We start from the raw sequence: 72,089 nt of genomic DNA on the forward strand, positions 1-72,089 counted from the left end.
CTGCAATTCAAGGAGGTCGAGATTGTCGACTTAAGTCACCGTTCCTGACCAAAGAAGGATGACCCAGTCACCTATCAGCTCTTGTTCAGAACCAAGCCCCTAAAACCGACATACATTCAGCCTCAGATGGCAGATCAGACATTCCGAGAGGTTGAAGGTATAGTAACTGATGTCCCTATCAAAATAGATGATCATTCAGGTGATTGACATGGGAGAAGATGAGTACAATCCACCCATCATCCTTTGGAGACCGTTCCTCAGCACCCTTAAAGCAATCATCTACATTGGAACCGGAGAAGCCCACATGCACTTCCCCTCTGAGAAGGTACACCGCTATTTTACTGACCCTAACAATATAGTTGAAGACTCTAAGCAGGTCAGGACAAGAAGAAGACGACGCAACCGCAACCAGAGGAGGCAAATCATCAAGGACGGATGGGCAGACTACGAAGGACGAGTGGTAAGGTCTGAAGACATACAGCTTGAACAGAACTGTCCTGAGGAGACCGTAGCACCGAGTCAGGTGTGTAGAGAGAATATAGTTATACACGAAGAGGAGGTGCCGCCAGAACCACCGACTACGCCATCCAACGAATCCCAGGACGAGTGAGAAAACGGAGAGTCCCGTTTGGAGGACTTAAAAACACCGAACGCCTTGCCAAGAGGTAAACTTGGTAGTTATCTTTTTTTCCTTTCAATTATTTAAAATAGTTTGCTTACTTAATCAGGTTCATATCATCTTGAAAAGAAAATAAAACTGTTAAAAATAGTAAGCCCCATGTGAGTATGCTCATGGCATAAAACCCATAAGTACATTCACTGTGGTGGCATAAAAATAAAATAAATATTTTTATGTGCTATAAAAATGAAAATATAAAAATAAATTTATGATCCTACTAAAGAGAGTAATATTTATTGAGGAGGCTCAACATGATAAAGGCTAGATATTTATGCTAACACTTAACTAGTTCCACAAAGCTTTGTTGTCTATTTGAGCTCCATAGAATTCAAGGATCAAAGAAGACTAGCAGACGGAGGACATCCTAATCGCTGTCAGGGTGCTGCCAACATTCAAATACACCTCCGCCACCTGCTAGCTACACCAGAAGAAATTACGTCAAAATCCAGCTTGGGGGAGAGCACCCCCATTTATCCAGCTAAGTGTTTCTATTCGCGTTTATACTTTACTCAAATAATAAAAAGATGCATAATCATAAAAACCCAAATAAATATTTTGTGCTTATATATATCTTTGCTTAGTTTGCTAAATAAATAAATAAATAAAGTTTGCTATGAACCCTCGTGATAAGCTCTCATATGGAAATGATGAATAGTTGCTCTGCCATGACTAGTTCTCAAAATTGAAATCTCTCTCAAGTTTAGGCATGACTGTTATTAATTAAGATTTGCTCTAAACCTGAACTTGTGGGAAGAGTACCTGATCTAAAGTCTAAGTCGTTAACGGATATGATATGGGAAGGTTGAGCTGTTGTTTATCTGTTCCTAGAGATGCTAGAATTCTAGAGAATTTTATCTTTGAAAATCTTTAAAATGTTGCATGATGAGTTCATGTATGATGAGAGTTTAAATTCCTACCACAGCCATATATACATGCTTGCTAGACTATGAACCACACATTTATTTTACTACTTATGAGCATTGAGTGTGGTCAAGCTGTGTAGACCCTTAGGAGCTTGTCATGCGGTTAAATCAAGATTCACTTGCACGTTCACTCATACATGCAACTTCTACTTCGGAAGTACGCATCCACATATATCCACCCATTTCCATCTCCAGAACCACCCAAAAATATTCTACTCCTAATCCGGGAGAGAATAGCTAAAAAATATTTCTGTTTTCCCCTGTGAAATAAATGCTCAAGTTATCTTGTTACTACCACTTGCTATATTATTTCAGGAGATGAGTGCTCTAAGAAAAAAAAGAGAAAGAATACGAGGAAATAAAAAGGGGCAAGTGCTCGGACCCTCGAAAGAAAAGAAAAAGTGAGACGAGAGGTAAAAATGGACAAGTGTCCGACAGTAGAATTAGGGGTACAAGATACCCACCTGAGAGAAAAGAAAAAGAAAATATAGAGCATCTCATTCTCCTCAAAAAGTTTCAAAAGAGCAAGAAAGGTATGTATCCCCTCAAAAGAGCATAAGTAGAATTAGACTTTCACCATTGTTATCACCATCATTACCATGCACCATTCATTCGCCACACATGCACATCTTGATTTGACTTATTGACTTGTTCTTTTGGATCCATGGTTTGACTATGCAATAAATGTCTTGTAAGTATGTATTAGCTGTCTTCCACCTATGAGCTCCAGATATCAAAAGCCTTATTAGAGTAGGGTGAGAGAGAAGGCAATGTCACTATGCCTCATACCAAAAATACCACATACTTTGAGAGAAAGCATACACCTTTACTGCCTTGGTAAGGATCCAGAAATACCACAAAAGAGAGACTAGAGAGAGTCATACAAGGAATCTCTGAGTTTTATTTGAAAATCTGCAAAAACTCCAGAGCTATAGTTAATCGAAGAATAAGAGACATAGAGCTTGATTAGACCGTTCTATCTTTTAACTGCTCAAGACACAAGTGACGGTTACCAGCCCCATGGTGGAAGGTAAAATGAGTAAGTTTAAATCTTAACAGTTTACCTTAACCTAGAGATGAGATCTTGTTTGAACGCATGTGTATCTTTAAGGTATGAAACCACTGCAGAAACTTTTGAGTTTATCTTTGCTCAAGGACGAGCAAAGGTTAAGCTTGGGGGAGCTTGTTGACGGTCCTTAATGCTCACATTTAACCGCCAACTAATCATGGAAAAGGATCCAAATGCAACCAACACCCAGACTTAGGGTTTTATGTGACAGAATTCCACGAGTTTTGGTGTTTGTCTATTTCTGCAGGGTGTTATCAGGAAATATGGAAGAAAGGCCCACACGTCGGGTTTACATAGAGGTATTAACGTGCTGCGCAATTTTTTACCATCTAGAAGACTCCAGAAGCCATGGGAACGAAACGGAGGCCGAGAGGGCTCAGGCACAGGGCGCCCGCCCACTTCCAGAGACCAATTCGGACACGTTTCGCGGATTATGCTCCACCGACCTAAAGGATCAAGGAAAACCGTGCGATTAAAGTCGGTTTGATCCAACAGCCTAGATTCACTTGAAGGGACTATAAAACCAAACCCCCTGGCCCCTGGAGATCATACCTCTTCTATAGAATCAAAGTTAGGGTTTCAATTCTTCATCCAAGTAGAGAGGATCCCTCTAGTTCTTCTAGTTCTACCTCTAGTTCATCTAGATCTAGTTCTAGTTCATCTAGTTCTAATTCTAGTTCCTCTAGTTCTAGTTCTAGTTCTAGTTAGTTCTAGTTGTAATCTAGAAAATAGGGAGAGAGAAGAGGAGAGCGGAGAAGGAGGAGCCGGATCTGTCGGATCTTCCTCAACATTGTACTTTTGCAGCAACTGGTTCGTTCTTCATCGTTCTCCAGGTTCTTCAATTCATAATTCCTCAGTTCTCTAATTACTTTTATTTATATTCAAGTTATTTATTGGATTCCCGCTTGCATCAAGTGCTCTAGTCTTTATAACGCTAGAGTAGTAATTAATAGATTACACGTGGTGTTTAGTCTTGCAATTACCTGGAATTGCACCCAATCCTGCGGATTGTTGTGGTAGCCTTAGGGTAGTGACAGCCCTAACGGTCGACGTATTCCACCTCATTCGGATCGGTGTTTGTAGGACCGTAGTCAGACCTTCCTAGCCCCCTTCTCATCTCTTTTCTGTGGTTAGTGCTCTGATGTCCCGATATAGATAATCTTGAAGTAATTCTTGATTCTTATATCAACTAGAGAACTCTCAGGAAACTTCCTCTCTTCCCACCAAAAATAATTATATAGTTATCCTTGGGCGATCTTGGATCTTAATTAGTACACTCACGTTCTCTGTGGAAAATTGATACTCTGGAATACTCTCGGGTGAAAGCTACATCGGTATCCGTGCGCTTGCGGATTTTTCTGTTTGCGTTTAAAATACCCAACATTGCATATGTATAGGACTGCAATGTACTCCCAATTAATCTAAAATTCATCTTAATTTTGCCTAATTCATCTCAAATGGTGAGTAGTAGGAGAACAAAGTAGTAGAAGTAGTTGAGTAGGAGTAGTAGTAGCTAGCAGTAGTAGTAGCTGATAAGATGGTTTCAAAATAAGCTCAAAATCAATGGCAATGCATGATAGGCAACTAATTATGAAAATCATTGGCATGCGGCATATGCTCAGTGCAAATTGACAGTACAATTACATCACAGACAGCATAACATTCAAATTCAACCAAAACATACATCACAGACAACATAGGCGAGGAAGAGGGCAGCAGCTAGGGTTCACCAGAGTGGAGCGAGAGATGAAGATGCAGGGTCACTCCTCTGTGCCCGAGATAGGCAGGCCAACCACGAACACGGAGACGGCACTGGATCTCCTCAGAGCTCAAGAAAGAGGCGGAGACGGAGACGGAGCCACCGGAGACGGAGCCGGTGACGGAGACGGAGATGGAGCCGGGGACGGAGACAGAGCCGAACACGTAGACGGCACTGGATCTCCTCAGAGCTCGAGAAAGAGGCGGAGACGGAGATGGAGATGGAGCCGCCGGAGACGGAGCAGGTGACGGAGACGGAGACGGAGCCGGGGACAGAGACGGAGACGGAGCCGGGGACGGAGAGCGCGCACCCGAGACGGGGAAGCGCGCACCCGAAACTTTGGCGGCGCTAGGGTTAGGGCGGAGCGTGCGTGCAGGAAACTTTGGCAGCCCTTCGGGGTGGGAAAGCGTGCAACCGAATGGGGAAGAAGAGCAGGCTGACCGCAGCATTATATAGATGTATATTAACCGAGGCGGGCAGGTTAGGCCAACCGCCACGGTTAATGTTAACTGTGGCGGGCGGTTAAGGGCGCCCGCCACGGTTAATGTATTAACTGTGGCGGGCAGAGTAGAGTGCCCGCCACAGTTATGATTTTCCCTTTTTTGATGACACTATCAAATACTCCTTCCATCCCTTTCTTGAAGAACTTTTATTAATAAACCAATACACAACAAAAAAAGTGATATTTTGTACAAAACTTTGAATAAGACGAGTGGTCAAACTTGATATTAAAAAAGTCAAATGACTTACAATTTAGGATGGATTGAGTATTTTGGTAGTAGTAGTACTAATAGTAGTAGTACGATTACATTTGGTTCCATTACATAAAATTAGTAACATAAACAGTTATTGCTAATCGATAAGTTTGTACATTATTACAAATAAAGTAGTACGATTACATTTGGCATACATCTCATTTTGGGAGTGATCCTATGACACACTTCTTTTCACCGTCGGAGCGGAACCAAGGCTTCATGCCACTCTTGGTTAAACGGTTCTCGACTTGCTTGATCTTGCGCGGATGGTCGGTAAAGAGCGAGAACTCTGCGTAGTGGTTGTGTTCTTCGGGACTCTGGACTCCATCTGCTCCCACGATCCTCTGCTTTCTAGACACAACCACATGCCTCTTCGGGTCTTTGGGCTTTGCATAGTAGGCTACCTGTGCGACACGGTTTGCTAGTACCCACTGATCATCTTTATAGTCGACACTTTGGAGCTCCACGGTGGTTAGCTCATACTCGTCCACGACAATTGCCTTTGGCTTGACCCATTGGCACCGAAAGATTGGTATCTGTAGTTCACCACTGTAGTCAAGTTCCCATATCTCTTCAATCTGCCCATAGTATGTCTTGGTCTCCTCTGTGGCCTTGTCGATGCCCTCATATCGAACACCGCTATTCTGTGCTGCGCTCTTCCCGTCGTTCTGTTTTGTGCCCATTGATATCGTATCCATGCCATGAGGTTATCTGGGAGGATGGACCGGATGCAAGCCTCGCTTCATCAGTTTCACCATAGGGAGGTATGCCCTGCTGTTGGATCCATGTTGTGAAATTCATCTTGTGCTGTCTCTGTACCCATGCCTCTGTGCATCCGTTACAACCACGGCGAATCTCCTCTAGGTGCATCTCAACCCAAGTGTCCATGACCACTAACTGAATAAGGGTGCTGTGACGAGCCTCTTGCAACTGTTCTTCTTGTACATCCATGCATACTTTCCTCCCCATGCACCCCATACCCATGGTTCTGCCTTCATGCACAGGGACGGGCAGCCCAATTGCATTTCCATCCCGGATGTATTTCATGCAGCAGTTAATGCCCTCCTCTGTTGTGTATGCCTCAATCATAGAGCCCTCGGGGTAAGCACGGTTATGGACATATCTATTCAGGGTCGACATGAACCTCTCATACATCCACATCTCATGCAGGTAGAGTGAGTGTCCAGTGTCTCCACACTCCTCACAAGTCATGTGAGAGTCGTAGATGTGCATAACTTCTTTCTTGTCTCTAGCTCTATCGTCGAGCTTCTTCATGAGCAGGTCTAGCTTTGCAGACAGCATGTCTACCTCCTTCAGCTGATGCATACCTCCACCTCTCTTGCGTGTCTAGGTCCTCTCTTCATTCCAGCCTTGATTGGATGCCATTTTCTCCACAAGAGCTGTGGCTTGTGGTATAGTAAGTGATAAGAATGCTCCTCCAGCTGCAGCATCCATGGTCTCTCGGGCACTGTTGCTGAGCCCATGATAGAACGTCTGCATCAGTAGCCAACTCTCCATTCCATGATGGGGACATTCTAGGATGTAGTCTTGAAAGCGCTCCCATGCTTCTGGAACAGATTCATCATTTTGTTGCTGAAAACTTGTAATCTTCCCACGGAGAGCATTGGTCTTGCCCATGGGAAAGAACTTTGCCAGGAAGTTTGTTGAGCAGAGTGCCCACGTAGTATTCTTCTCCTTTGTAGCGTAGAACCACTACTTCGCTCTTCCTAACAGTGAGAATGGGAAGAGGCGAAGTAGTATAGCATCTTTGGAAACTCCTGCTATGGTGAATGTGTTGCAAATCTCCAGGAAGTGTTGTAAATGAGCACTAGCATCTTCGTGTGCCTTTCCACAGAACTGGTTGGATTGCACCATGTTGATAAGTCCAGGCTTGAGCTCAAAGTTGCCATCGATCTCTGCAGCAGGTCCAGTGCGGATGTTGTCCGTAGTGGGAGCTGAGAACTCGCGGATCGATTTGTTCGCCATGGCTTCGAACTCTGAAGAAAAGTTCCGGTGATCTTCTTGATTGGATGAAGCTTCTTGCTGAAGTGTTGATGATTTCTTCTTGGCTCTCGTCTTCTTGAATAATGCTTCGGGATTGTCAACAAAATTTCCTGGAAGATGTCTTCTATTCATTCATTCCCCTGCATAAGATGAAATAGAAAAATATCGGGGTAAAACTGTATGAGAGAATAGATAAGATCAATCATATTAGTGATGTGAATGATAACTCAAAATCTTTTATTCCATTCCTGATTGGTAATCAACCTTCCCCGACAACGACGCTAAAAATGCTTGTTGGGTATTCTTAACATCATTACCAAAAGTAGACTAAGTTCTCTAAATCTAGTAACGGTGCTAAAAATGCCAAACCTATCCCTCACACCACTTAAGCCAAGTTGTCATCCCCAGCATGATATAAGAGACGCGGTATTGAAATATGCAATTGCTCTTCTAAATAAATAATAAATGGGATCTGCAAGCGCACAGATTAATACCGATGTAGCATTTTAACCGGGAAGTATTCCACGTATCGTTATTTATATTTTTACCACTGGGAAGGGATTAGCAATCATCACTATTGATTACAGAATAGAATATAAGATTGAGCATCTATCATTGCATGTATAATTGAGAACATTATATCTAACTCTTCATACAGGGATAAGTGTCACATAAAAGATATATGAAATAATAATAGTGACAAGGATAACTAATCTGATCTAGCCACATAATAAATATGATAAGCACCTCAATTAGATACTCTAGAAAGTCATTAGCATGGTATTAGAACGAACTACAAGAATATTCCCTAAGTTATTCTTAACTATATAGTCTAGCATATCATAGTTAGTGCAAGCATACTTAGCAATCATTGCGAGACAAGACTACGCCCATGCATAGTGATATTAGCAAGGAATATGAGAAACATAGCAATCACTCCCCTGTAATAATGTTGCTCTGCCAGCCCAATACACGAGAGGGGGACTATATAAGAATCAATGAAGCTGTCACTATCACGAACCACCCCACGATCTGGCATATTGGGTACAATCGCAGATAAATACGGTATAAGCACCACGCCTACACAATATCTATCATTTACCCACGGATCCGATGGATAAACGCTATACGATCCTAAGCATGTATATAGATCCAATCTAACTAAGCCAAGTACATAACTATGATAAACTAAGAACAATATAATCTTGAATATAAGCAAGTAGAGCAAAGTCATAAGCAATATATTGAAGTAGAACAAAGTCATATTCATAATATTGAAGAACAAAGATAATTAGAAGAACAATTAGAAGCACAATTAGAGAATTACCAAGAATCCTCTTGATAGATCCGGAAACCAATCGAAGATTGACTCCTTCTAGTTCTAATCCTATGTAGCTATGCTAATCTAGATGTCTAATTGATGTGGTGGCTCTAATCTTGATCAGAGGCTTCTTCTCCCTTGATGGAACAATGAATTAGGGTTGAGAGGCTCTCTCCTCCAGGGGCCAGGGGGTCTGGTTTTATAGTCCCTTCAAGTGAATATGGGCCATTGGATCAAACCGACATAGATTGTATGGTTTAGATTCATCCTTTAGGTCGGTGGAGATCTCCCACGAAGCAGAGTCCAGATTGGACTCAAGGGCAGGGCGGGCGCCCTGACCAACTGGGCGGGCGCCCAGGGTCAGGCCCCGTTTCGCCTCCGCTTCGGTCTCGTGGCTTCTGGAGTCTTCTAGATGTAAGATAATTGCACGGCACGTTAATATCTTTACGTAGTCCCGACATGTGGGCCTTTCTTCCATATTTCCTGATAACCCCCTGCAGAAATAGACAAACACCAAAACTCGTGGAATTCTGTCAGATAAAACCCTAAGTCTAGATGTTGATTTCATTTAGATCCTTTTCTTTATTTATTTGATAATTAAATTTGATACTTAAGGACCGTCAACAGGCGTCAAACCGCTTCCACTGCTTGCCATCAGAGGGGTGTCGCAACTTGCCATCATCCTTCATTCGTTCTGCTGATGCATGCCACGACATCAGTTGGGCATCCTCTGGGTTCCCGAATAGCGCACGTAGGCGATCGATCACTGGTAGGTACCACACTGAGAGTGCATGGCTTTTTCTCTGCATGTAAACCCCTTCTTCCTCATCCTCGGGAGATGGGATCTCCTTCTTGGCCGTCTGGATCTTCGCTTTCTTGTTCCCTCTCTTTGTTGGTCCCTCAACATCCGTGTCTGCACGACAACCGGCATTCCTCTTATATCGGCTCGCGCCGTAGTGCGGATAGTTCTACAAGTTCTCATACTTACCCCGATATAGAATACAGTGGTTAGGGCATGCATGAAACTTTTTAAGCGTCATCGCCACTGGACGGATCATCTTGTTCGCTCGGTAGGTATTGGCAGGCACCTTGTTACCCTCTGGGTATGAGTCAGCAAGCCTATCTAACAGGTCATTAAAGCATGTGTCGGACCACCCATGGCGAGCCTTCAGCATGAGCATCTGGAGGTTAAAACGCAACACCGTCAAATGCTTTGGACAACCCTCATACAGGGGATCAATTGCTGCCTACTTCATCTCTTTGAAATTCTCCAACAACTTCGGATTTCCAAACAGAACGTCATCTTGATCCATACGGTTAGCAACATTTAAAAAATCTCCACATCTTCAGGCCCCAAGACAACATCACCCTGCTCATCATCATCACCGCCACCGTCTTCAAACAGATCATGGAGGCCCGCCGATGTAGATGGTTGTCGTCCCCCATCATTCACCGTTGACGAGTTACCTCCGCCAGATGCACCTGTCACACTTGGATCTGCTTCTTCACCGTGATACTTCCAGATGGTGTAGTCCTTGACAAAGCCATGCCGGATCAAGTGAGACTGCACCACGTTATCTTCCTGTACAAGGTTGTTCTTACAACTATTGCACAGACAAATGATGCGCTCTCGACCCAAAGACACACGGTGCTTTTTCGCAGCGGCAACAAACTTTCTCACATGTCCTAGAAAAGCTAAATCGTTACTGACCCTCGGTATCTTATACATCCACTCTTCCCTATCCATAGCTGCACCACCTAGCACACACAAAGGGAGAAAAGCAAATAAAGATATATGAAAACATGTGAGTAGCCCTAAATCTAGTTTTATTTCTCTCCTCCATTTGGATCTAGATCTAAAACATTTGGATCTAGATCTAGATCTAGCAAACCACCTAAATAATGCAAAGGGAGAAATGAGAGTTAGAGAGTAAGAAATCCACCTCTTGCAATGCCCCCTTCACCAAATAAAAGGGCAAAAAGTTTTCCCCTCTAAGATATTAAATATTAGGGTTTTGAGGTCAAAACCCTAATAAATGAAGAAGGAGCCACGGGGAAGAAGAAGGGGGTCGGGCTGTTGCTTTTATAGGCACAGACTTTACTGTGGCAGGCAATTTAAAGAAACCGCCACGGTTAATGAACAATTAACCGTGGCGGACGCTGTAAAAGAAGCCACCACGGTTGAAGCATTAACCGTGACGGTTCGCTTAAGCGGCCCACCATGGTTAAACGATTAACCGAGGCGGTTTCCCTAAACCAACCGCCATGGTTAATAAATTAACTGAGGCGGTTTAATTACGACAACCGTCGCGGTTAACGTAAGATTAACCGTGGCGGTTTGCTTACAGTGACCGCCACGGTTACACAATTATCCGTAACGGTCGCCCTGCTGGCAGCCCAGCCCAGGTTAACCGAGGCGTGCCGCCAGCCGGCCACCTCGGTGGCCCAAAACAAAATGTCTCCTAAAATTTTTTTTGTAGTAGTGATAGGGTTTTGTTTTTCTCTTTCTTCTTTTCCAAGTTGAGCACTTGATCATCTTGTGGTCATCACCATCATCACAATGATCATCTCTTGCTCCATCACTTGGCATGTACCAACCTCATTAAGTCTACACACACTTAGTATAGAGGTTAGTACTAGGGTTTCATCAATTATCCAAAAACAAACTAGGGCTTTCAAGGGGACACTAGGGAAGAAAACATATATCGGTACAGAGAGTGATTACTTCAATAAAGCACACTACATAGTTCTACAGAACTCCTCGCTGGTGGATCGTATATCGAGGTACATAAGGATTTCATTCAATCTGAGTGGCTTGGGAAGAATGAAGCTTGGATTTGGCATCATCACATGGAAACCTTCAGCGATTGGTTGTGAAAAGAATGTCAGGGTGATGAAAACATAGATGAGCAGCTTTATTTGTTGGCCAGGCAGCCATCAAGGTATATCAGCATATACAAAGGGTACGAGATCAATGGGAATACATTTTACACATTAGCCCAAGATAAAAGGAGCATCAACCGAAATAGTGGTCCATGAGTAGATTCCACAGATCCAAATGGGAACAAACAAACATATTATGGCCAAATACATGACATATGGGAACTAGACTACGTAGCAAATTTTAAAGTTCTTTTATTCCAGTGTAAATGGGTGAAGATGATCAGAGGTGGGGTAACCGTCGACAGAGTATGGAATGACAACCGTGGACCTTAACAATGTTTGGTACAAAGATGAACCATTCGTCCATGCTGCGGATGTGAGTCAAGTGTTCTATATGAAAGACATGTCTACAAAACCAAAGAGAGAGAAAAATGATGACAACTCAAAAGTCAATCATGAGCCAAAGCGCCACATAGTTCTTTCTAGGAAAAGAAACATTGTCGGAATTGAGGACAAGTCAGACATGTCAGGTGATTATGAAAGGGATGACCGAATTCCGTCATTCAAAGTGAACAAAGACCCAAGCATTTTGTTAAACAATGAGGACACTCCATGGTTAAGAGATGATCATAATCAAGGGTCATATATTAAGAAGAAGTTCACTGTTGTGCCCGCATAATAGTGAGTTATAAAGATATTATGTAATAATATTAATTGAGACTTTGTTTGACGATGGATTTAAATTAAAAAGTTCAGTATTGATCACAACTACACGCTCCTTTTCGAAACTCTAGACGGCCCTAACTCGAAAAGTCATGAATAAAAAGTTTGTTACACTCATCAAGATCTATATTTAATACATAGGACATTTTTGCATTTGATAAAGCGTTACGAAAGCGTAGTTCTAAATCCACAGGTCTCACATGGAGTTTCATAAAGTTTGTGTGAGATTCAAGACATTGTGACTAGAGTTTATTAACACTTTCTCAAATGCAAAAATATCCTATGTACAGAATGTGTATCATGATGAGCTCTAATACCCTTGTGTTCAAAAGTGTTTCATTTGAGACCATTTACTACCTCATTTGACCAAGTTTGACCAAGTCACGCCTTGGATTTTTAAAACATGTGACTAGAGTTTACTATAACTTTTCTAAATGCAAAATTGTACTATGTATCAAAGGTAGACATTGGTGAGGTCTAACTCTTTTGTATTCAAAAAGTTTTTATTTGAGGTCTTTTATTGCCTAGTTTGACCTAGTTTGACCAAGTCAAACATTTGACTTTTTAGAAAAAATACTTTGACCAGACCCTAGATGGTCTCAGCTACAAAAGTCATGATACAAAGTTTGTCCAGATCATCAAGACACATATTTTGTGTAATGGTCAACTTTTCATCTAAGAGAGTTTGGACCACTCAAATTTTGAAATTTCAAATTTTTAATCTTTGATGGGTGGCATTATGTCTTGTATTTCAACAATGAGAGATCCAAAATTAAAACATTAACATTGAAATAATGTGAAAACAATTTTTCAGTAGACATATAGGAATTTTTTCATTTTAATTAAACACCACATTTTTGCATTACAGAAATACTAATTAAAACACTACTTATTTTTAAAAACTTATAAAGCAAACTAAAAAAATTAGGTCACATAAGTTTCCTTTGTGCAATAAAGAAAAATCAAATTCATAGTTGTGTTTTAAATAATTTTATGCCTTGTATACAATTTTCTGTGAAATTAACAAGAATATACAATTTTTATAAAATGGAATATAAAAAATAAAGGCATCCAAAACACTGGCGGGAAGTGAAACCGTAGTAGGCCTTTAGTCCCTTAGTCTCGGCCCTGAATGCAGACCGTGACTAAAGGTCATTTTAATGGCCCGCCAAAAAGGATCTTTAGTCCCGGCTCTTGTTACAAACCGGGACTAAAGGTCATACCTTTAGTCGCGGCTGGTGGCTACGACCGGGACTAAAGGTCTTTAGTCCCGACTCGTTGCTGCGACCGGGACTAAACGTCCACCCCCTATATATGCTACAAGGTGACCTCTCTTCTTCCACCTCCGGCCAGAACACAGAAACCGCCGCCGCTCTCGATCCATCATTGTCGCCGCCGTGTAGGAGCTCTTCTTCGTCATGGCCGTCCATCGTCCTCCTTGGCCTGTGCGCTTGTCCTCCTTCGCCACGGCCGTCGTCCCTCATCGTCATTGCCCCGCTCGTCCTCATCGTCCCTCGTCTCCTCGTCTCCTCGGGCCCACACGCCCTCGTCGTTTGCTCGTCCTCCTCCTCGGCCAAGAACTCAATAGATGTATATATATATTTCTATATATATATATATATGAATAGATGTAACGTGATATGAATGTCATATGACTCATTGTATATATATATTTATATATTTATATTTATATTTATATTTATATTTATATTTATATTTATATTTATATTTATATTTATATTTATATTTATATTTATATTTATATTTATATTTATATTTATATTTATATTTATCAATACCTATTTACAATAGTAGGGTTACTATAACACATGGAGATATTTACGTTATAGTAAACCACTTAGTATGAAGTTACTATAATCTCATAAATTAACAAAGTAATTATCGTAACTCAAAGGGGCTACAGAATAAGTTATTTTGTAGCTAGCTATAGAGTAATAGTTTTATATGTATATATATAATCTCCATGTGTTATAGTAACCCAACTATTGTAAATAGGTATTGATATTATCGTAAATTAGTATATAAAATTATCGTAAATGGAGGTGGCTATAGAATAACTTATTTTGTAGCTGGCTACTGAATATACTCTCCCTATATATATATGAATGATGTCTGAATAGATGTAACTTGATATGAATGTCATATGACTCATTGCAATATATATATATATATATATATATATATATGTATATATATATATGTATGTATATATATATATATGTATATATATATATATATATATTACGAGACAAAGCCTTAATGGACGATCCGAGGGATCAACAAATCGATGATGAGGCCATCATGATGAATCTCATCGTCGGTGGTGATGAACAAATCAAGGATGACGATGATGGGAGTTAGTACTTGCGGGCAGATTACGAGGAGATCATGCAGGGATCCTCCCCACCGCCTAATGAGCAACAAATTGTCGAGCAAGCCAATACTGGCGAGCTATGTTATACATGTTTATTAGGGATTAGGGTTAGGGTTTAGGGTTTAGACTTTAGGGTATATTGCATCTTGTATTAATTTCATGTTCGTGTCTTTACATATGTAGTCCTCTGGATCGACATCTACGACCGGGAAGAGCAGACCGGTACGAGGGCCAATGAAGCCGTTGGAGGGTCGTCACATAATCTCTGAATTCAACGAGCGTACAAGCTAACCACTAGGACCGCATGCACAGAAATATGTCGGTCATTGTGGTTATCTAGTGAGAGACATGATACCGATTAGTGCTCGAGAATGGAAAAAGAAGCCAAGTGCTCCACACATCAGTTTTGTCTCCGATCATGATAAGGAGGTAGTATGGACTGACATCGGAGAGCATTTCATGTTTGACACGAATGATGAAGAGCTAAAGAGGAGAATCTGGGAGTGGAAAATGAAGAAGATGACAACACTTTTTAGGCTTGGAAGAAGAACTTGTACAACAAGTTTATCAAGAAGAATGAGATGCCAGATTTCAACACTAAGGCGTATGTCAAGCTGAGACCCTTTTGGAATGATTTCGAACACATTCTTTAACGCCGCCACGGGCCGCACCGTCCCCACCACTGCCACCGGCTCAAACTAGTAAGAAGAGGTCCGCCCCAGCACCAAAGGCTTCGGTCCACATCCTACAAAGAAGCAGGCTCGGGCTCCCTCTGGTAAAAAAGCAGCCAGTGAAAAGTTGTCTTATGAGAAGAGTGATGAGGAGCTAATTGCATCGGTTGCTTCAAATGTGAAAGCACACTTTGAAAAAACTAAAAAGGAAATTGAAGCGAAGTGGAACCCTGAAAAGCCATACCTCTTCTTACCAAAAGGGGAGCTGAGGAAGAGGGTGGAAGAGCACAACCAGAAAATGCACGAAGCTCGAAAGCCTCCGCCAAAGTCAGACTATGAACACCAACTACTAAAAGCTGTAAAGCTCAACCTGTCAAGAAGAAAGCAGGAAAGGGTGTTCCACAGCTTGGGGACACATCAAGACCTTTGTCCCCGTTAATTGTGGCAGATCAGTATGGTTTAAATGTGGGCATAATACAGAGGAAATTTGGAGAGCCCACTTTGCCTGAGATGGACTCACTTGAAAATTATTTCATTGAGAGCGGTCTCCCATACTCCATGATTGAAAATATTGCTGCTGGGCTAAAGTTTCCACGAGCGGAAGTAGTTGATGAATGGAGGAGAAATTTTACACTGGGCAAGAGTCAAATGAACCCCAAGCACCTACATGTACTCGGTACGCAGATGTTTGCAATCAACAGTTGGTGCATGGAGGCTTCTAAAGGTGGAGTTGATTGGATTTCTGTTCGAATTCGAAACCATCACTACTTCCGTGGCGATGACCTTATCTTAGTCTAGATGAGTGAATTACACCAGCTATGCCACATGGACGCTCTGGACAAATCGCTCATTAGCTGCTTTTGTTTGTAAGTATTTCTTTGTTTTTATTAAACTCTCCAGCATGTCTATATAGTAGTAATCCTTACAGACATACTTGTCGATGGACTCACTATATGAAGGCTCCAAATGACTGATCTCAGATCCAAAAACGATAATACTCTTGGATTTGTTGATCCTTACGTTGTTTTCAAGGAGCCAAACCTTTTGGTGACTTGGATCCATAACATGTGTATGAATCTTATGAGGTTCTTCGTGAACTAAAAAGACAAAAGAATAATACTCTTCCCCTATAACTTCAAGTGAGTATATATATATAGTTACATGCAAGTGTGCACCTTTAATTTTACTTAACCCTAATCTATGACTCATGCCTCTATGAACAGCTTTTACTGGATACTCATAGTCATCGATCTTGCTAAAAGTAAGTTGGTAATCTATGACTCAATGAAGAAACCGCAACAAGATTACCAAGATATTATAGACATCATCCAAAGGTAATTTTGATCCATTGCATGCATAAAGTAGACTAAGCTTGTATATATGTATACTTAACGATCCAACTCTCTTGTTTCATATATATCATTGGTTTAGGGTTTGGGAAAGATTTATTGTTCGAGAACATCTAACTCAATGTAGGGTGCCCCTAAAGATAATACAGCTACAAGTAAGTTTATCCTTCGTCAATGTACGTGGTGTATCTTATATCTTGTCTTTTTTACGAGATGAATCTTTATATCCTATAGTGGATCTTGAGACAAGAACTGGGGAACAACTTATGTGGATACTACGTTTGCGAGTATATTATGGCAGAAACAAATAGAATTCTTGAAGAATATCTCAGAGTATGTAACACATGTCTCTTTTCATATTCTCTCAAATTACTATAGATAATCTTGATATAACTAATACCTTGTTTTAATTCAAATTGAAGACTGAATGGTTGAAGCAAAAACTCATGCAACATGAACAACTCCAAGCAATACAAGAGGCAATAGCAAGATTTCTTCGGGAACAAGTCATAAATCCAAGCGGCGAGTTCCACTATAATCCTAACAAGACGATGATTCCAAACAATGATGATCATTTGTATGCCCTGTAGATCTTTGGATGATGGAGTACAACTTGTAATAGTTTTAGAGTATTAACTTTGGAGTACAACTTGTACAGTGATAGATTTGGAGAACAAGTTCTATATATTTATGTGCATATATTTATATATATATATGTAGTTATATAATTCAATTATATATGCATAATAAGCTTATTGTCATATGCTGCTAATATTATATATATATATTGGAAAACCTGTTGACACCGTTTTTGGACACGTACCCAGGATCGGTAGAGTGTAGATTGGCAAAAAGGGGCAATAGTAACTGGTCTGCAGGAGAGTTGCCGATGAGGGTGGTTGCCGATAAGGAGACAGCTGAATGTGGCTAAGACCATGGGTGGTGATGTCTTTATGCCGATGGTCAGTATCAACTGTTGCCGATGGGGAGTCTACCGATGATACGGCAGGAAGACTTGGAGGTTGCCGATTGGTCTGTGGTGGTGTCCCAGTTTGTCACGGAAGGATAGTTTTATGTTTTCCTTAGTTATTTAAGTCGTTTTGTACACGGATTCTGTTTAAATTTGGAATTTGAATTCTAGTCGTGTCTGGTTGTAGCTCTTTGAGCAGGGTATAAATGTAGACCCTAGGGCCTTGTAATCGAGATATCTATCAATCAATCAAACACAAGTTTTTACTCATATTCCAGTACCTACTTTCAACGACTTCGTCATACTTTTTCCCTTTTATTACGAGTTCTTAGGAATTCGTCGACTTAAGCTCGGCGTATTCTCAAGTTCCGCATGAATACCTCTTGGCCGTGGCATCCGGGCGCATCGCTCTTGTCGGGACCAAAGTATTCGAGTTATCACCTTTGCCGATAGTAAGGTCAAATCGGCTGGCACGCCTTAACGTTTAAATCGGGTATTAGCCCTTTGTGTTTGCAGATCAGCTTTTGCATCAACACATCTTTTGGCACGCCTAGTGGGACAAATTCGAGATCAAGATCAACATGTCGACTACTGAGTTTGACTTGGAGAACGTCATCCCCGTGACAGAAGCTAGCCTCATAGATGAGCAGAAGCAAGCTATTTCGAAGGCTATGGAGGATTACAAGCAACAATGTCTCAAGGCCTTCAGCATAAACAGGAGCGGCGAAGTGATCCAGAAGGAAGCATTGCCGATGCCTCGGCAGGTTACTTTTGAAGCCAATCCTGGTAAACTCCAAGACGTAGTCGATAGTGCTATCAACTGTGCCTTGATCAACCAAGCTGGTGTGCTGTCTAATATGGTTTTCAATGCCATGGCTAGAACTTTCAAGGAAGGACACTTGCCACCAAATTATGTGGGCCCTTCTCATCATCAGTCAGGATCACCGGTGGTCACAGCTCCATCGGCTGCCACAGCCGCTGCGGGCACAGAAACTGCTGTTCCTCCAAACACGATGGGAGTTACCAATGCATAATCTACGCCGATGACGACCAATCCACCGACCTCAGATGGGCAGATTAAGCTTACTACAGACCTATTGGCCTCGGCAATGTCAGGACCGGTTCCTCCTCCTAACTGGTGGGGTTTTGGTATGCCCCCAGAGTTCACGTTGAAGACACCTGGCACATCTCAGGCGACTGATATGAGAGGCAAGGCTCCTATGACATCGGCACCTCCAAACATGCCGATGAATCAGAGTCCCCAGTTTACTACAACTACTACTGCAAGACCTTACACTGGGAATTCTCAAGCTCCAACTTTCCAGATGCCTAATGCATCGGCAGATTCAATGCTGGTGCAACAGAGGTTTAGGACTCAACCAGGGTATGTCAATTCGATGATGATGCCCAATTACTAGTCATCGGCAGGTCCTATGCTGATGAATGCTAATAGTGGATGGCTTGGGCAGCAACTCTTTCCGCAAACGCCCCAACAGAATCATCAGGCTACCGGATTTCAGCAAGGCCAGATCTACCCCGGGTTCCAGAATCAGGGAATGCCCAACCAGCCAATGAATCTTGGGCAGCAGGTCGGCGGACAGCAGATTGGCGGGCAACAGTTTGGTGGTCAGCAGATGGGTGGCCAGATGATTAACCCAATGTTCCATGTAGATCGCGCACCGCACAGACACGTGGAAGCTTACCAGCAGATCCCAGATCCGCAACCGCCTCATCGGCAAGACACCGATGCTTATTGGGCCGATAAGATTGCCGAAGTAATGAGAGACCAGTTTGGGATAAAACCCAAAGTCAATACTTACTCTTATCGGACACCGTATCCTCCTGCATATGATTTGATCCCGCTTCCAAATCGGTACAAAGTGCCGGATTTTACTAAGTTTTCTGGATAGGATGATACATCAACCATGGAGCACGTCAATAGGTTCATCATCCAATGTGGAGAAGCTGCTAATCGGGACGAGTTAAGGGTTAGCTTATTCTTGTCATCATTGTCTGGATCGGCTTTCACTTAGTTTATATCATTACCTCCCAACTCAGTGATTACTTGGGCCGATCTAGAGAAGCAATTCCACAAATACTTATTTTCTGGGGTTCATGAGAAGAAGATCACCGATTTGGTCAAATTGAAGCAACGCAATGACGAATCGGTTGAAAGTTTTGTGCAGAGAATACGGGAGGTTAAGAACAAATGTTATAGCCTGGTTTTGGATGATCGGCAGCTAGCCGATTTGGCTTTCCAGGGTTTGTTGCCACACATCAAGGACAAGTATGCATCTCAAGAGTTCGAAAGCTTAAGTCATTTGGTGCAGAGAATTTCTGATCAAGATATCAAGCCTTTTGAACCCAAAAGGGCATGGAACAAAAAGGTGTCATTTGTTGATGAGGCAGCAAGCTCAGATTCTGATGAGGAACCAGTCATCGGCTTGGCAGAATGGGTGAAGAATAAGTAGCCGATGTCTTGCCCCTTTGGGCATAAAGAGCCAGAGAAGTTCGCATTTGACATCACTAAAGCCGATAGGATATTTGACTTTCTACTTTAGGAAGGTCAGATCAAGCTGTCACCTAATCATGTGATCCCATCGGCTGAGGAATTGAAAAGGATGAAATATTGCAAGTGGAACAATGCCACTTCTCACAACACCAATGAGTGTAAAATTTTTAGGCAGCAGCTGCAATCGGCTATAGAATCTGGGAGGATCAAATTTGACAGCTCCAAAACTCAGAAGCCGATGAAGATTGATCAACATCCTTTCCCAACAAACATGCTGGATGCTAAGGGAAAGGCCAAGGTTTTAACGTCGGAAGCAGCTGAAAGAAGTGCATCGGTGGATCCTCAACATCAGATCACTACTGCCGATGCGAAAGGAAAAGGCTTGATCTAGGAGGGGACTAACTCAGGAAGGCCTCCCCGATCTGGTATCGTCATAACTCACAGGAGGCCTCAGGAGACTTGGCTGCAACGTGAGGATCGGTATCGGCGCCAGCAAGAGGACTATCGTCGGGTAGAAGAAAGACGCCGGCAGGAGTGGAATCGGCATAGGGATCACTGGAATTGTTCGTTCTTTATGCATTGTTGGGAGGAGAATATCAAGCTTCCTATGGTCAGAGATTGTCCGGAGTGCAACGGTTATGACCGGTATGACAGATCCGATTGGCGCTATCACGATAATGATCGCCGATTCAGTGGGCCGATCAGGGGAAGAGCATTCGTCCATGATCGGCTAGGGGGCAGACTCAGTGTGCACGACAGGCTCGGCGATCGTGTTCAATATTTTCCAAGGAACCAGGAAGAACTTGAAGAGATGGCTAATGCGTGGGTTCCCGATGAGTTCATTTTCTGCAGGGACGCCAATACTTATCAGATGGAGTCAAGGGAAAATCATCGTCCATCGGTGAGGCAGCAGCAACTTCCTCCATGGTGTCCAGAGGGGCTGACCAGGACACAGAAGAGAAGACTGCAGCGTGAGAGGCGAGAAGAGTTAAACAAGGGCGAGAACTCTGGCCAGTCTGGGGATCAGCAGCAGTCAGATCCTAAGGGAAAAGGTCCATCGGCAGATGTCAACATGGTGTTTATGTTGCCGATGGAATTTCTTGCGCCATCCAGTGATGATGAGTTGGAGTTTTCCGACCAAATAGCTCAGTTGGCTCTGGATCCGATGACAGCCATCTTTGAAAAGCCTGCCGATGATGAAAGGTAACATCTTAAGGCTCTGTTTGTCAAAGGAAAGGTTGATGGTCAGCCGATGACCAAGATTTTAATTGATGGTGGAGCTGCTATCAATATCATGCCATATACAGTATATCGGAAGCTTGGAAAAGGGGATCAGGATTTGACCAAGACCGATATGATGCTCAAAGATTTTGAGGGCAACGTGTCTCCAGTTAAGGGAGCAATATGCGTTGAGTTGACCATCGGCAGCAAAACTTTACCGACAACCTTCTTCGTGATCAGTGGGAAAGGTGCTTATAACTTGCTGCTGGGAAGAGATTGGATTCATGCCAATTGTTGCATCCCGTCTACAATGCACCAGTGCTTGGTCCAGTGTGTAGGTGACAAGATTGAGATTGTCCCGGGAGATTCTTCCTATGTCATTGCATCGGCAGAGGCAGACACCTACGAAAGAACTAGGTGTATTTCAGGAGAAGTTTGGGAAAAGGATTTTCTCAAAGTTTCCGATTATGAGATTCCACCGATCCAAGCAGTCGGTTCTGATGAAGGTTTTTAATGGATAGGTTCGCCGATGATGGAAAGTTAGACCAGGGATTCACATCGGCCGATGATTTGGTAGAAGTAGATATAGGTAGTGGTGATAAGCCTAGACCTACTTTTATTAGTGCTAAGTTAGATTCTGAGTGTAAGCAGCAGTTAATCGATTTGTTAAAAGAATATAAAGATTGCTTTGCTTGGGATTATACTGAGATGCCTGGTTTAGACCGATCAATTGTTGAACATCGGCTGCCTATCAAGTCTGGATTTCGGCCACATCAACAGCCAGCTCGTCGATGTAATCCTAATATTCTTCCTGATATTAAGGCCGAAATAACCAAACTCATTGAAGCTAAATTTATTCGGCAATGTCGGTATGCCGATTGGATTTCCAATGTTGTTCCAGTCTACAAGAAAAATGGGAAGCTTCGAGTTTGCATTGATTTCAGGACTCTCAATAAAGCTACGCCGATGGATGGCTACCCAATGCCAGTTGCCGATTTACTAGTTGATGCTGCGGCTGGGCATCGGATCATCAGCTTTATGGATGGCAATGCGGGATATAATCAAATATTCATGGCTGAAGAAGATATTTCAAAGACTGCATTTAGATGTCTCGGTCATGTTGGGTTGTTTGAATGGATAGTCATGACCTTTGGCTTGAAAAATGCAGGTGCTACCTATCAGAGGGCTATGAATTTTATATTTCATGAGTTCATCGGCAAACTGATGGAAATTTATATTGATGATGTGGTGGTTAAGTCTGGAGACTTCACAAAGCATCTTGCCGATTTGCGAAAGGTGTTGGAATGCACAAGGAAGCACGGTTTGAAGATGAATCCCAATAAGTGCGCATTTGGTGTATCGGCAGGACAGTTTCTTGGTTTCATGGTGCATCAAAGGGGGATTGAAATTAGTTGAAGATCTATTGATGCTATCAACAAAATAGTTGCCCCTACCAACAAGACCGAGCTCCAGTCCTTGATCGGCAAGGTAAATTTTATCAGGAGATTTATATCTAATTTGTCTGGTAAAATTCGTGCTTTCAGTCCTCTTCTTAAGTTAAAAGCCGATCAAGAATTTGTTTGGGGGAAAGAACAACAGTTGGCTTTGGATGAAATCAAGAATTATTTAGTGAATCCTCCGGTTCTGATTCCACCTCAGCAAGGGAAGCCCTTTAGATTGTACTTGTCTACTGATGGGATGGTCATCGGTTCGGCTTTAATTCAAGAATTTGAGTGGAAAGAGCGTGTGATTTATTACTTAAGCAGGAGGTTGATTGATGCTGAGACCAGGTATTTGTCTATTGAGAAACTATGCTTATGCGTGTACTTCTCCTGTATTAAGTTAAGACATTATTTGCTATCGGCCAAATGCACTGTTATTTGCAAAGATGATGTGGTCCGGTACATGCTATCTATGCCGATCATAAGTGGCAAGATCGGTAAGTTGATTTTGGCATTGTCGGAATTCGATTTGCGTTATAAATCGGCTAAGGCGGTTAAGGGTCAGATTATGGTCGATTTTGTGACTCAAAATTGTGGTACAGTGGAGACCTTGGAGATTGTACCATGGATGCTCTTCTTTGATGGATCCACGTGTGACCGGGGGGCAGGAATCGGCATAGTGTTAATTTCCCCTCGGGGAAGGAAATATGAGTTCTCCTTGCCGATTGTTGCCACGTCAACAAATAATGAGGCTGAGTATCAAGCCCTAATAAAGGGGTTGGAATTGCTGCGGGAAATTCATGCTGATGCTGTTGAAATCTTCGGAGACTCTATGCTAGTTATAAATCAATTGGCTAGAAGCTATGAATGCCGAAGTGAGGTCCTCACAAACTTATCACGAGAGGAGTATGCAGCTGTTAAAGGAATTCAAGGATTTCCGATTAGAGCATGTTCCTCGATTGCATAATGAAGAGGCCAATCGGTTGGCTCAGCATGCCTCGGGATATCAGCCTATGATTAATGCAATATCGACAATTGGTGCCGATAATTGGAGGAAAGAGATCATTGATTATTTAAAGGATCCATCCAAGAAAGTTGAGAGACGTGTTCGGTTTCAAGCCACCAAATATGTGCTCCTCGGAGATGAGTTGTATTACCGAACCATTGACGGGATTCTTCTCAGATGCTTAGGTGATGATGAGGCTAGAAGTTTGATGGGAGAAATCCATGAGGGGGTATATGGTGCACACCAGTCGGCTTTTAAGATGAAGTGGATGATTAGGAGAAATGGGTATTATTGGCCGACTATACTTGAGGATTGCTTTAAGTATTTCAGGGGGTGTCAAGGATGTCAGAAGTTTGGCAATGTTCAAAGGGCACCTACATCGGCCATGAATCCCATCATCAAGCCTTGGCCGTTCCGAGGATGGGCTATTGACTTAATCGGCCAGATTTATCCACCATCCAGCAAAGGCCACAAGTTCATTGGTTGCCATCGATTATTTCACCAAATGGGTTGAAGCTATTCCTTTGAAGAGAGTTACATCGGCCAATATGATCGATTTTGTGAAGAAGCATATTATTTACCGATTCGGGATCCCTCAAACGATTACTACCGATCAGGGTACTATGTTCACATCGGGGGAGTTTGATGAATTTGCAATCGGTATGGGAATTAAAGTTTTAAACTCTTCTCCCTATTATGCCCAAGCTAATGGGCAGGCCGAGGCATCTAATAAAGGAATTATCAAGCTTATTAAGCGGAAGATTGAAGAAAATCCTAGGAAGTGGCACACATTGTTAAATGAAGCTTTATGGTCATATCGGATGGCTTGTCATGGGTCAACCAAAGTTTCACCTTATCAATTGGTATATGGGCATGATGCAGTGTTACCTTGGGAAATTAAGACTGGGTCTAGGCGACTATCTTTTCAAGATCAGTTGGCTGCCGATGACTATGCTACTTTGATGACAGACGAGTTGGATGATCTAGCAGGGCATCGGCTAAGGGCTTTGATGAGTATAGAAGAGAATAAGAAGAGAGTTGCCAGATGGTATGATAAGAAGGTAAAGGCTAAGGAGTTTGCCGATGGAGACTTAGTATGGAAGCTAATCTTACCGATCGGGACTAAAAGTTCAAAGTTTGAGAAGTGGTCTCCCAATTGGGAGGGTCCCTATCGGATAAGTCGATCAGCTCCTGGTAATGCCTATATCTTAGAAACTCTCGAAGGAGTTGAATTTCCCAGGGCATTAAATGGCAAATATCTAAAGAAGTACTACCCCAGCATATGGGTCGATGCATGAAAGTGTAAGTGCCGATAACAATCCTATCGGCTGGATCAAAATGTATCTGGAGCTGGACTTAGTGTTTTAAAAAGTGCCGATAACAGTCCTATCGGCTAGACCAAAATACTGAGAATGTTCAAAAGGAGATAGTGAAATGTATTGCCGATGAAGAGTTCATATGTTCCGCAGCGCCTGGATTGTCGATATGGCGCGTAGACGGATCTGGTTGGCTTCCTCTATCTCCTTCACGTCGTCATCGGCAGAGCCCTCCACTGGCTTCAGCTTCTTCTTCATTTGCAGTGCCTTGCGGCCATGAACATTTCGCTCTTGTTCAAGGAGTTTGATTACCTCAGGCAGCTGGTTTTCTTCTTGCTGAGCCTGGGACAAAGCTTCCTCCACTTGCTTGAGTTCTACCAGCAGAGCCTCTCTTTTTGCCGACAGATCAGAGATCTTGTGTTTCAGAGCATCTCCTGAGGACTTCAAGATGCCGATGTTCTTGTGCTTCTCATCGGCAAGGAGTTTCACCTTCATCATCTCCTCAGAGAGCTAGGCATGAGCCGCTCTGTCAGCAAGGCGTTGGGCAGCCCTGTGGTACTGCAGTTGACGGCTCTCTAGATGTGCTGCTTGGAAGAGAACTTCTTCAGCATCGGCAGGGATTTGGCCTCTAAGGGTCTTGAACAAAGCCTTGGCCGGGTCAGAATCATCGACTAGTTAAGCTGTGTCCTGATGGAGGAGGGCTGACAATTCTTCCAATTTTGCCCTGATCTCTGCCGATGTAATTCCGACTGCCCGGGAGGAACTTGCCTCCTCACCTCCATCTTCGGAGATGTCGATGGCGAAGGAGAACAAGCTGTCAGGAGAGTCTTGCTCCTGAAAATGAAATGAAATGAGTTATTCTATGGTCAGGTATTGATAAATGATACAGACAGGGATTGGGGAACTTACTTGTTTCAGGGCAATCTCTCGCCTCTGACTAGAAGATGCCGATGGAACCACAGGCTGATCAGCTGAGGTTGCTGATAGAACTATGTCGGCTGAAAGAATAACAGAGATAATCGTAAGATTGAAGAAATAGGTTCATCGGCAATGATTTCATAGAAAGTGTGTTACCTCGAGGGGAAGCAGTACTTGTCTGGATGGAAGAAACTACCGATACTATAATCGAGCCTGCTGGATCGGCAGTTCGCTCCTGCACCTCAGCCGATGTGCCTTCTGGCTAAGGAACTTCTGGCTGTGGCTCTTCTGGTTGGAATTCTTCCATTTGGGGTGCTTCTTGCAACTGAGGAGGGGATGGTGCTTGTTGCGGATGGACTTCTGGAGAAGAAGGAGAAGACTCCACTAGAATTGGAGACACCGTGGGAGGAGAAGGTGTTGCTGTCTTCTGACGCTTGGTTTGTGCTCTGGTACTCTTGGCACCTTTTCTCTTCGACTGACTGGGCTGGGGGGCATCGGCGCTTGTGCTTCTGGTCCTTGCCGATGCGCTGGTGTGCTGATGCAATAATGGAAATTCATGAGTACAAGTGTAATAGATATAAAGAGTGAGATCGGTATGAAAGAGTTTGAAAATGTACCTTGAAAGCTTGTGCCAAAGTAGAGGAAGCTACCGATGGAGATGTCTTAGTCCTCTTGGTAGTGACTTTCTTGAGGCGTACGCCTCGATGCATGATGGCAGCCAAAGTGGGAGCATTTTTGCCGATTGAAGAGATTGGACCTGAAGGAAAAAGATCAATCGGCTTACCACTCCTGCTGACCGATGGAGTGACATTATCAACCTGCAATACAATACAGAAAGTGAGTTATCGATAGAAGTAAAAGTGAAAGAGTTGAGACATCGGTTTGAGAATACTTACAGTGTTATCAGGGACTTTGTATTGGGGGTCGATCATGCCGCGATATGTAAGAGCCAATTTACAGAACAAATGCTCCTTCCATTCTTCCCACCACTGTTTGTATGCCTGAGTGATGAAGAGGGCCGGAATCCACTCTGATAAATCTGCATTTGTGTCGGAACTCGGTGGCAGTTGAGCTACTCGAAACCACTCAAGGAGGTTAGTGAGGACTTCCCTGAGTTTTATCACATCGGCATAACAAAGTGCGATCGGCAGCTGGCCAAAAGCTAGTTGACGGGCTAGTGCCGATGGGTTATAAAACTCATAGGTTTGGTTGGAGGTTTTCCCACTGCCGAAGAAATTCACTGGTATAGCTCTAGGAGATCAGTGCCATCATCACATCATGATCTTTGTTGAGAGCGTCATTGAATGGATGGAAAACCAAAGGAAACATGGTATGTGGATCTTCATAGGGCATCCATGCTCGCTGCTCTCTGGTCAGGCCTTCATACAAGGTCTGGAAGAATCGGCTGACCTGGTCTGCATTGCCACCGGTGCCAGGCAGAACAATGACAGCCTCGCCAAAGTTCAGAGGAGGGCGAGTTGCCGATTCTTCTTCATCCAGTTCATAATCCTCGGCTATATCCCTAGGAAAGCGCTATGCGAAGAGGTCAAACTCAAGATGCTTGTGCATGTGGAGGCTGAGCCACATGTTGATAAACCACCAGGGACCCCCCAAGTTGCCGATGGACTGGCCGAGCAAGAGTTTCCTGGTTACTTGATGAAGGAGGTGGTAAGCTGCGCCAAGCAGGTATCGGCCGAGGGGAAATCGGCCACCATTGGCTAGTCTTTCTGCTGCTGCTAGGTAGACGGAAGTTGGTCCTGCCGATCGACCACAAAATACAAATTTGTCCAACCACATGTTCAGGAAGCTGGTCTGTTCCTTTATGTTAACAGGGCTTGTTCGTTTGTATTTTTGGATGTACCCTAACCAACCGCCGATGGCACGAGTTTCTACCTTAACACTGGGTTTGGTATCGAAAAAGTGGGTGCTATCAGCAGAAGATACATCTAGGCCGGTGAGCATAACTACATCGGCAAGTGTAGGGGAAGCAGGGCCGTGGCCAAAAACAAAGGCGTTGAGTGTGTCTGACCAGAAATATGATGCAGCTATCAGCAGTGACTCATTCCTATGCATATCGGCAATGGATAACCTGATGCATTGGTCCAGTTTTCTCTCACCCCACTGGACTTCATTTGAGTGGCTGGCTCTCAAGAACCAATCCTTCCATTCCACGGTAGGACTGGGCCAGGAACGGAATGTATCTTTCCACAGATCCAAAGAGAAATTCTCGGCTCTAAAGGGGATTCTGTTTGTTTCTGCGTTAATAAGATCGGTGATCTGGATCCCCTAACGGACCAAGACATTGGAGGTGTGGCTGATCAGTAGGGATGACAATTTTATTGGACAGATCCTAATGGTTTTGGAGAGAAAAAAGAAGAACAAAGAAAGAAAAAGAAGGACGTTCAGTAAAATAAATTGCGGATGAACAGGGATGTGATAAAAGTACGAGATGTAGGGTGAAGAACTAACCTCAGGAACGGTGAAGTTGATGGCCATCTCCTCACAAAAAGGGTGATCGAAGGCTTCGAGGTTGGTGAAGAAGGGGCTTCGTTGGAGTTCTTGGAGATCTCGAACAGCGCCGCCGCCAGGAAGGTGGAGTTAGAACTGTGGAATGATGCGATGGAGAAGGAGTACCCGAGAAGGAACTATTTATAGGACAGAATGGGCAAGGGTAAATCTGACTTATCACTTCACCGTATCCGTGAAATCCGAGGATACTCAGGAAGATATGGTAACTGTTCGCACGGTAATCAAGGGATTGTGCAGGTGATTTGACAAGAAGCGGTCGTGATTTGGAGATATTTTACTGTGCGAGATTTCCTGGTCGGTCCATCGGCAGCACCTTGTAACGGTAATATTGCCGATGAACGGATAAAGTGAGGATATCCGTTTGAGAGGATAAGATACTTTATTGAACAGAGCATCCTGGTCAGTCCATCGGCAGATCTCTGTAACGGTAACATTGCCGATGAGCGACTAAAGTGGAGATGTCCGTTTGGGATGTTGAGGATTTCGAGGAATCTGCGGAGGAATCAAACCAGGGTTGTTCAGATTAAGGCTGTCGGTTACCAAATTGGGAGAATTAATTACGGAAAGGCATCATTACTGCAGAGAATTTCGGAGCATTAATGATTTCATACTCCGAAATTGGGGGCATGTGTTGACACCGTTTTTGGACACGTACCCAGGATCGGTAGAGTGTAGATCGGCAAAAAGGGGCAATAGTAACTGGTCTGCAGGAGAGTTGCCAATGAGGGTGGTTGCCGATAAGGAGACAGCTGAATGTGGCTAAGACCATGGGTGGTGATGTGTTTATGCCGATGGTCAGTATCAACTGTTGCCGATGGGGAGTCTGCCGATGATACGGCAGGAAGACTTGGAGGTTGCCGATTGGTCCGTGGTGGTGTCCCAGTTTGTCACGGAAGGATAGTTTTATGTTTTCCTTAGTTATTTAAGTCGTTTTGTACACGGATTCTGTTTAAATTTGGAATTCGAATTCTAGTCGTGTCTGGTTGTAGCTCTTTGAGTAGGGTATAAATGTAGACCCTAGGGCCTTATAATTGAGATATCTATCAATCAATCAAACACAAGTTTTTACTCATATTCCAGTACCTACTTTCAACGACTTCGTCATACTTTTTCCCTTTTATTACGAGTTCTTAGGAATTCGTCGACTTAAGCTCGGCGTATTCTCAAGTTCCGCGTGAATACCTCTTGGCCGTGGCATCCGGGCGCATCGCTGTTGTCGGGACCAAAGTATTCGAGTTATCACATTTGCCGATAGTACGGTCAAATCGGCCGGCACGCCTTAACGTTTAAATCGGTTATTAGCCCTTTGTGTTTGCAGATCAGCTTTTGCATCAACAAAACCTATTAAATGAATAAACAAAACTAAAAACATAACTGAAAAGAAAAGAAAAGGGAAAAATCAGGGGACCATTTAGTCCCGGCTGGTATTGCTTATTTTCTTGGCATTGAGGTGAAGAAAAGTTTGGATGGACTAGTGATGTCTCAGGAACAATATGCTGGTGATATTGTGAAACATGCAATTATGGAAAGAAGCAAACACATTGATACACCTCTTTCAGTTTTAGAGAAGCTAAGTATAGCTGAAGGCACAAGCTTAGGGCCGAAGGACTCAACCAAACACAGAAGTTTGGTTGGAGCTTTGCAGTACCTCACTCTTACATGGCTTGACATATCCTTGCAGTAAATAGGGTTTGCCAATACTTGCATGCACTAACTATTGCACATTTGAGTGCGGTGAAACATATACTGCGGTATGTGAGAGGGACTCAGAATCTAGGTTTAAAGATCCAAAGATCAAGCTCTTTGTTTGTGAGTGCTTTCTCTTATGCAGATTGGGCCAGATGTGTGGATGATAGAAGATCGACTGAGGGTTTGCTATGTTCTTTGGCCTAAATCTTATTTCTTGGAGTGCTCAAAAGCAACCCGCGATGTCTCATTCTAGCACAGAGGCTGAATAGAAAGCATTAGCAAATGCCAATACTAAAATGATGTGGTTAAAAACCTATTGGAAGAACTTCAAGTTTAACATTCACCGGTAGTGAGGTTCTGGTGTGATAACATCGGTGCCAAGTATTTGTCAGCAAATCCAGTATTTCATGCTAGAACAAAACACATTGAGATAGATTTCCATTTTGTTCGGGAAAGAGTAGCACAGAAGCTACTGGACATTCAGTATGTGCATACTAGTGATCAACTTGCAGATGGATTCACCAAACCCCTTGTTGTGTCAAAGATGATAGAATTTAGATTCAGTCTCAACCTTGTAAGTGGCTGAGATTGTGGGGGAGTGTTAAATGATATGCAACTCAGGAACTGTCCAGGTTCATGGTATAAGGTGTCGGCTAGGTTGTTCGAGTAGCAACCGTGTATATGCAAATAAGTTGAGAGTTTGTTTCTAGTTTGTTGTAATCTTCATCTTGTTGTATAAGCCATGTAGGGGGGTGTTCCCTACTCTATATAACATGAACCGAGAGCCCAGAGAGGGGTCATCTCGTTCCACCTATTTTTACAGATGTGTTATGTAGTTTGTGTGTAGAATTATTGAACTAAAAAGAGGGATTGATATATATGGCTAATTTGTTAAATTTGAAACTTACTATGTCATTTAGTATTTGTATATCGAATGGTGCAAAAGTATTTTATATGGTCGTTAACCAAAGATTTCACTAAACTAGCCGGGACTAAAGGGTGTTGCTGCGTGGCACTGCTGACAGCACTCTTTAGTCCTGGCTGGTAATACCAACCGGGACGAAAGGCAGGGCTTTAGCCCTGGTGCGTTGCGCCGGGACTAAAGGGGGGCCTTTTGTCCCGAAAGCATAGTCCCGGCTCGAAATCCAGGGCTAAAGCCCCTTCCCAGCCGGGACTAAAGGCCGATCATGTAGCAGTGTATCCGAGGTGGTTTCATGCCTGCCTTGGTTAATCAAATAAAAAAATAAAAAAGGAAAACCTTGGATGAGCCCACCAAGCCCATCTAGGGCCCGCCGAGCCCATCCATGTGTAGTGGCCACTGCTCATGGATGCGCGGCCAACAAGGGGAGGGGGGTGCCGGGATGAGAGGGGCCGCTGGGATGGGAGGCAAGGGGAGGGGGCCACCAGGATGGGAGGGAAGGGGAGGGGGCACTGGACGGGAGCCGTCGTGAGGGGGGTGCCGGTGGGATGGGAGGGATAGGGAGGGGGCGCCGGGATGGGAGCCATCAGAAGGGGAAGGGATGCCGGTCTCCTGCGGGGTCCTAGTCTCTTGCATGAGAGGAGTGTCGAGGGAGGGAGGAGAGATCTGTGCGGCTGAGTGGGTGAGAGGATGTGGAGTGAAACCCTAAGTCATGTATATATACTTCGTGTGATATATCAGTCTAGGACGTGTCAAGATGGGTTATTTGGACTCCAAGATGGGCCATTATTAACCGAGGCGGGTCTTCTAAAATAACCGCCTCGGTTAATGATTTACCAAGGCAGTTGCATTATAATAACTGCCTCGGTAAATATGTATTAACCGAGGTGGTTATATTACATTGCCCGCCTCGGTATAGATTTTAGGAGGTGGGTTTTTGTAACCGTCTCGGTTAATAAAAAATCACTGCCTCAGTTAATCTGAGGCATTAACCGAGGCAGTTGGAAATTTTACCTGCCTCCGAGACCCATTCTAAAACGCCTCGCAAAAGATTTTTTATAGTAGTGTCTAGATTCGTATGTAGGGATTAGCCTTCTAGCTAGGCAAAGTCAACTAGGTAGTGACATGGTATAACTAGAGCAGATATGAATGTTGTAGGGTTTAGATCTTGTAATCTAAAGCCTGATTGTTGTGGCAAGTCTCCCAAATCGGCATTTGTTCCCACATGACGCAAGATACAAAACTACGTATTAGTGTTTTCACCTTCATCCCCTAGTCCACCAAAACATTTGTTTTCCCCTATCATCCTACAACCATTTGTGCCATAGATGTGGCTTAATTAAGGTTTAGAGTCCGCTGTACGTGTTGAGTTTTTTTCATTGGACATGATGTTGTTGTTGGTGTAGCTCGTGTTTGATTCCAGTTTGTGTGATCCCTCTGCTCTTTTCCATCAACTCTAAAGGCACCACCAAAAATCTAGTATCTTGTGCCTAAAAGCCCTTATTCAGTGGCCAGACAAACTCAAAACAAGGCAAATTTTAGAGTTTCAGAGAATGTTGGAAAATTATATAATACAATTAAATACTATATGTAGTAACCCATAGATATAATGTCTTGTCTCCCAGATGCATAAGGACATAGCATAATACCTCCAGCACACATATATGCAACATATTATCTATCCAATAGAAGTTTAATAATACAATTAAATACTATATGTAGTCCCTAGGGGATAGAATTCAATATCTCCTATATGCATGAGGAGTAAGCAATATATCTCTAACAGACATGCAACGTATCATCTATCTAATATAAAATATATATATAACATAATTGAATACTATATGTAGTACCGAATAGATATAATGTCCTATCTCCTAGATGCATAAGGACATAGCATAATATCTCCAGCACCCATGTATCTAATAGGAGTTTAAAAATACAATTAAATACTATGCGTAGTCCTAGTGGATAGAATTCATTATATCCTATATATATGCATGAGGAGTAAGCAATATATCTCTAACAGACACGCAACGTATTATCTATCTAATAGAAATTATTTAATAAAGTTAAACTATATGCTGCAACTATTATATAGAGTCCAATATCTCTTAGATTCATGGGACTAAGCATATTATCTACAAGAATCAACGTATTACCTATCTGTAGAAATTATATAATACAATTAAATATTATATGAAATACCTACTGGATAGAATTCAATGTCATTTGCCAATTTTATATTTGGTCCATTCGCATCTTCATCGATGTCTATACCTATATATAAGCCTAGCCATCCCCACTGGAAGTTCTCACAAGTCACACCTAAACCACACATCTTTTGCTTTGTCGAAATTCAATCAGGAGCTGAAGGAGAGGCCGGGCTTGCTATTAAATCAAACCATAAAACACAAGCTATAACCATGGCAAAACTACTCTTGGGTTTGCTCCTTGTCCTTGTCATTATAGGGACAACGTCGGCCGATAACTGTGCTAAAGATGCGGAAGCCATGAAGCAAGAGTGCAAGAAGTTCGAGGTGTTCCCCGTGAACCCAAAGTTGCAACCGTCGCCGGCATGTTGCGCTGTGTGGCAGAGGGCAGACATCCCATGCCTATGCAAAAGGGTCACCCCGGAAGTAGAGAAGGTGTGGTGCATGGAGAAGGTCGTGTATGTCGCCAATTACTGCAAGAAGCCCTTTACACCCGGCTACAAGTGCGGGAGTAAGTTAACACTCACCATATATACATACTATTATACATGTTGGTGCGTATTATTGTTGTACGATGTACATGACTACTCCAAGCGTGACTGATTTTATATATTGGTTGGTTTTTGCAGGTTATACGGTTCCTAAAAGCCTCTAAATAGCTAGAGCGGTTTGGACATGCATGGTACTCTATCCTGAAGCTTGCATTTGAGATTTGTAACATGTGAGAGACTATGTTGAGAATAATGTGTATCGAGTGCTTTGTATGAAAAGCGTTGGAGATTTGATAATGTTCGGCTTTTATCTTACTGCTTCCTTGGTCTTGCATTTTTTTGGAAGAATTCTATGTGATAGAACGTGGGGCTACATTAATAATTTACACTAGTACATAAATCATGGTGGTGGGCATTGCAACCGCCTCCAATTGATGTCCTCGGTTAATCGCCAATTAATGAAAGCGGTTACTTTGTGTGTCTTCGTAAATCAAATAGAAAGAATAAAAAAAAGAAAAACACATGAACAGCTCTGAGCCCATCCATGGGTTGCCGTTGCCACAATGACTCGCCGGAACCTGGCTTGCATGCACCGCCGGGATCCGGCCTCCCGCCATCAGGATCCAGCCTCCCACTGCTAGATTGGACACCAGCCGCTGGGATCCGACCTCCCGCTGCTAGGATCGAGACACCATTGCAGGGATTCTGCCTCCGCTGCCGAATTGAGACGCCTGTCGACCGATCTAGAGGTGGAGGGGAAGGGAGAGCGGCTCTTTGTTGGGTGGGGAGCAACGCGCCGCCGAGGCTGCCCACCACCGAGATGCGTGTTCGTGCCACCTTTGTCTGCACCACTGGGGCCATCTCCATCCATGCTTCGAGCTTGTCTTCCAAGCCTCTAGATCCGCGCTGCTTTGCGCTGCGCTTCGAGCTCGTCCCATTAGGGCTGATCATGTCCGCTCCGCCAGGGACGACCGCCCGCGCTAGCTAGGGCAAAGAGAGAGGGGAAGAGGGAGAGGGGCTGTTGGAGGGAGGTAGAGAGGCGCGTGGCTCAGTCGATTGAGGGAGAGGGCCGTGCAGCTCAGGTGGAAGACCGCCATACTTGGGACGCTTTAGGGAGGGGAGGCGCTGGGTGAGAGAGAGATGAGTGATGGATTGGAGATGGACGAGGTGTCATTTGATATATATACTGGGACGTTGTTGTTGAGCCAAGATGGGCTAATTAGAAATGTGAGTTAGCTTGGATATATTAAAGGAGGTCAGGCTTTTAAGAGGTTCACCTCCGAATACGGCTTGATCTTTGGAGAAGGCCCGCCTTTGTAAATCTAATTTAGAAGGTAGTTATTTTTTTGTCTGCCTTTGTTAATCCTCTGTTAATCAATTTTATAAGGCGGGTAAACGTGATGTCGTGTTGTTGGAGAAGATGTCAAATGGGTATTCTACCTTTTGCATTTAGCATTACCCAAATATTAAATGAGTTTTGTATTTTGGGTGTTGTTGGAGATAATGAGACTATCTAAAAACATTTTTCTAAATTTTTTAATTTAGCTACTCTCTAAAACAGAATTCACCTAAAAAAATAGACCAATCAAACTGCCTCTGTAAAATTAATTGGCAAAGAAACACTCGACAAAGAGGCTTCTTTATTGAGTGTCTTTTTTAATATTTGGCAAACAAGCCTCTTTGCCGAGTGTTTTTTTTTCCCGAGTGTTTTTTGTTTGAAGCTTCTTTGTCGAGTGCCTGAAAAAAAACACTTGGCAAAGAGGCTGTCGGCCGTAGTGTGTCAATCCTACCGACCAAAATTTGCGGGATGGAGAGCGAGCTCTTTTGGAAAGGCATTTCCACAGTCTGTTATAGAAGCTTTTTCTTCAATAATAGCCATATTTAGTTTTATAAAATATTTTAACTAGTCTTTTAGAGTTGCTCTTACGTGCACTCCATGTGCAGCTTTAGATAATAGTACAAAGACGCAAACATATATATTACTAGGAGTATATCCTGCGCGTTGCCGCAGAATTTTCTTAAAAAAAAATTGTTATATATATATATACCATTACTATATGGTTATATATATATATATATATATATATATATATATATATATATACGTGCACTCCATGTGCAGTTTTAGACAATAGTACAAAGACACAAACATATATATTACTAGGAGTATACCCTGCGCGTTGCCGCAGGATTTTCTTAAAAATAAATTTGTTATATATATGTACCATTACTATATGGTTATATATAGGATTAAGTCCACTTTTAGCCCCTCAACTGTTGGCCGAGTTTAATTTTAACCCTCAACTACAAAACCGTATGTTTCTCACCCTCAACTATCAAAACCGGTCACTTTTAGCACCCGGAGAGAGGACATGACGGTTTTGAGCCACTTTGAGCGGTTTTTCTTTTTTCTTTTCTATGGTTAAACCCGTGAATTTTATAGTGAATTATTTGAGCATGGTAAATTCATCAAATTTTTTGGGTAGCCTTGTCATGATGTTCTCTATGCATAAAAAATGTGAAACTATGAAAGTAAGTATTTTTGGATGCAAAAAAATTAGCTCTTTTAATTCATAAATACATGTTCTATGATTTTTGTAGGATAACATATACATCCTATGATCATGAAACTTTTTGTGTAACTGTTTTATACTAAGATAGACCTTCAAAAAAAGTTTAAGATTAATTTAATGATGTTTGCTTGTGTCCCTAATTTATATATATTTAATAAAGCATATAAATTAGGGATATAAGCAAACATCATCAAATTAATCTCAAACTTTTTATGAAGGTCTATATTAGTATAAAACAATTATGCAAAAAGTTTCATGATCATAGGATATATATATTATCCTAAAAAATCATAGAACATGTATTTATTAATTAAAAGAGCTAATTAGCATCAAAAAATACTTACTTTCATAGTTTCACATTTTTTCTGCATAGAGAACATCATGACAAGGCTACCCAAAAAATTTGATGAATTTACCATGCTCAAATAATTCACTACGAAATTCACAGGTTTAACCATAGAAAAGAAAAAGGGAAAACCGCTCAAAGTGGCTCAAAACCGCCCTCTCCTCTCTCCAGGTGCTAAAAGTGACCGGTTTTGATAGTTGAGGGTGAGAAGCAGACGGTTTTGTAGTTGATGGTTAAAATTAAACTCGGCCAATAGTTGAGGGGCTAAAAGTGGACTTAATCCTTTTATATATATATATATATATATATATATATATATATATATATATATATATATGTGTGTGTGTGTGTGTGTGTGTGAATTTCACTTGCATGTTATTTTATTGTATTAGATTTGGTAAAAAAATTGCTAAGCTAATAGAATATTTATACAATAGAGGAATAGGTGATGAAACAAATTGCGTATGTAAATGACTTATACGTTAATATATTAAAGATTTAAAGTATTTGACATGATAGAGAAGGTATTGATATTTTGTAATTAATAAGAGATGACATGGACTTAGTGGGAAATGATGTGGGCATCTTGCATGAAGAGAAAAATCATCTAGTAGAGTTTATCATTGTAAGAGTATATGATTACACACCATTTTCTTTCTTGTTTTCAAATTACATAGTACAAACACAGAAACATATACAACACGCACGAACACACTCAACACAGATGACAACATTATATATATTACACACCTTTAGGAAACACACAAATATACAAAGAGCTCCTATCAAGGAAAACAAACACAAATCATATACACTCATGACAGTACGGTAGAACACAGACATAAAGGTTCACAAGCCAACAAACATTATTCTTAACTAGCACCACACTGGATCCGAGCAACCTTAGGGAAATTGAATAAACGCGATTGAGCGCATGCAGTTGACCGATCTCCTGGTGGTATGTTATTATTAACTCCAGCAAGCGACAGAAGCCATTCAGAATGGCCCCATCGAATTCATCGCAGACTTGATGTCTGCAGCAACACTCTTTGCATCACGAGAAATACCAGCCAGCCCTGCCATTCCCAGCCCAACACAGTAGAGGCCGTTTTCACCTTTCCAAGGATTGGTGAGCTCCCTCTTGGGCATGCTATTTTCGTTCAGCAAGCTCTCACCATTCTGCATTTTGTTAATCACATAAACTTTTGTAAGAACATGACATGCAACCATTTTTCTGAAGAAATTCGATACATTTGGTACTCGAATTCAACAGTACTCAAGTTTCTGGTTATATATTTATTTACTCTGCCATTCCAAATTATAATACGTTTTAGTTTTTTTAGATACATTTCTTTTATCATAACTTATCTAGAAATGTCAAACGCTATCTTATAATTTGGAACAGAGATAGTACAAAAAAAAACTATATAGATAACTTTCCTATAAGTGGGGACGGTGGTAGATGATTGTATTTCTTATGCTTTTTAGTAACTGTCCTCTTGTAAGTATACTGAATCAAAACGTGCACTATAGGAAACTCAGGCTTCGCCAAGTGCTCCAGACTTCGCCGAGTGCCAAAAATCGGGCACTTGGCGAAGAAGGCTTCGCCAAGTGCCTGGCACTTGGCGAAGCCAGCACTCGGCGAAGAAGGCTTCGCCAAGTGCCAAGCACTCGGCGAAGAAAGGCACTTGGCGAAATGGACTCTTCGCCAAGTGCCCGGCACTCGGCGAAGAACGGCACTCGGCGAGGCCTGACGGCATCCATCCCCATCCCTTGCCGTCGGCTTCGCCAAGTGCCTCCGTCTGGCACTTGGCGAAGAGGAGGCTTCGTCGAGTGCCAGACACGTGGCACTTGGCGAAGAGAGGACCCTGGGAAATTGCCTGGAAGCCCTCTTCGCCAAGTGCCACGTGGCTGGCAGCCACGTGGCACTTGGCGAAGTGTATACGTACGTTTGAACAGGTAAGCGGACCCATGCGCCCTCTTCGCCGAGTGCCGCCGATCTGGCACTCGGCGAAGCCGTCCCCACCCCCTCTTCGCCAAGTGCCGCCGATCTGGCACTCGGCGAAGTGCGTGTTTCAGTTAAAAAAAGGAAACGCTCAGCCGCTCCCCACCCCACGCACTCAGCCGGCCGCGCACGCACGCACGCACCCACACCACGCACGCACGCGCCGCGCCGCCGCGCTGCCCGCCGCCCCGCGCCCAGGCGGCCGCGCGCGCCCGCACGGCCGCCTGCCGCCGCCGCGCGCGCCCCCTGGCCGCGCGCACGCCCGCCGCCGGAAAAATTTCCCCTGCTCGTTTTATTTCTGGCGGCGGCGCTCTTGCTCCCGGCGGCTGGAGGTGCGGCGCTCCTGCTCCCGGTGGTGCGGTGCTCCTACTGGCTGGCACTGGCAGGTCTCGGCCTCGGGCTTGCGCTTCACGGGACATGGCTTTGCGCGCGCAACCGCGGCGAGCAGAGGGCGGCCGCGGCAAGCCACGGGATGACGAACGTCCGCAGCGAGTCGGCCAGCTACCGGCGGCGTGACGCTCCTGCTCCCAGCAAGCTCCACGTCCGCAGCGGGCGTGGATCCGGCGGGCACGGATCCGGCGTGCGGCAGGCGTGCAGCGGGCGTCCGTGAGCGCGGATCCAGGTCCCAAGTGTTCAGCACTTCCGGCTTCCCTCCGTCCTGCTGTTCTTCAAGGCCAAACATGGCGGCAGGTGAGCAGCACTAAGGCATCTCTGAACTCTGATTAGTACCATTTAGTATTTGAAAGGGTGTCAGTGGCTAGGCAGGCCATGCTTCGCTGTCGCTGTAGTTCTAGTGTTGCTCCGATTCGCAAGTTGTGCCTGAGTGGCTGGGTGGGGAAAAATGCTAGCTTCTGTAGGACTGGAGGAAGCATGTTGGCATATGTTGTGTGTTCCATACGAGTCATATCCTGAAGAATTGCTAATGATGACTAGGACTCACAATATGCTCATTTTGACTATGCTCTAGTCTGTACATGTACAAACCATTGCAGTTCTTTTGCTTTCAGTCTAGAATTTCAGTTTCATGCTATGGTGCATCCTATATTGCATATATGTGTTGTACAACAGCCTTATTGCATACTGGATAGGTGATTACTTGTCTCCATTTGGTTTTGATGAGTTATCGTTGTAGTAGTTTTGCTAATTGCCACATGATGTGTCCTTTTCGTTGTCATGAACTGATTCTAGTAATGCAGAGGATTTTTCAGGTTTATTTCTCCTGTATTTTCTTTTGTTTTTTCTTTCTATGTCGCACTGTAGAACAGCAGCCGTGTTCTTGTGCAATTGTCAATATTCAGACTAACATGGGAGAAGTAGGCTAGAATGCTTGACTGCTTGAGCCTTCAAGTACTATACTAATAGTAGTAATTTCTCAAATTTACAGATTGTTGTGCTTGAGAGGATATAATGCATTGTGAAATTGGACCTGCTTGTTGAAGAATACACAAGGTCTTATATGATGGTCATATTTTTTGATCAATGTTGGATCAATTTTGGATGACTTAGCTAGATTTTATTTTCAGCTGCTATATGCATGCTTGTATGTTGGCTTGATGGCAAGCATCTTAAGCTAGTGACATGACTATATATGTACACATTTGATATGGATGAATGAGAATATTATTGATGTGCCAATTTGTGTATTGGTTCTGAATGTGGTCTAGTTTTAAATATATGTGATGAGTACATGTCGATGGATACGCTGTCCTAATAGCGGATTGCACGGAAATAGCCCGGACATTTTAAAAAATATAAAATTTCCCAGCTTCGCCAAGTGCTGCACTTGGCGAAGCTGGAAAAGCCAAGTGTAAAAGCCACGGGCTGAGGGACTTCGCCAAGTGCCACGTGGCTGGCACTTGGCGAAGGCAGGGGCTTCGCCAAGTGTCCGAAATTTGGCACTCGGCGAAGATGGCTTCACCGACAAGATCTTCGCCAAGTGCCCTTCGCCGAGTGTGGCACTTGGCGAAGCCTTCGCCAAGTGTAAAGTGGCCTTCGCCAAGTGCCCCAGGCACTTGGCGAAGTCCTGTTTTCCTGTAGTGGTGAGATCATGCTAGATTCCAGTTCCATATGCATGCATGCCAGATGTAGCTCACATTAAATGTTTTTTTAATAACTAGCACTCTTGGAGTATTGACAAAAAATTAAAGTAATTACTTTCCATGTCACGACAGTTAATATATTTGTTTGTACCTTAAGCCACGTGTTTGCAGTGCTTCTGTATCCTGTAGCGAATACAAGAGAATCAAAGTCACTCTTTTTTCCATCCTCAAATTCCACTGTGTTTCCTCTGATGCAAGATATTGGTCCAAGCACCTGCACCGCACATACCATGAAAAATTATTCATCAACTTGGAAGAGTATATATTTTCATTATTTGGGCCTACTGCGTTATACTATGAGAATAGACGCGCTCACCTTGATAACACCAGTCTTTATTAACTGAGTTGTGCCAACATCTATGACTGCTGACCGGCCAGTCTTTGCCTTGAGAAGAAGCGGCCCCATATCGGGCCTGACTATGCCATATTTAGAGAGATCACCAAATCGGATGTTTGCAAGAGTCAAAATAATAAAATCCACAAATTTCACAGGAAGGTGCCATTTGAGCAGCTTCATCCCCAAGTTAATCAGACCCTTGGTCATAACATGCACCTGTGTGGATTCAGGTAGTGAAAATAAGAGCAGGGTTAATAATAAGCATACCGTGATTTCTAATAATTGTAGAAAACAATAATCAACATAACTGGAAGGAATTTATGTACTAGCTAGAATCATACCGGGCTACGGATAACCAAGGAGGTCTCCACTCCATTGGAGGCAAGATCATATGCAATTTCCATGCCTGAGTTTCCACATCCAACCACTAGGACTCCCTTTCCGGTGTAGTTGTTCCATGACTTGTAGTTTGACGAGTGTATGACATCACCAGGGAAATCATGTAGCCCAGGGATGTTTGGAATGACTCCTTCACTGTTCTCACCTGTGGCTACAACTAAGAACCTAGCTGTATACTCATTCACTTGGCCATTTACCAGGTCACGTGCTATGACGTCCCAACAGTTGCTCACTTCGTCATACTCGCAAGACTCAACTGAAGTTCTATACTTAGGGAAAATGTTGAAGCGCTCAACATAGTCATCAACATACCTCACAAACTGTTCCTTAGTGATGTATTTAGGGGAATCACTAGGAAGTGACATGTGAGGGAGCTCACAGAACTCCTTGGCAAGATGGAGCTTAAGACGATCATATGTGCGTTTGCGCCAAAGTGAAGCACTGCAATCCTCGCGTTCGATGATGCGATACGGGATGCCATCCTCACTAAGGCATGTTGCTGCAGCAAGACCTGATGGACCTGCACCAACGATCAAAACTAGTACCTTCTCCATCGTTAATTTCTTAACTGGATGGGGAAGATGATTTGAAGCAATGTTTGTTGGTGAGGAGATCCTTGGTTTGCTTATGATGAGTAGTGTGAGAGCTATGTGGATCCATTTATAGTAGTAACCAGGGGTATGTACATTGACGTGTCTGTCCCTCACTAAGTACAATATTAATAGTGTGAACCTTAAGCAACATAGATGATTATCTATCCCTTACATTTATGATGTCATTGATAAGTGGTGGATGGAATCTTTCTGTAATTATCTATCCATTCATTATCATATAAATTATATATATCTACATTAATTAAATTCTTTTTGGAGGTTCTATTAAATCGAAAACTACTTATTTAAAACAGTACCTTCAATGCAAATTCCTTTGATGAAAAATGTTATAGTTAAGGTATAACTATGTGAACCGGCCATATACTGATTCCTTCGTTGAGGTACTTTTTTAGAAGCTTAGTGTTAATCGTCATTATAAGTTTCCAAAACAACTAACTTATATTAATTGCAAGAAGAACCACATACTGTGACCACCTTTCATGTTTGAAATCTCCATTGTAAATATAGTATTTTGCAATGCCTTGTGCTCACATATCGGATTACGTCACGACATCTTTTACCGCTGTGGTTAGTTCTTTGGTGGCCCAAATTCCCATGGGCCTTAGATAAATTTGTAGTCGGGAAAAATTAAGACAAAATGGTTCCGTTACGTCACATGTAACTTCAAGTAAACGATGCGTGTAGTAACAATTCACGCATCTAACACTTGTGTATATATAGCGGCTTGTTCTCGCACAAACTAGTGCGCTACGACACTTCTCTCCGCCCTTTGTTCAAGTCGATATGGCAGTGCATCGGCTCGAATCCATGTCTCTCTCCCGGTCTTGTGGCTGACAACTTCTTAGGAATCATCATTGTAAGCAAGATTACCTTCTACATCGTGACTGTGCCTTCACTTAATGTTTTCCCTTGCTATCACTTTGTGTAATTATTATTATCTCCGCTGCCCCATGCATCCCTCATCCCACACTGCACCAGTAATCACTGAAAGCTAGCCTTGCAGGAGCACAAGAACTCGACATATATATATGATTGGATTTTCAATGACTTACCATCGACGAAGATGGTATAGTGTCTAAGAGGAGGTTTTCATCATCTTGTAACAGGTTCGCTATTAGATTAACTGCTTCAGCATTCCTTCACCCCTCTTTTATGAAAAGTTAAGAAAGATTCAGATTAACAAGAACGATTTATGAAAATTAGGAAACTATGTTGTTTTATGCTAAAAGCTTGACGAAATATGCTTGCACATTATATCAGTACTCTGGTCGCTCAAAATATTGGATTTAAATGTATATAGTTGGTGTGTAATTATATGTTAGTCATGTTTTAATGTGGTTTTCCTCATATATATGGTTGCTTATTTAAGTTTATTTAATTTATGATTCAGAAACTAGGAAATTATAATATGGAAATTTAATGTGCAAATAAATTTTTGGAAGCAACAGACAGATCAAGTAATTGCTTTCTTCTAATTGTGTCCGGTATAAAACATTGCTCCAGAAAAGACGGCTGCGTTAATATTGAAACTGCTGCTTTCTGTTAGAGGTGTGTCCAAAACATTGGAGAAGGAATCAGGTTGCCAAATCGATCACTGCTATCATGTACTCATGCTAGGGAAACGGTCCACTTGCTTGTGGGATTGGAATAAGAAACTTGTGGGATATCAGAGCACCAAAATTAGTTAGAAACTGAATCACTTTACACATACTGTATGAAACTTGCTACACACAATATTATCTGATCACATTTTACGCTCTGTACGTAGAGTGTTTCATTCCATTAGCTTAACTTGTCAGTATTTCTTTTTGTATCATGTACAGGTGTATGGTCTGTTAGTGACTGCGTTTCTGTTGATTAAAGAATTAAAAAGGAAACTTCACGTATACAATTTGAGAGAGTAAATACGTACAATGTAACCTTACTTGTGGAATTGGAATCTGGTACTTAGTATACAAAACAAATATAGTTGGAAACTGAAATATCTTTATATACTACGACACGTATACAATTTGAGAATTTCATGCTTTTAGTGACTCATTTCTACCAAGCAAATACGTACAATGTAACCTTACTTGTGGAATTGGAGAATCTGGTACTTAGTATAGAAAACAAATATAGTTAGAAACTGAATATCTTTTTATACTATGTTGACACGTATACATTTTGAGAATCTCATGCTTTTAGTGACTCATTTCTACCGAGTAAATACGTGGAATTGGAAAATCTAGTACTAGAAAACAAATATAGTTGGAAACTGAAATAATATCTTTATATACTACGACACTAGACCTGAAAACATGGAAAAGGTGGGCAGTAATTCAGTCTTATCACATTTTGTGTTGTACATGGACTGATCGACGTATCATATGCCCTTAGGTTAACCTATTGTCAGATTTGCAATGATTTTTGTCCTTATGTTCAGGTCTACATACATAGCTTGTCAAATTCGTGCACTCCAGAGAAAACTGACAAAAATGACTGGTATATGCATTGGATTCTTTAAAACATGTAATAATGCTGGTCTGTAAAAATAATACTATGCACTGCTGCGAAAAACATTTTACTGTAAAATCACTCTGCAATACTATGAAAATCAGTTTTAGAGGAGTTAAATGCACTAGGCGGCCCTCAGACTTGTAAGGCAGTTTCAATGTTTGGACACACCTCTAATAGAAAGCAGCAGTCTCAATGTTAACCCGGCTATCTTTTCTGGATCAACGTTATACCTGATGCAACCAGAAGAAAGCAATTCCTTGATCTGTATGTTGCTTCCAAAAAATTATTTGCACATTAAATGTCCATAATATAATTTTCTAGTTTCTGAATAGAAATTAAATCAACTTATATAAGAAACCAAATATACAAGGAAAACCACTTTAAAACACCACTAACACAATTGCATACCATGTATATACATTTAAATGCAATACTTTGAACGACCACAATATCGATAGTGACTTTAAAAATACATTTTTGGATCCCTAAACTTATAAAGTAGTGTTATATAAGTGCATATCAGCCACATGGGTGTTTCTTAATGATGGCACATGCCAAGGTGACATGCTTTTTTTATATTTAACTCCTCCCACTTCCCTCTTCTCTCATGCCAATCTCAACCTGTCTAGTGTCACGACTGTCCACAAGCAGAGAAGAGGGAAGCAATAAGAAGAAAGCATCTATTCGTGAGAGTAGAAAAAAGAGAAGATCTTAAATATAGGAAAATATGTCCCACTAGTATGTCACATTAGTAAGAAACATTCATGTTGCTGACATGGATCTATGGCGCAACACTTAACAAGTTTAGAAACTCAGAAATGTATTTTTAAAGTTCTTGGACCTAAATGATACACCCTTACAAGTTTGAGGGCCGCCGATGCATTTAACTCTTTTAGAGGTAGTCAGAATTATTTCCAGAGGAACCACCTCTGTCTATATCTCTAGAGAGCGTCCATATATCATTAGAAGCGATATAAACAACTTGTCGAATATATGGGCCTAGGGTACCATCACCGCCCGTGTACTCAACCATGCATGTCTACGGGCCGAAGACAATGAAGGATGAGGCCCAATAAGGCCAGAAAAATCCACCAGTTTGGAGGACACGTCATTCTAAGAATAGGATAGAATCATTTAATTTGTTGCGTATTTCATATAACAAACTAGAAAATCAATTAGTTAGCTGATTGGATCCATTGTAATTTGTAACCTACCCCGTCGGGCCTTCGAATCAGGATCCCATCTTCTACATTACCACATAGAGCTACACACAGCAGCCCCTCCGAGCATATGAATAAAGAGAAATCCACCTTCAAAATCGACATAGGGACTCCATGACCCCGAACCAGTATAATTCATGTGTTTTGTGTGCTACCATTAATGAGGACATGACCTCCATATATACGACCATGATTGGAGAATCGCCAGGAGGCCGAGGATCAGCAAGGGTGTCCAAAACGAGGAGGTGCAGTGCTTTCATGCACTCATGCTAGGGAAACGATTAACTTAATTTCTTCTGAAATTGGAATAAGTAACTTGTGGGATGTCATCAGCGCAATAAAATTCGAAACTGAATCACTTTACACATACTGAGTGAACCACTCTTGCTACACACTATATATCTGATCACATTTTTTGCTCTGTATGTAGAGTGCTTCGTTCCATTAGAGCCTAACTTGTCAGTATTTCTTTTTGTATCATGTATAGGTGCACCACTTAAAAAGTTTACAGATCCAAAAATGCATTTTCAAAGTTTGTGAACCTAAGTGACATACCCTTAAGTTTGAGAGCTGCTGGTGTATTTAATTCTTTTTAAAAGGTAGTCACAATTGGTTCCTAGAGAAACTGTGTGTCTGTCTATATCTCTAGAAATCGTCCATATCTTAGGAGCTATTTATACAACTGCCTCTGAAAATCAATCTATAGAGACATGACAAAACGTTAGGGCACGTGGAAATCAATTTCTAAAGAGAGTTAGCATTGTTAGCATCTGATTTTTTTTTTCAAACGTGCATGCCAAATTTGAAAAAAAAAGTTTAACTTTATCACATTTGATACACATTGCTTTATATTCGCTAAGATAGCTATATATTCATTTACTTATATATGTGCTGTCATCATACGAATTGCATCATTAATGTATATACACAATCGAATCCAGTGCAAGCATCATACGGAATAATAATAATGGTACACTATATATATGCATATTGTCAATGACCAAAATTTAAGAGTTCCCACTAACACGAAGATTCCTGTTGTCTGGTTGAGGCGATTGCGTTGACGATGTTTAGTCGTAGAATATACCTCTCTTGTATATGCTTTGGTCAAGCATATATACACATGTAGATGTCCTCAATTATATCTAGGGGGTCATCATTCACTACTACAGATCTTCAAAACACTGTTGGTTTAAAAAGCCTATCAGCGTCAGTTTTTGAACCAGCAACAATGATGTGGTTTTCAGGAATTCAAAAAAAGGCTGAAAAATAGGAAAAAAAATTAATACCAGGAGAGACCTCACTAGATAGGCACAGTGTGCTTCATGGCCACAAGCGCTCAAACCTTGGACCTCCTGCTCCGCATGTTCAACACATAACCACTCCACTTGTAAGACATTTGTGTCTCTTTAGGATATTCGTTCTCCCCATTTATATCACTTAGGATATAAAATGAATTTATATGAAAAAGTTCTCAACTACAAAGTTTTATAGCTTTTATAAATCTATAACTTTTTTTTGTTCATTTCTCCATCTGAGGCCATCTGAAGAATTTGAATTTCAAATATGAGAAAATTCAACTATAATTTTCTCAGATAGATGATTTCAAATAGAAAAGTTTTCAACTACAAAGTTGCATAACTTTTCATGATCTACAACTTTTGTTTTTGGCATTTATCCATCCAAGGTCATTTGGAAAATTCAAATTTTAAATTTGTAAAATCAAACATAATTTTCGTTAGATAGATAATTTCAAATGAAAATATTATCAACTACAAAGTTGCATAAGTTTTGAAATTTACAACTTTTGTTTTGGTCGCTTCTCCATTTGAGATCCTTAAATATCACTACACACTCACTTATGACTATGGAATATATGGCTTTATTAGTTGGTGTTAACTTCTATGAAATCATGTGAATCAAATAGAGGGACATCATAACGAGTTCAATCAAAGAAGTTATAAACTACAAAGTTGCATAACCTTTCAAGATCTATAACTTTTGTTCTAGGCACTTCTCAATCCGAGATCCTTAACTACCACCACACACTTACTCATCGCTATAGAGCATATAGACTCATTTGGTATTAACTCTATAAACTCTTGTGGTGTATATTTAGACATCCAAACTCAAATTTAAAATTTCAAACTACAAAGTTGTAGATATCATCGAGTACTACAACTTTGATATAAAGTTTATCTTCATCGAACATCATATGAGAAAGTTATGAAGTTTTCTTGCGGCATATATATCACTGTCGGTTCAAGCTAAGAACCAACAGTGATGGTATCAATGTCAATTTTTAGCTAAAATTGATAATGATGACTCAATGTCATTGTCGATTCTTGGCTAAACTCGATATTAATATGAGCCAATAGTGAAGACCCGAATATCAATGTCAATTGGTCCTATCACTGTCGGTTGAGCTAACAGTGAATGTCTGATATGTAGTAGTGGTTGTTGTTTCCTCTTCTTAATAGGTTAATAACCAACTAGTCGAGTTACATATATAAGGAAACTACTCTAATGACAGTATCAACTAAATGGCAACTGTAGCTACTACACAAGGAAACAAATGCACAACTAAATTAGCTTGAGTAGTAGGAAGCAAACCACAACGCAAACAATGATGACAATAATTTCTCTCGAGATACGGTTCCTTGCCGGTTACATACACCCCTTGAGGCAAGTCCTTGGACCGCCATTCCTCTACAAGCCTCACGAGCACACAATCTCAACCCTCAACGTGGGTGCTTGTTTATGATATGGCTAATCAACAATATACTATATATCCACACCTCGTGATTCCACTAGAGTTCCTGTTCATGAACTCCCATGGGGAGAAGTACAAAGCCCCTCACAAATCCACTGTCTAGAGCCCATGCATGATCACCAAGGGGTGCTCAATGAACCTATATAGCTCCAAGTCATCTAGGTGGCAGCAACCACTGAGAGAGTAACAAGAATCACCATAGTAATAATGACAAACTAGTGCCACAAGATACAAATCTCAATGCAATGTTCTACATTCCTCTCCAATCTCGCTCAAAGTTAGTTCCATGCAAGCAGGGTGAGAGAGAGATGTTCATGAGCGCTAGGGGTGAGTAGTAGTGATCAGTAGAAATGGCCATTGGAGAACAAAAGTATGACCACACGTCCTATATATATGGAATCCCACTCAAACTAGTTGTTTCCCTTTTTCACTAATTATTTGCAAAGGTGGCAGTCCAACCATGCCCCCTAGCAGTCTAATCGCGGGTCACCCAACACACTTGTAGCAAGCCCAATGGTCAATTATATGGCGCAAACTCCCCTCTCTCTTTTCTCTGATGGACCTCTGGTTGGCTCAAAAAGTTACTACAGAAACTTTTTAAACGGTACCGAAGAACACAGTGCTGAATGAAAAACACCATCGAAGAAAGTGCTTAGTCAATTTGAGCGTTGTGCCTTCTATACAAGCTCTGGCCAATCAAATTAGCCAAGCGCTAAGGGACAGGCCAAAGTGTCATACACAAGAGCCAACCCTTTGGTGAAAAATGCCACCTCACTTTGGGAGAAAGTGCTACTACAAACATCTTGTTGGCATGCGCCTTGGATTAACCAAGGCGCAACCGCCTCAGTCCAAAGGTCGTGGTTAATACATGAACTATGGAGGCAGTACAAATACCCACCTTGTAAACCAAATAAAAAACAAAAAAGGGAAATCCATGGACAAACCCACTGAGCCCATCCATGGCTGCAGGATTTGCATGTGCATGTTGCCGCTCGTTTAGACCGCTCTCCACTAGATCGACTACTAGGAGAGGACCTACTGTGAGGACAGGGCACAGATCGGCTGTCGGGAGGGGTCCCATAGCCAGATTTGGGCCCCCCAAAGCTACCACCACCAGATTCGCCCACCCATCGTCCATCCATGCAAGACTTGAGCATGAAGGACGCTCTAGGCCTTGCTGCCACGGTCCCGAGCGTAGAGGAGAGTTGAGCCCTCGCCGCTGGCCTGAGTGGTGTGGAAATTCCTAATCTAAATACTTCTCCTAGTGCGTCTGTAATTAGTTGCAAGAAGGCAATTGAATGGCCAATCCAATTTGGCTCCGTTAGTAATATTTTTGGGAATGATATGATGATGACTAAAGGCACTCATGCTGCAAAGAAGGTTGCTAAGTTTAGTGCTAAACCTAATCTGCCATCAGAGGATAGTATAGCCATCAAGCCATCACTAATATTCAATTGCATTGCTGAAAGGAATCGCCATGATGCCCTTATTGCAGCACCAGGTAATTCTAAAATTTCTTATCTGAGAACCGGTTGTTTGGGTAAGGTGAAGAACAAAGATAATTTAGCTTCACATATGCCACAAAAATGGCCTTTCAAAGCTATAGAATTTCTGGGCAAAGGCAACAATATTGTTTCGACAAACAATATATATTAAGTTGATGGTTAAATATTGACTTTAGTGACCATCAACAATAGCCTTGACAATAGAATTAAAGGCTTGACACACATAGCCTAATCTCTAGTGCTTCCCCACCAAGGGGTGAGCACATCTCTCAAAGCTCTTTCCAAAACAGACAACTTCCGGCGTGTGTTCCGCTGAATACAAACACCTTAAGCATATGAGTTAGCATTTTCAAAACATTATTTTTCAAAGCTTTTCACTTGCTTTGTCACCACACCATTAGGTCCAATACACATGCATTATTAGTCCTCACCTAGTGGCAATAGATAACCGTTGTTGATTTAGAGTTCTCATAACAGTACGACTATCTATGCTAAACCAAACCATGAACTCTATTGCACCTTAGCTGGTGAAACAAAACCCCTCTTGCATATCCTTTGCCTTTGGGCTTGTTTTCATCTCCAACTCACTTCTTCTCCAATGTTGAGCACTTGCACATGGTATGATCATCATCTCCATCATCTCCTAGCCTTGCTCAAGTCCATATGGATCTAGCTCAATCATCTCCATTGAAAGCATTATTAGACCACTAGTTGTCACTCATTTAACTAAACCAAACTATGGCTTTCAAACATATGTAGATGCATGTGTTCCTAACTTATATGGAGAGATCAACTAGTTACTTAAATTTTCAAGGTGACTTCTATACCTATGGGTGACCCTCATGAACTCTCAAACATAATATCCACAATGGACACTATCTCAACATTGCTTGTGGCATTGTGTTGATGCAACATGTTTTGATTTTATACCAAGAACTTTGGTAGAAATATAATTGTATCAATAATACCGATCAAAGTAAAGTATTTTTATTTAAATATATATCTTCATTGGTATTTCTAGATGAAAGCATCTAGGCCCCTACTAATGAGTTTCGGTGATTGACGACAATGTTGATTACTATGACTAACGTGTGTTTTGTAGAGGCTAAGTCATTTGTGTTAGGTCATGGTAATAGTGATCGATGGACTATAACGTTCATGCCGACTTATTGGTGGAAATCATTTCGGTTTTCAAAGGATTGATGGACATCGTCAACTAGACTAGGTCTAGGTGCCATATGGTGTTGAAGGGCACTTAGAGTAGTTTAGGACTTTGTTTTTCCTTTGACCATACTATTAAGGGGGGCATTGAGCGGGTAGTTTGACCTAGACAAGGCATTAGGTTTAGGTGTGGTGCACACTTGGTAAACCTAGTACTAGGCAGCTCTGAGAGAGTCCTTAGATCGAGAGAACCAAACTTTATTTTGGAAAGATCATGATTCGAAGAAGTTTTGGTGCTGAGACAGCACCAGATGCAGGCACCGGACGCAGCAGAGCCACTGTTGGCGTGCCCAGTGAGTGCTGACTTGGGTCAGCGCGTCGAGGTGCCTAGGGTTAGGCACCGGACTCACCGAGGAGCGTCCGGTCCCGTACCTAGAGAGGTATGCAATTCGCCCTCTCATTGGACGCTGTGTGGGTGGGACACCGGACCCAGTGTTGGTGCGTCCGGTGCTCGGCGGCTGCAAGTACAACTAGCCATTAATGGGGTACCGGACGCTCTACAGAGCACGTCCGGTGCAACATTGAGCGCATCCGGTGCACCCGTTTTCTGAGGAATTCAGGTGGCCAGCCCTTGGACTTGATGGGAAGTATTTGTACTCCTCCACCTCATCCATGGGAGCTCTCTTGCCCATTTGTTTAGCTGAGAAACACCTTGTGGTGCAAGAGAGAAGCAAGAGCCTAGAGAGGATTGAGAATTGAGAGATTTCTCGAGTGAATCCTTCTCTACTGAGTTCTAAGAGCTCAAGTGTGCATCCACCACTCTCTAGAGCCTTGTTTGGGTCAAGTAAGAGTTCTTTGCTTGTTACTCTTGGTGATCGCCATCATCTAGACGGTTCGGTGGTGATTGGAGGCACGAAGACCACCCAGAGTTCTTGTGGGTAGCTCGTGTCAAGCTTGTGAGCGGTTTTAGGTGATTCACCATGACAGAGTGTCGAAGAATCAGCCCGTATAGAGCACTTGGTCCTTGCACGGACCAAGGGGGAGCAAGACCCTTGCGCGAGTGTTCCAACGAGGACTAGTGGAGAGTGGTGACTCTCCGATACCTCGGCAAAACATTGTCGCGTTCTTCTTGCTCTCATCCTTTACTTTCTAGCACTTACTTTTAGTACTTTACATTTTTAGAATTGTCATGCTAGAATAGGATTGGACACTAGTACACAGAGGTACTATACAGGCGGTTCTAAACCCCTTTTTGCAGGCGGTTTGGCGAACCGCCTGTGATTGGTGGCCTGTGGAAATAAATTTTTCCACAGGCGGTAACTGAGAACCGCCTGTGGAAATGTATTTCTACAGGCGGTTCAGTTATGCCAACCGCCTGTAGAAATCTTTTTCCAGAAAATATGAAATCGGTTTTTAAAAATAAGAAAAAAAATATTTTATTACAGGGAAGGCTCATTGGCTATTCGCCCGCCCGTCTCCGTCTCAAGTCGCAAGTCGCGCATTAAAACATTTTATTACAGGGAAGGCTCATTGGCTATCAGCATGTCCATATGAGTTTGAGAACAGATAAGTAGATCAAGGCCGACAATCCAAAATTGCAGATGGAAGTCTGCTGACTTAATAAACTAAGAAAAGAAAGACCTGAAATCTCCTTTTAACATCACCTGCACTACTCCCATGAGCAAAATAATGACCTGAATGAGGATCAAATGTTGTAGTGTAAACCTGAATAATAACAGCTTATGCAAAAGATCATTCACACATTAAAAAAAATATATACACAAGGATCTCTCTAAATTAGACTCAACATGGTTCATACTATACTCAAGTAAGCTCACACATTTCCCCACCAATCCCCTAAATTTCAATGCTAATTATGCTAGAAAAACACAATGGGCCGCTGGGCCACCCCTCTTTTCTTCTGTCCTCACTTAGCCACACACTACTCGTGAAGGATCCAGCCTCTTCGCCATATAGATGTGTCCAGATAACTCAAAAGAAGGGTTACCTAGCTGGCAACAATGATTGTTGCTATCCATGAGTAATGGACATGGTGGGATGCAAGACTTACGTAAAATCTAAAACTATGAATCATCAAACTGAATGATAAAAGTCTGCTACATATATAACTGAATGATCAAATTGAAGAATTGTTTGATGGCAAAATAACTGTCCAGAAAATTACCTCTTTCATGTTATAGATATGTCCATACCTGATTTAGGCAACATGATTCAAAATTACAGAAAATATGACCTTGTTCACCACTCTGAGCCGCCTGTCAAAGCACACCTCAGTCATATACATTTATTAGTATTCTTGTTATGTGTCTGAAGTAGCATATACAAATTACAACATGAGTCAATGTGCTAATTCAATTTGAAATGATTATAGCAATGTGCTTTAATTAGTTGACTTAATAAAAACTATGAAATGACTTCACGACGACATACAAACTTAAACAAAGACGATAAACCCCAGCATCCGTAAAATCTGGTAGCATATACTGATCATGGACAACACTTGCAAGTAACTGGCCACTACCTAAAATCAAGAGCTTCAACTACATATACTGAACCTTCACATGAACAGGCCTGAAATATTTTTCCATGACATACACAGATGCAATAGATTAACTGCTTGTCCCTAGAACTAATCAAGTTCAAGGTCAGTTTTAACAAACAACCCAAAATTCAGAAAAAGACTCTTTTATCACTGAGAATAAAAAAAACTGAAACCACATGACAATAGCATCCGGTCTCCGTCTCACAGATAGAGAACATCATGCTAGATTAACTGCATATACTTTGAGTAGCCATTAGGAATTTCCTATATCTATCCTGATAGCCGTCGCCAGCACTTGAGGACTGAGCTGGGGTGCAGGCTGTCCAGCGAGATGTCAACGACAGCCCATGTTCCATCAGCGTTCTGCTTACAGTACCTCACGAAATGCTTTCCCTAGTCGGCATCAGTGGGGAAGGCACCTGAAACTCAACTGACATCTTGACTGCCTGTCACAACGATATGATATATGCATTGCACGACATGAAGGCCTATGGAATTATGGCTCTGACCAACAAAAAATACTTTAGGATAATAGTTGAGCAAAGAAAAAGGATAATTCATTTCGCAAGAAACTTCATGTAATGAAAAATACATATATCAGAAAAAACAAATGAAGAGCTACTTAAAGAGTACTTGCGGCCGGAGTGTGAACAACATTCCTAGCCTCTCTTACTAATACATAATGACATTTTGAGAATTAAAAAATGAGAAAATACAAAATCTGTAGCAAAAGTAAAGTGACGACTTTTGGAAGAAAGGATCGAAACACGACAATTGTCTGGAGAAACGCAACCAAGTTCTTCATTACCAAGTGAAATTCAGACTTACGGAAGAGAAGAAGACAGACCCCTGCCATGGCGCGCAGGTCAATGGGGGGGGGGGGGGGGGCGGCGGGAGCCGTGAGTGAGGTTGCGAGCGGCAGCGTGGGGCCCGAAGCCGATGGACAGCGGCCTCGGTGGTGGAGCGGTCAGCGGAGCTGGTGGGTGCCGCGAGCAAGGGGGCACGTATGGCCTGGTCCTCGACGGACACCATTGGATCCATCCCAATCGCCGCTGCCCTGCGCAAACACTATCCCTGCAGCCTGGCGACGGAGTCCCACCCCCACGGCATCGCGCGTGGGAGAGAGGAGGAATGGCGCCGCGTGCGGGGGAAGGAGTCATGAAGCGGAGGCGGCAGTGCTGGTGACGGCGGCGCTAGGGAGATGGCGAGGTGCAGCGCGAGGGAGATCGCGAGGTTGCTGGGAAGAGGGTCCACCTGCCGGCGTCCATATTTGTCGCAGGGGAGGCTCGATCCCTTCGCGGAGGATCGCACGGGTGATGGAGAGGTGAAGCGAAATTTTGTCGACCAAAATAGTATCTTGTCTTTAGTGTTTTTATAGTAGTTGGGGGGAGAGGAAGATAATCCCTTGAGGTGTTTGTTAAGGCTTTGTTTAGATCCAAAATTTTTTTGGATTTTATCATTGTAGCATTTTCGTTTTTATTTGATAAACATTGTCTAATCATGTAGTAACTAGGTTTAAAAGAATTGTCTCGTGATTTACATGTAAACTGTACAATTAGTTTTTTTTTTATCTATATTTAATATTTTATGCATGTGCCGCAAGATTCGATGTGAAGGAGAATCTTGTAAAGTTTTAGGTTTTTAGTCGCATCTAAACAAGGCCTTAGGCATTGCGTGTGTGCTGTCCTCCACAACTTTGGCCCCTTTGTGGTCTCGGATACACGGAGGACCATGGTCTGGAGATCTTCGTCTCTAGAGTTGAATAATTTTTGTTGACACAAAAGAACTATATTAGTTTGTTTAGGATTGATTACATCGTCACATTACAAGCACCTACGTATATCTAGAAACTCTATATTTGACCCATATTTTGTACACCTTTAAATCTCAAATCTAAACATATATGACGATTTATATTGGTAACCGCACAGGCAAAAAATTAGTAAAAGTTAGATATCTAACGAACGTCCAATATTCCTACAAACGGAGTTGAGAAACTTCTTTCTTATGTCTTTCTTTTTTGTTTTTCTGCCACCAAAGAATAAAAGAGACTCATTTAAAACTAGTTCTCTCTAGTTCTTCACGTGGTTCTTCACTTTGATGTCACCATTCGGAAAACTAAGTCTCTATGTCTTCATGCCGAGGAAGTTGCTGACATTGTAGTTGTTACCCTTATCTTCAAAAGAGCCATCATGGAAAAAATAAATCTACTATGTCCTAACGTCATCGACGAGAGAGATAAATCCCCAATAAAAAACTTGACATGGAGAAACTCTAATGCTAAATGACTCAATCTAATAGAAAATCTATTAAGAGGGTGTTTGGTTTGGAGGTGTTAAAATTTAACAGGTATTATATATCTTTCATTTTATTTGACAATTAGTGTCAAATTATAGACTAATTAGGTTTAAAAGTTTCGTCTCGTAAATTAGTCTCTAATTGTATTTTTAGTTTTCTGTAAATAATCTATATTTAATAATCGATATATGTATCCAAACATTTAATGTGATAGGTGCTTAAAAAATGTACATAACCAAACATGCCCTAAACAGATGCAACCTCCGGCTAGATGCTGAAGGGAAAAGAGAGGGAGACTAGCAGTGGTGGAGGGGGTGGCGCCGTGGCAGCCGGCAGGCTGGCAGCGGCTCGGCTTGCCTGCGCAAATCTCCCGGTGGCTCGCTGGAGGAAGCTGCGATCGACTTTTTTTTCTCTCTAGGCCTTGTTTAGTTTCTCAAATTAAAATTTTTTGGTACTATAATACTTTTATTTATATTTGATAATTATTATATAATTATAGACTAACTAAGTAAAAAATGTATTGCAAATTATAGGAAAACTGTGTAATTAGTTATTTATTTTATATTTTATTTATATTTAGTACTTTATGTATGTACCGTAAAATTTGATATGACAAAGAATTTTGAAAAGTTTTTAGATTTTAGAATAAATAAAATAAGGCCGTAGAGTAGAACAATGTTATTATGTTAATCTCATAGTTTGACAAGAAAAGTCCATAGTAAACAGTTAAAATAATGTTTGCAAGAAACAGATTCGCAGCGATCCAATGAAATTTATCCCCACCATCTGTTCGCTGTATAATCATGATTCCCCTTCGATGTAAGTATATACTCCTCACGTCTTCTCAAGAAGTCAATTTTTTTAATGTTTGATTAGAAATATATTAAATAGTACTAATATTTATATCTGCAAATAAGTATATTAAGTATATTTCATGCTTAATCTAATGACACATTATATATGATAAATATTAGTATATTATTATATATATTTGATTAAATTTTAAAAAAAATAATTCTTTAAGAAACGAGATGTACATTTATTTGTGAGCGAAGAGAATAATCATGATTCCCTTGTCCCAGAGGGCCAAGGCCCTACCACCGTCCTACTCCTAGGCCTTGTTTAGTTTGAAAAAAATTTGGATTTCGCTACTGTAGCAATTTCGTTTTTATTTTGCAAATATTATCCAATCATTAACTAACTATGATTAAAAGATTCGTCTCGTGATTTACAGTCAAACTGTGTAATTAGTTTTTGTTTTCGTCTATATTTAATGCTTTATGCATGTGCCGCAAGATTCGATGTGACGAAGAATTTTGAAAACTTTTTGAATTTCAGGGTGAACCTAAACAAGGCCCTATTTTGCAAAAAAAAAAAAAAAAAGAGCTGCGCCGCTGACCTCGCCCTGAAACAGGAAACCGCTTCATCCTTGGGGTCTCTTCGGGCCCCGCTTTGGCGTCTGCGGAGCAGCAGGTCTGCAGTGCAGTGCAGGAGAAGCCTGTTCTGCTTTGCCAAGCGGCGAGCCCAGTTGTTTCCACCGCCACAACGCAAGCACTCCACATCGTCGATCGCGTCGCCGCACTTGGAACTGGATCCACCTCCACCATGGCCCAGGCCCAGGACCAGGAGCACCCGCTGGCGCTCTCACTGCCGCCGCCCGCCAAAGCCAAGGAGGAGGCCTCCCCTGAGCCCGAGCGCGCGCGCCGCCGCCACATGTCCAGGCTCTACGCCGAGCTCGGTGCTCAGCTCCCCGGCCTGCCCCCTCGGGTCCGTCCGTCCGTCCGCCCGCCCGCCCGTCTACATCGATTTGCTTCCTCTCTTTCTCCCCCCCCCCCCCCCCCTCCCGTTCATTCGTTCGTTCTTGGCCACGGTCTCACTCTGTACCACGCCGTGCAGGCGAGCAGGGCGCGGATCCTGGAGGACGCGATCGCCTACGTGGGGGTGCTGCGGGCCACGGTCGCGGGGCTCGAGGCGCGCGCCGCGTTCGCGAAAGCAGCGGCGACGGCGACGGCTACGCCCGCCAGCGCGGCCGAGGTGGTCGTGGCCGGGAAGGCGTCGTGCTTCGCCGTCCGCCTGCCGGTGGCGCGGCGCCGGGGCGCGCTGACGCGCGTGCTGGAGGTGTTCCGGCGGCACGGCGTGCCCGTCCTCGAGGCCACGGTCACCAGCGACGGCGGCGAGGCTGCGGTCACGGTCACCACGGCGCCTGTGCCGCCGAGATTCCTCCAGAGGATTCAAGAAGATATCAGGAGCAGCATTGCGTGATTGGTTAGATTTTCTGTTTTCTTATACAGGTCTTTTCATTATCATGGATGCATATGCATCATCATATCTATCTATCTGTTCAGAAATCAGAACAGACTGCGTGTTTCTTTTAGAATTCCTGGGGAAGAAAGCATCCTTAGGTGCAATTTTGGAGGATCCTTGTATCCCAAAAATTTTAGGCTTTGGATTTCTTATAGAGTTCCTGAGTTAGTGTTTTGTTTGGAAATGTGAATCACGAACCATTAGTCTGATCGAAGGCTTATACTTACTGACTTAAGGTGCTATCAATATAGGTATATGTTGGTTCTTCTAGTGATTTTGACTCACATTTACAATTATTTGCATGTTTCTTATATATGTATGATGTATTATCTTCAAATCTGGCTGATGGATTGTTACTGTGTATGTTTCATCGGGAGTTTGAGAATATGAGGAAGACATGGAATTGTTTGATATCCCGCCTACTTTAGTGACCTTTGCATGCAGGATGTTTGGATCCAGGGACTAAAGTTTAGGAGATATCATATCGGGTACCATATTGATTGTCACATCTGGTGTTTCGATACTAATAAGGGCAGTCCCAATGGGCTATTTATTGTGGTTTCTATCTATCTTAATTATATTGACAGCTAAGCAAAATGCTGATGTGGCACTAGAGTTAATAAAGAGAGACTGAAAATCGAAGAAATCGTTTCTTCATCAGGACTCGGCGTCCTCGCGTGGTTCAAGACAACAAGAAACGGGGAAAACACCATTGGGAAGACCTAGGTCGAGTCTTGCGGATCCGATGCTCCGCCGCCGCCTCCGCCACCTCTCCCGCCACCTCTTCCCCGCGCTCGCTATTCTCCCGCGCACTCCCTGGATCTCCCGCGCGCGCTCGTCGTATTTGTCCCACGCGCGCTCAATCCATCCCATGCGTTCAATTGCTTTCGCGGCCGTCGCTCTTCTCCAGCATGCTCAATTGCAACCCATCTCAAATCCACCCGTCCCCAATTCATCCTCCATCTTCAAGCCCCAACTCCAAGACCTAAGCCTCCTCTGTCCAAAGTTCATCCCAAATCGCTGGGAACATGAACCCCGAGGGAAGAATCTGAGCTCAAATTCTAGGCGAGGCACCGTTGCTCCAGTCGCCCGTGCTGCCATATCTGATTTGGTGGCCGATGCTCCCGCAGCCCCTGTTGATGGATCCACTTCGGCCACTAGTACTCCCGCTGCCCTGGCTGCAGCAGGATCTCCGACACTTCCAAGTCTTCAGGCCACTGGTTTCCCGGCGTGGTGGACTGGTCCATCTACAGTAGCCTCCTTCAGGCATGAATCGTCTACCATTGAAGGGTATGCTTACTTTCTAGTGTTCCAGAAATTTAACAGCAAATTTCTCCAAGTCTGGTCTTTCAATTTATAATTTTTTCACTAGTATACAACAGTCTAGTTTCTATCAACTTATTATGAATATAATAGTCTGAAAAAAACAGTGTCTCTGAAGTCTATCTCCACGCATGAATCATATACTGGTTGAAAAAAAAACAGTGTCTGTAAAGTCTATCAGTTGTCTATATCTCTAGTTGAATTTTTATTTAGTTTGCAAATTTGTCTCTATGTGTGTCAACCTTCGAGTTGTCTATTAACTGATTACGAAAAATAATAGTGTATCATTCTCCACAACATGATCATTGAAGATGAGAAGGATGTAGAGGAGGTTCTACTTGATTTGAATGAGGAGGGCGCCACATATACGGTCACTGGTGCTACAATCTCTCATGGACAAAATCCAGAGATGGAAGAAGTACTTAACAGAAATAATGCCTTACATAATCGTGAGGCGTACAAGCAACTTCAGACTGATATGATTGATCATATTTGGGAAAATTTTGGTGATTCATATAGGCAAAATAATTAGGTACATATATAATAGTAGTTTAGTCTGCATCAAATACATATGTCTCTATGTTTGTGTTTGATCTCTTTTCATACATTGTTTCTTTTTTTTCACTTGTAGATGATATTGTGAACCTGATGGCTTCTGGAGGACTGCTGCAATTTGAGAATTTTTTTTGACAGCCTGCAATTTGAGATGACGCTGTTCAACCTGATGTCGTGCAAACCGATGACCTGCAACCTGATGATGGCAGCTTACTATTTTATCTACTATAATATATTATATATCATGAACTTTAGTTATTTTGTCGCGCTACTATATGCAAACTGCCTGTCAATGGATGATGCTATGTGTTATGCAACTTTAGTTGTTTTGTTGCCCAACTGAACTACTATTTCGTTTGCAATCTGACGCTGTTCTAGGAAGTGGTTTGGCTGCCATTTGTTTGCTGAACACACGTCTCCATTTTATTTGAAATATGAGATGTTATTGTTCTAAGATTGATCGCTGCACAATTGTGGCTGCGTGTTTCTCTGCCACAGTTGATCTGCTTCTTCTAAATGCTGCATTTAATTCATTCTTTGTATTAGCACTGCTATGGAAATCATGGGTTGGGAAAGAGTAGTTTCTTGATACGGTATCCTAAACTATAGAAACTACTTGGTTTCTTCCATTGGGACTGCCCTAATAAAACTAATTATAGAAGCCGTGTCTAATTCGTGAGATGAATTTATTAAGCCTAATTAATTCATCATTAGCATATATTTACTGTAAATTAGTCTCAATCTGTGTAATTAATTTTATAATTAATCTATGTTTAATCGATAAGTTTGGTTGTGAGGTGACATTTGAGACAATGGTTTTATCGTGGGACGGTTAATGTCGCATTAAACTTAGAGGCAAAAATCCTAACTTTTTAAAACCTTGCATGGTGAGTGGACATACGAGGAAGCCAACCCTAGATGCACTAGGTAAACCTTAACTGGCATGATTGAGCATGTGCATTAATTACCAACTTGTGGGATTTGCCACTTCATGATTCTTGTGTTTGGTTAATAACTTTTTCCACGTGAAGGTCACCCTCCATTTCCATTCATCAGATAAACCGAAATACAAAAGATTGCTTTGACTAGAACAGAGGCCAAAACAATAACTAAACAACACCCTAGTCTAACCAACACACTGACTCAACAGTGGGAGACTAGGAACAGGCAACAGAGGCACAACGAAAACAACACAACCAACTACACCCAATAGAACACCTTACTACAAGTTCTAATCTATAGATCGCAAAATGGTTACTGTCCAACAAGATGCCCATATAGGAATGATTCCAAAAGAAGGTGAGGAGGTATGCAGATTGGTAGTAACACAGAGTTCGCTTCACATGTTTGGTGCTTCATCATCTTCTCCCAACTTCAGCCTCTTCTGTCCATCCGCAGATCTCTTGGAAAGAATGAGACGCGTAGCCTCCCTCAACATAGTGTTGACGCCATTGATGAGCATCACCTTATCGACCTCAGCATATGACCCTGTCCAAAAACACATCAGTACCCCTGGGATCTTAATTGAGTTTTTAATGATTTTCCCTTCAAAACAAGCTCAGTTTCGAGCATGGCCGAAATTCACCAAAGATGATATTTTTCCCATTTGGCAACCAATGCTCACACCAATTCCAGCACTGAGCCAAGAAAGATGGGATGTTATTAGCCCCAAGCACTTTGACTGTTACACCCCAAACTACTCTAGCTACAGGACAAGTAAAAAATAGGTGGTCATGTTTTTAGGCTGATCACAGAAAACACAACCAGGGTCACCAAGCCACTTTCTTTTAACCATATTGTCTTTTGTTAACACCTTGTTATTAGTCATGAGCCAGATGAAAATTTTGATTTTTTTGGGGGGAACTTTATCCTTCTAGTTTTGCTTGTGAGATGATCCAGAATCATTTATAGTTAAGAAGCTATATAAGGATTTAACAGAGAATTTCTTGTTCTTCTCCAATCTCTAGAAAACAACATCCTCAGAATCTTGTAGCGCAAAGTTATACACATCAGAGAGTATAAGATCCCAACATTGTTGCAAATCATCTATTAGCCAACATCTAAACGTTAATTAGACTAGAGCACTCTTTACCTCAAAGTAATCCTGAGCATGCAGCCTGCGGGCCTTAGGCACAACCCAAAGCACGGCTTTGAGGCCTGGCCCGAGCACGGCACGGCCCGAAAGGCAAACGTGCCCGTGTCGGCCCGAGGCCCGTAGCAGGCCGTGCTTGGGCCTTTGCCTCAGCACGTCGGGCGGCACGGCACGGCCCATGAAAAAGGGAGGGGCACGACGCGGCACGTGGCATATATAAGCGCCGCGCGCAGCCCCCCGCCCCCTGCAAACCCTAATCCTCATTCGGTCGCTCCCTCTCCCCTCGCAGCCGCAGCCGCAGGCGCTCGGGCGCTCGGCGAACCCTAATCTCCTTCCCTCGCCGCCGCCGCCGCCACCGAATCTTGCACTCCGGCAAGCTCTCCACGGTCAGATCCTGCACTCCGGCGTGGCCGTGTCGCTCCCTACCCCATCCCCAAACCCTAATCCCCTTCCCCTTCTCTCCGTCGCTCGTCTCTATTGCTCTTCTTCTCGATCTTCTCCAGAGCCGCCGAGATTCCTCCAGAGGATTCAAGAAGATATCAGGAGCAGCATTGCGTGATTGGTTAGATTTTCTGTTTTCTTATACGGGTCTTTTCATCATCATGGATGCATATGCATCATCATATCTATCTATCTGTTCAGAAATCAGAATAGACTGTGTGTTTCTTATAGAATTCCTGGGGAAGAAAGCATCCTTAGGTGCAATTTTGGAGGATCCTTGTATCCCAAAAATTTTGGGCTTTTGATTTCTTATAGAGTTCTGAAGAAAACAAATTTTGCGAGTATGTTTGTCATCTTGAGTTAGTGTTTTGTTTGGAAATGTGAATCACGAACCATTAGTCTGATCGAAGTCTTATACTTACTGACTTAAGGTGCTATCAATATAGGTATGTTGGTTCTTCCTGTGATTTTGACTCACATTTACAATTATTTGCATGTTTCTTATATATGTATGATGTATTATCTTCAAATCTGGCTGAGGATTGTTACTGTGTATGTTTCATGGGGAGTTTGAGAATATGAGGAAGACATGGAATTGTTTGATATCCCGCCTACTTTAGTGACCTTTGCACAGGTTGTTTGGATCCAGAGACTAAAGTTTAGGAGATATCATATCGGATACCATATTGATTGTCACATCTGGTGTTTCGATACTAATAATTAAACTAACTATAGAAGCCGTGACTAATTTGTGAGATAAATTTATTAAGCCTAATTAATCCATCATTAGCATATATCAAATCGACTAATTAGGTGTAGTAGATTCGTCTCGTAAATTAATCTCAATTTGTGTAATTAATTTTGTAATTAATCTATGTTTAATCGATAAGTTTGGTTGTGAGGTGGCATTGAGACAATGATTTTATGGTGGGAAGGTTAATGTCACATTAAACTCAGAGGCCCATGGGAGGCACTCCATAAAAAATTGTGAAAGTCACTAATGCGTAGATAGTGGCCATAGGAAGCGCTATATAGACACTCGTGATGAGCCAAATGTTGAAAGCGATCAGAAGGGGCTGATGAAAAGTTGAGCCCATGGATAACTTAAGAGTCCAACATGTTGGAAGAGAGCAAAATGTACTTCAATTGGTCCTATTCCCTACTTCTATCAAGGAGAAAACATCGAGATTGTTGGCCCAAGGTACACTAACTCTTTTTACTACTATATAGAGCACTTTAGAGGCAGACATTTTTTATTTTCAGTGTTGAGCACGCCGTCGGCCTCTAACCAATCATTAGTGTTATCGCTATTTATAGAGGCAGTCAGTCGTTACGTGCCTGCATGGCATTTCTCGAGACGGGCATGTTAAGATGTTTGTCTTCATTTAAACTTAAAAAACCAAAAAAATTGTCTTTCGGGGTTCAGACTGTTGGGACCGTGACGTTTAAGAGGGAGGGTAAATTAAGCAACTTAAAACAACTACCAACTATGGCCTCTAGTTTCAACCAAGTCAAAACCTATGCAAGAAATAACCAACCAAGATGTGCAACTAAGGTTTTATTAGGTGTGTTGCTATCTCTACCGCAAGAGTTATGCAACCTAGGTTCTAAACCTATCAACTGAGTTAGAAAGGTAAAGCACACAACCTAAATACACAATGTAAATGAGGAAGCTTGATTATGATCTAGATGCAAACTCCTGTCGACGACTCTGGTAATTTTAACGAGGTATCGTGAAGCTCCTCGCTTTTGCCTAGTCCTCATTTGGAGCCTCTCATAATGATGCCCTCGCAAGGGACAAGCTTCCGGTCAGACAACTCTGTGGATATCCCTTGGGCCTTCCCATGCACAAGTGGATCTTTGAGATGGCCTCTCCTGAATCGCTCGTTGCCATCTTCACTATTGAGCTTTTGACCAAACCAAAACGCTATGGTGTTGCACTGCTAGCTGGTTCCAATGCATGCTTCTCTATGAACAATAGATGCCTCTCTGCTAGGATTTGGTGGCCTATGGTCCGATGCCCTTTAGGGTTCAGTCTAATACCCTATTGAGCCCTTTTTCAACTTGTTTCTTCATGATTTTCGTGTTTTGCTTGGTTCCATTTTGTGTCTTAGACTTCTGCATGTACATATAGATCTCCGTCATAGCTCTTAATGCCTTTGATGATCCAGATCACCACTTCGCTTAAGTCCAAGTACACTTTGCATCCTTTGAACTATATCCAAAGACACTACCAAATAATATTAGTCCAAATGGTCTTGTTGATCATCAAACAACAAAATCAAACATAAATGGGCCATAGGATCAAATTTCTTACACAAACCTAAGACAATTTCAACACACACATAACACATATATCATTAAATTACAAACTCTACTGTGACTATAACTAGATAGCTATCAATTTATATCCAACATATCACTTGAGCTTATCTACCGAATCTGCTAGCCATTCAATAGTGTTTTTATCTCATAACAAATTAGGGAACAGTATTTTCAACCATGGCTTATCATCCAAGCAAACAAGGATATAATATTTTGGCTACTAAATAAATGATGAAATTTTTTTAATAATAAACTTTTAAATCTTGTCAAGTACTACAACTTTGATATAAGTTATGTTTCCATCAAAGATGTAGATTCCGCCACTACAACTTTAGTATTAACTATGTGAACATTCAAGGTTGTTTAGAAATTAAAATTTTTGAATTCATAATCTTTGAACCTAAAACACATATTCAAGACTAAATGACTTTAAAGAAAAAAGCTTTTCAACTATAAAGCTTTAGACTATATTGAGAACTACAACTTTGTATAGACCGTGTCAACATCCTAGGTTGTTTAAAAAATTTTACATTTCAAATTTCAAAATCTGTGAACCTAAAACATATTTTGGAGTTAAATAGTTTCCAATATCAGCTACAAGGTATTAGTCATATTGAGGGCTAAAATTTTGGTATAAAGTTTGTCTTTATCAGAGTTCATATGAAAACTTTATGAATAATTTTTAGATGCAAATATTAATATAGACTGGCATCTTAAGGAATCCACCTAAAAATTAATTTTTAGAGACAAATGCTTACAATGTGTTCCTAGGCATCTTAAGATGCATCTAGTAATTTCTAGAAACTTGGGCCTGAAAGAGCATCTAGGCCCCTAATGATTTCGGTGATTAATGACAATGTGATTACTGTGACTAACGTGTGTTTTTCAGAGGCAAAGTCATTAGTGAGGTCATGGTAATAGGTACTCGATGAACAGGGACGTACATGCCTACTTAATAGTGGAAATCATTTCGGTTTTCAAAGGATGGATGGACATCGTCAAGACTAGACTAGGTCTAAGTGCCATATGGTGAAGAAGGGCACTTAGAGTAGTTTAGGACTTTGTTTTCCTTTGACCGTACTATTAAGAGGGGCTTTGATCTAGTAGCTTGACTTAGGCAAGGCTTTAGGTTTAGGTGTGGTGCACACTTGGTAAACCTAGCACTAGGCAGCTCAGAGATAGTCCTTAGATCGAGAGGAACTAACTTCGTTTTGGAACGGTTGCGTTTCGACGAAGTTAGGGTGCCTAAGTAGGCACCGGACGCTGCACCAGATGCTCTGTGAGTGCGTCCGGTGAGGTCCCTAGCCGTTGGAGAGTTTTGGTGCCTAGGGTTAGGCATGGAACGCTGGCACCAGACTCACCGGGCAGAGTCCGGTCCCATACCCATGGAGGTTGTAAACCTTCCCCCAGCACCGGACGCTAGCACCGGACGCACCGGGTAGCGTCCGGTCTCAAACTCAGGGAGTTTGTAAAACTCCCCGGAGCACAGGACGGTGCCACCGGACGCTAGGAAGTAGCGTCCAGTGACCTGTCAGAGACAGTACAGTTAGCCGTTGAAGTGTAACCAGACGCTCGGTGCAGAGCGTCCGGTGCAACATCAACAGCGTCCGGTGACCCCGTTTTCAGTGGAAAACGGTTGGCTAACCTTTGGACTTCGTGGGGTGTATTTATACTCCTCGACCTCGTCTATGAGAGGTCTCTTGCCCATTTGAACATTTGAGAAACTTGTTGTGGAGCAAGAGAGTAGCAAGAGCCTAGAGAGGATTGAGATTTGAGTGATTTCTTGTGAGAATCCTTCTATAGTTGAATTCCAAGAGTCAAGTGTGCATCCACCACTCTCTAGTGCCTTGTTTGGGTCAAGTGAGAGTTCTTTGCTTGTTACTCTTGGTGATCGCCATCACCTAGACGGTTTGGTGGTGATTGGAGGCACGAAGACCGCCCGGAGTTCTTGTGGTTGGCTCGTGTCAAGCTTGTGAGCGGTTTTGGGCGATTCACCGCGACGGAGTGTCGAAGAATCAGCTTGTAGAGATTACTTGGTCCTTGCGCGGACCAAGGGGGAGCAAGACCCTTGCGCGGGTGCTCCAACGAGGACTAGTGGAGAGTGGCAACTCTCCGATACCTCAGCAAAACATCGCCGAGCACTTTATTCCACTACTCCTTTACTTTCTAGCATTTACTTTGCGTTTTTACATTCTTAGAATTGCCATGCTAGAATAGGCTTGGAACTAGGCTGCAGAACTTTTATCCGGTAGCTCTCTAGTCACACTAGGCACAAGGGGTTGAATTGGAGCTTATAGGTTGCTTAAATTTTTAGAGAAGCCCAATTCACCCCCCTCTTGGGCATCTTGATCCTTTCAGATGGTATCAGAGCCTAGTGCTCATTATTTAGGCTTCACCGCCTAGAGAAAGATGTCTAACGGGGATGGACCACCACCCATGTTCGATGGGGATGACTTCTCGTATTGGAAAATATGAATGGAGTCATACCTTGAGGCATGTGACTCAAAGTGCCTAAAAGCCACGACCGAAGGGTTTACCCCTCCGGCAAAAGACGCCGTTCTTACTCCACAAGAACAAGAGAACGAGAAGTGGAATGCAAAGGCCAAAAACCACATCTTTAGAGGTCTTTGCAAAGAGGCGTTCAACCGCGTTCGGAACCATAAAACCGCCCATGCTCTATGGAAGGAACTTTGTGCGCTCCATGAGAGATCAAAGAGTGAACGCGAGGAACGCTATCACTTAGTGATGAACAAGCTTAATACATTTGAAATGCTTCCTAAAGAAAATGCTAATGAAATGTATTCTCGCTTGAATGTGATTGTAGAGGAGCTTAATGGACTTGGGCTCACTCAAATGAGTGCGGCGGATGTCGCAAGGAAGATACTATGTGTGCTTCCCATTGAGAAATATGGGCACATAGTAACCGTGCTTCATCAAGGCGATCTCTCCACCGCTACACCAATGGCCATATTGGGGAAGATCAATGCTCATGAGATGTATATACACATGAACCCCCAAGATGGCTCCTCATCGGCCAAGAAGGAGAAGAAGGACTTGGCCCTCAAAGCTTCTCACAAGGGCAAAGCCAAGAAGATTGAAGTTGAGTCATCAACTTCAAGCGATGATGATGCATCTATTGCCCTCTTGGTGAGAAGAACCACCAAGATGTTGAAGAAGCTCAACAGGAATGGAGTCAACTTTGACTCCAAGAAGAAGAAGTTCTTCACAACTAGCAAGAGAAAGCCCATCTCTGAGATGGATTGCTACAATTGTGGTGAACTTGGTCATCTTGCTCATCAATGTCCATAGCCCAAGAAGGACAAGTACAAGAAGAAGAACAAAGAGCAAGATGATTCAAGTGATGATGAGAAGAATGACAAGAAGCCATACAAGAAGAAAGGTGGCAAGAAGAAGGAGTACCACAAGAAGAAGAATGGCAAGGCCTACATTGTTGGTGATTGGCTCACCGACATTGAGAGCTCAAGTGGTGACTCCTTTGGCAATGAAAGTGATGATGAGAAGGTTGCCGCCATTGCTATCGATGCTTCATCACCATCATCTTCACCACCATCTACATCCTCTACACACCTATGTCTCATGGCTAAGGGTGACCGGAAGGTACAAAGTGAGGATGAGTGTAGTGAAAGTGATAGTGAATATGAATCACCTTGTTATGATGAACTTGTAAAATTGCTAAACAAATACACAAAAGTCATAAGAAAGACTAGAAGTGAAAATAAAAAGCTTGAACTTGAAAATGAAACACTTCTAGCAAAACTTAAATCTAGTGATGAGCTTAGAGTTCAAAATGAGGTCATGACCACTAAGCTCAAGGAGCTCAAACTCTCTTTAAAAGAGCTCAGAGAAAAACATGATAAACTTGAAAGTGTTCATGATGAGCTTATCACTAGATATAGAGCAATGAAAGAAGAACTAGCAACTCTAAAAGCAAACTATGACAACCTTGAAATAGCTTATGAACTTGCAATTGATGAAACACATGTTGCTACTAACCATGTTGCTAAGCTTGATGTAGCCACATCTTGTGATGACTTACTTGTGGAGAGCACAAGCAAATGTGTTGATTGCAAGGGCAAGAAAGTGGTAGTGGCCGAGAGCTATGAGGACACTATCGAGCTCAAGGAAGAAGTTGTCATGCTCAAGAAAGAGTTGCAAGAGCAAGCCAAGCACAAAACGATTGTAATTGAGTCACTTGATCAAGACAAGAAGCTTGCATATGAGAACAAGTTACTCAAGGAAGAGAATCAATATCTCAAGCTTGGTTTGATGTATGACAAACAAGAAGAAGATGAGACATTCATCTTAGATGAGTTAGCTAGCAACAATGACCCAATCATCAAGAAGCTAACTCAAGAAAATAGCAAGCTCAAGAAAGAGAAGGAACATCTAACCAAGGGGTTAGCAAAGTTCACAAAAGGGAAGGACATTCAAAGTGAGAATTTTATGAACACCGTCATGAAGATGGACAAGAGTGGGATTGGCTACAAGGCTCATCAAACAAAGCTCATCAAGTCACTAGCCACATGATCAACCAAGCAAGCCAAAGCCAAGAGATGCTTTGAATGTGGTCAAGAAGGACACTTTGCTCATGAGTGTAAGGCACCACTACCACCACCCTTGCCCAAGCATGCAAGACCATTTGCCTTCAATGCCCACTACATTGTATGGAAAGACAAGAGTGGCAAGGTTAAGGTTAGCATCATGGGGCCGCCCAACAAGCAAAGGACAAAGAAGATTTGGGTGCCAAAGCAACTAGTAGAGAAGGTCAAGGGCCCTAAGCAAATGTGGGTCCCTAAATCTCAAGCTTGATCTCTTATGTGTAGGTGAACTTCAAGACCGGTGGATCACATTGGGTAATTGATAGTGGTTGCACTCAACATATGACCGGAGATCCTCGGATGTTCACCTCACTTGATGAAGATGTTGACAACCAAGAGAAGATCACATTTGGTGACAATTCAAAAGGCAAGGTCAAGGGTCTAGGAAAAGTTGCAATATCAAATGACAACTCCATCACCAATGTGCTCTATGTGCAATCATTGAGTTTCAATTTGCTCTCGGTTGGACAACTTTGTGATCTTGGTTTTGAATGCTTATTCAAGAAGAAAGAAGTAATAGTGCCAAGGAGAATGACAATGAAATGGTATTCAAAGGCTTCTGACACAACAACTTATATGTAGTTGATTTCTCATCCGATGAAGTTGATGTCAAGACTTGCTTATTCACCAAGACCTCACTTGGGTGAATTGTGGCATAGAAGGTTAGCACATGTTGGAATGGGCACACTCAAGAAGTTGATGAAGAAAGAATTGATTAGAGACTTGAAGGATGTGACATTTGAAAAAGACAAGCTTTGTAGTGCATGTCGAGCCGGCAAGCAAGTTGCAAACACTCATCCAACCAAGGCCTATCTCTCTACTTCAAGAGTGCTTGAGCTACTCCACATGGATTTGTTTGGACCAACCACATATGCTAGTCTTGGAGGCAACAAATATTGCTTGGTCATAGTTGATGATTACTCCCGGTACACTTGGACATTCTTCTTGCAAGACAAGGCCGAAGTTGCATCAATATTCAAGAAGTTTGCAAAGAATGCCCAAAATCAATTTGATGTCAAGATCAAGAAGATTAGGAGTGATAATGGCAAAGAATTTGACAACACCAACATTGAAGAATATTGTGATGAAGTTGGAATCAAACATGAGTTCTCCTCAACATACACACCACAACAAAATGGGGTTGTAGAAAGAAAGAATCGGACATTGATCACCTTGGCAAGAACAATGCTAGATGAGTACAACACTTCGGAGAAGATGTGGGCCGAGGCAGTCAACACCGCATGCTATGCATCAAACCGACTCTTTCCTCACAAGTTCCTAGAGAAGACAACATATGAGTTGCTCATTGGGAAGAAGGGCGATGTCTCATTCTTTAGAGTGTTTGGGTGCAAATGCTACATCTACAAGAAGCGCCAACACTTGGGCAAGTTCCAAAGAAGATGTGACATTGGCTACTTGGTTGGCTATTCATCAAAGTCCAAGGCATATAGGGTCTTTAACCATGCCACAAACATGGTTGAAGAAACATTTGATGTTGAATTTGATGAAACTAATGGCTCCCAAGGAGCATGTGATAATCTTGATGATGTAGGTGGTGAACTATTGAGGGATGCCATGAAGAACATGCCGGTGGGAGACATCAAGCCAAAAGAAGATGATGATATGCAAGTCATTGAGCCACCATCCACCTCACATGTACCACAAGATGAAGACAAGGATGTGAGAGATGCTCATGAAGACACCCAAGTCACTCATGAGCAAGCGGTGGCACTAGCACACGATATTGATGCCCCCCAAGCAACCCCTCAAGTGGCGCCAAGAAGATCATCACATCTCCTCCAAGATCACTCTCAAGATCTCATCATCGGGAGTCCATCACGTGGTGTAACTACACGCTCTAGACATGCTTTATTTATTGAACATCACGCTTTTGTGTCTCTTGAAGATGAACCAAAGACTATAGAGGAAGCTCTTCGTGATGCGGATTGGATCATTGCCATGCAAGAGGAGTTGAACAACTTCTTTCGCAACCAAGTATGGACACTTGAAGAGCGACCCAAAGATGCAAGGCTGATTGGAACAAAGTGGGTCTTCCGGAACAAGAAGGATGATCAAGGCAAAGTGGTGCGCAACAAGGCAGGGCTCGTGGCAAAAGGCTTTTCACAAGTGGAAGATCTTGACTTCGGTGAAACCTTTGCACCGGTGGCAAGACTTGAAGCAATCTATATCCTACTTGCATATGCATCTAGTCATGATATCAAGTTGTTTCAAATGGATGGGAAAAGTGCTTTTTTGAATGGTTATATTAATGAGCTTGTCT

General features: G+C 42.3%; 3 protein-coding genes across 8 annotated transcripts; 2 read left to right on the forward strand and 1 right to left on the reverse strand.

Annotated features, from left to right (window-relative positions):
- Positions 33,368 to 34,072, forward strand: LOC8082781. Its single transcript, XM_002441903.2, has 2 exons — positions 33,368 to 33,777; positions 33,896 to 34,072. The coding sequence occupies exons 1-2, from the start codon at positions 33,480 to 33,482 to the stop codon at positions 33,919 to 33,921; spliced, it is 324 nt and encodes a 107-aa protein (XP_002441948.1). The 5' UTR covers positions 33,368 to 33,479; the 3' UTR covers positions 33,922 to 34,072.
- Positions 37,383 to 42,115, reverse strand: LOC8082782 (probable indole-3-pyruvate monooxygenase YUCCA11). The gene is made up of 4 exons (XM_021446609.1): positions 41,459 to 42,115; positions 41,097 to 41,333; positions 40,872 to 40,994; positions 37,383 to 37,855 (listed from the first exon to the last, which is right to left on the reverse strand). The coding sequence occupies exons 1-4, from the start codon at positions 42,068 to 42,070 to the stop codon at positions 37,673 to 37,675; spliced, it is 1,155 nt and encodes a 384-aa protein (XP_021302284.1). The 5' UTR covers positions 42,071 to 42,115; the 3' UTR covers positions 37,383 to 37,672.
- Positions 57,527 to 60,740, forward strand: LOC110429645 (transcription factor bHLH95-like). Of its 6 annotated transcripts, XR_002446748.1 has the most exons (4): positions 57,528 to 57,916; positions 58,046 to 58,414; positions 59,115 to 59,743; positions 60,408 to 60,740. XR_002446748.1 is itself a non-coding variant. In XM_021445901.1 (3 exons), exons 1-2 carry the CDS (start codon positions 57,755 to 57,757, stop codon positions 58,409 to 58,411), a joined length of 528 nt encoding a protein of 175 aa, XP_021301576.1. In that variant the 5' UTR covers positions 57,527 to 57,754; the 3' UTR covers positions 58,412 to 58,414; positions 60,408 to 60,740. The 6 variants fall into 6 exon arrangements, 2 of the variants coding, with proteins under 2 accessions (XP_021301576.1, XP_021301575.1); XM_021445901.1 differs by lacking the exon at positions 59,115 to 59,743 and having other exon boundaries at positions 57,527 to 57,916; XR_002446751.1 differs by lacking the exons at positions 57,528 to 57,916; positions 58,046 to 58,414 and adding an exon at positions 60,057 to 60,308 and having other exon boundaries at positions 58,446 to 59,743.

The sequence above is a fragment of the Sorghum bicolor genome, chromosome 8, assembly GCF_000003195.3.
Source record: "Sorghum bicolor cultivar BTx623 chromosome 8, Sorghum_bicolor_NCBIv3, whole genome shotgun sequence".
Classification (NCBI taxonomy): Eukaryota; Viridiplantae; Streptophyta; class Magnoliopsida; order Poales; family Poaceae; genus Sorghum; species Sorghum bicolor.

Excerpts from the sequence above, each read along its gene's own strand:
- LOC8082781 (XM_002441903.2), top strand. The coding sequence starts at position 33,480 with ATGGCAAAACTACTCTTGGGTTTGCTCCTTGTCCTTGTCATTATAGGG. Across the intron at positions 33,778-33,895 it reads ACCCGGCTACAAGTGCGGGA|GTTATACGGTTCCTAAAAGC; the intron begins GTAAGTTAACAC and ends TGGTTTTTGCAG.
- LOC8082782 (XM_021446609.1), bottom strand. The coding sequence starts at position 42,070 with ATGGAGAAGGTACTAGTTTTGATCGTTGGTGCAGGTCCATCAGGTCTT. Across the intron at positions 41,334-41,458 it reads CCTTGGTTATCCGTAGCCCG|GTGCATGTTATGACCAAGGG; the intron begins GTATGATTCTAG and ends GAATCCACACAG. Across the intron at positions 37,856-40,871 it reads CTGCAAACACGTGGCTTAAG|AATGGTGAGAGCTTGCTGAA; the intron begins GTACAAACAAAT and ends AACAAAATGCAG.
- LOC110429645 (XM_021445900.1), top strand. The coding sequence starts at position 59,199 with ATGCTCCGCCGCCGCCTCCGCCACCTCTCCCGCCACCTCTTCCCCGCG.